Genomic DNA, 61,136 nt, shown 5'->3' on the forward strand with positions numbered 1-61,136 from the left:
CTTCACAAATTTATATAACTATATATAGTTATATATATATATATATATATATATATATATATATATATATATATATATATATATATATATATATATATATATATATATATATTTTAGGTATTATTACCTAAGTCCTAAAACATTACATTAGATAAAAAACAACACTCAGTTTTTGGTGTATAAAGGTGATACAAAAATATTCAGGGGGTGAATTTTCATAGAAATAAAAGATATTTATAGGCATGCGAAAACGATTATATTTTCAGCGAACTGTACAGGACAAACTGACATATGAACTGTCAAAATTGTTCTTTTACATCTGTGGCATTTACTTCAATTCCTTTTTTTCCAAATTGTTGAGGTTTTTTTTTACTGGCAACAAATCATTGTTTTTCTGTTCCGTAAATTATTTAAAACTTCTCATACCATTACTATATCTAATAACTCGATATTGAATTATGAAATTGCGTTCGTAAAACAGAAATTACAAGAACAATTCTGACAATCCTTACAAATTCGGCATGTCAAAGAAGTACAAAAGTACATAGCGATATTGACTAGTAAAACATTATGCGTTATCATACAAATTTACGCTCCACCATTATTTTAACAATCACAGTACATTACCGAGAAATATGGTAAAAAAAATAACAAAGAAAAAAATATGATTGCATTCAAATCACTTTATTTACAACCTAAATTTATCAGTTTAATAATTAATGCACTGTGATTACTAAACATCACATTAAAACCTCTAAACAAGCGTTATTACTACAGTATACTATATCGGACTGAACATCTTATATAATATTTATTAAGACGCGAATTAAAATAGTTTAAAAATATTTTTATATCTATCACTATAGATAGTAGGTACAATTGAATTAAAAGTTTATAAAAATTTCTTATTTCACTTTTCATTACGTATATCCGTTGCTTCGTATAACAGATGACATCACTATTATAATTAACAATAGAGTAATTTCTAAATTACATTTACCATTTTTTTCACTGGCTATGTAGACTTTAAATCTACGTTTAAAAAAGAAAAAGTGCGCCAAAATAAACTTCACTGGCTGTAAATAAGAAAAGGAAAAAAATATCGTAACTTTTTTTTTCTTTTGACATTTGACGTTTTAGATATTGGCGGGAAATACTGACAGTTACCTTGAAACAGATAAACAAATTTCAAATGATACGTAGAGTTACAGATAACGAAATGGCACCGATTATTTTTTTCAATTTATAAAAGACAGTATTCCTACTTAGCTCACTATACGCTACAGAAAAATTCCAAGCATTTTCACAGCGTAACTTATCACGACCGATATCCGATTATTTCACGATTTTAAAATTAGACCATAATAATATAATATCGATTAACAAAATATCTCTTCTTACACTAAATTTTAAATTTAAAACAATGGAAGATCGAAGCGTTTGCTTACTTTTGAACGTATACGAGAAGAAAATCGATTAAAATTTAATCGATTTTAGTATACATTATCTGTGCCAATTACACGGTAGAAATAAATAATATTATGATAATAATAGTATGTCTTTCTCTTTTAACATATTATACTCATTTTTCACAAAAACAAATCATAATACAATAATAATACATATAAAACAGCATAAAGTTGAACAGTACATAATATAAATAAATGTCTGACACAATACAAAAATTTAAAATTTTATTTACCTGCATTTTAGTTAAATACTTGAATAAACGAAAGTCGTGCTAATTATACTTATAAATACTCAAGAAGAGTTGAACGGAGTAATTTTTAATAAATTTTATAATTTAAAATTTTCTATTATTCATGATATTTGCCGAAAAATTCAATTAAAACCGGTATACTCAACCCCTGTTTTATATAAAATGGTATTAATTACCAAACATTTACGCAAGAAAAAACTATATTATTGCCTCAATAACGTCATTTATACATGAAAAATACTCTTAAAGTTACCAGCTAAAAATACTTGAACATCGTTCAAATACTGTCATGATACTTTTAAAATTTAACACTAAATTTAAAAATTTCCGATATTTCTATTTCTCAAACGTATACAATCGAATCATTTGGGTATACATCATTTTTTTTCGTATATTCAATCGTATATTATAGTTAACCATTACCTAATACTACCTAGTATGGCTGTTTAAAAAAAATTGAGTATATAATAAACTTATTTGTACAAATAAATATGATTTGTCTATGGACGGTTTTATCTAGGTCTGTGGTAAAAATTATCCTATATCTATTTCATTTTTCAGTCGAAAACACGTGGAAGAAACTAAACTATGAAAATTCACAACCGGCGTTAAAATTGACGATGCATGACGAAAAGCATTATTGAATCTTTTTTTTTTTATTATTATTTATCGGTAGTTATGGCAACACTGGTTTGTAGCTGTCAATGTAACAATCTGAAATTACATGAAAGCAAATACTAATTAATTGTGGAATTAAAAATAAATTAAAACTTTAATAATACTTCGGTTAAAAGACTTCATAGCTTTGTCTTTACTATATTAATGTGGCGTTCGATTTAATAAGAATACAGGAATTTTCCCGCTAATAATTACATTGACAGATTAACCCAGTGTTGCCATACAAAAATGACTGACATGTTTTAAAAACATACATCGTTCAAACGAACATTTTAAAATTGCAATTTTATTATTTTATTACTTTTTTAAATACTGCAGAATTTTTTATGCTCAATTAATTTTTTTTTCTTGCTTCCATTTAAAATGTCCGTCATCTGGCAACACAAGTCAATTATAATAATATTAAAATAGTGAGGTATGGTGTACGTATACATGTTTCTAACTTATATCTATGGTATACACATTGTCTTTTTGTTCGTGACTGTCACTTGAGCAGTATCCTGAAAGAAAATATAGATTATTAATATTTTTATCAAAATTTTAAAGTATTATAAGTACTGTAATTGCAACTAAAATATTTATGGAATAAAAATTACATATTACTATATAAATAAATAAATAAATATTACAAATAAAAAAAGAACCGGTTCACACAATCAAAACTCTCAACGTAAACGAATAAAATACAGTCGAATAGAGAACGAGAGAGGTTTAAAATGTAAATATTACGTCACAAAATGGCGCTAAATCGATACTATTTTAAGTTGAATCCCAGTTTTTTTTTTAATAGAAAAAATTAGGTCACTAAGCGGGATTGGAACCCGCGTCTTTTTGCCAAACCATTTAGTTTAAACATTTGAATGCTATAAAACTAAATTAATAAAATACCTCAATGCATGGTCTGCTGTATGGTATAATCGCTGGTCTGTTCATTGGCCGGTTCTTCATCACCAGACTGCTCACCATCTTGTTCCTCATCCTCCGATGATGAAAGGAGCCCTGAAGATTTGAGATTAAGTTTTATGTTATAAGGTTGATTATAATATATTAAAGGGAAAAAGGCTGATATTTATTTGGCTAGCATGCAGACTAGCTGTATGTAGACTAAAGTTTACAAAAATTATATAAGCATTCCACCCAAAACAATGGTTGAATCATCATCACTTCAATAACAAACTTAAATAACATAAATATGTACTGAACATTTCTAGAGTTTCATCAAAGAGTGTTATAACATATCTTTACTAAGTAATACATATTATAAAAGTTTGTTTGAACGCGCTAATCTCGAAAACTACTGGTCCGATGTGAAAAATGCTTTCGGATAGCCCATTTATAAAATTATATTTAATAATTAAATAAATAAATAAAAAAAACTTACCAGCCGTAAACTGCGGGTTGGTTAACGCGTCGGGCCAGTACCTCTTGCTGATGGACGAGCCATTTTTGCTTTTCTTACCACCTGAAATGATCAAGATTTATTAATTGTATTGACAATATTTTAAACATTTATAACCTATTTGTTCTAAAAATATTAAGCTCAATTTCTGTTTTTTCTTATCAAGCTTGTAAAACACTTGTTTTTGAAGAAAAACTTCTGTCCTCACGTTTAGAGTAAAATTTCTAGGTCGCGTCACGGCAATGCCGTCACGTCATGGATTAAGGCGGCGATTTTGGAATCTATGAATCTTGTCAAAGAAGTTTCACTTCTGATACGTGTGCTCGGCACACACGCTCTTTCAATTTTATTTTTGTATATTTATGCGTGTAAAAAAGCGTATTGAATAGTAGCTGCACTGTATATCCGCAGGCGTATTGTAATTGTGTTGAGTTGCGTGGCGTAGCGAGGTGTAGCATGGCGTGGCGTAGCATGGTGTAGCGGGGCGTAGCATGGCATAGCATGGCATAGCATTGCGTAGCGTGGCGTAGCATGGCGTAGCATGGTGTAGCGGGGCGTAGCATGGCATAGCATGGCGTAGCATGGTGTAGCGGGGCGTAGCATTGCGTAGCGTGGCGTAGCATGGCGTAGCATGGTGTAGCGGGGCGTAGCATGGCATAGCATGGCATAGCATTGCGTAGCGTGGCGTAGCATGGCGTAGCATGGTGTAGCGGGGCGTAGCATTGCGTAGCGTGGCGTAGCATGGCGTAGCATGGTGTAGCGGGGCGTAGCATGGCATAGCATGGCATAGCATTGCGTAGCGTGGCGTAGCATGGTGTAGCGGGGCGTAGCATTGCGTAGCGTGGCGTAGCATGGTGTAGCGGGGCGTAGCATGGCATAGCATTGCGTAGCGTGGCGTAGCATGGTGTAGCGGGGCGTAGCATGGCATAGCATGGCATAGCATTGCGTAGCGTGGCGTAGCATGGCGTAGCATGGTGTAGCGGGGCGTAGAATTGCGTAGCGTGGCGTAGCATGGCGTAGCATGGTGTAGCGGGGCGTAGCATGGCATAGCATTGCGTAGCGTGGCGTAGCATGGTGTAGCGGGGCGTAGCATGGCATAGCATTGCGTAGCGTGGCGTAGCATGGTGTAGCGGGGCGTAGCATGGCATAGCAATGCGTAGCGTGGCGTAGCATGGTGTAGCGGGGCGTAGCATGGCATAGCATTGCGTAGCGTGGCGTAGCATGGCGTAGCATGGTGTAGCGGGGCGTAGCATGGCATAGCATTGCGTAGCGTGGCGTAGCATGGTGTAGCGGGGCGTAGAATGGCATAGCATGGCATAGCATTGCGTAGCGTGGCGTAGCATGGTGTAGCGGGGCGTAGCATGGCATAGCATTGCGTAGCATTGCGTGGCATGCCGTGGTGTTGTGTGGTATGGTATTTATTTATTTAACACTTTAATAAAGTTGTACAAACAAACTAACTAACCTTAGAACTACTTACAGAAAAAGACAAGAGTACAACTTTTCCGGCCTTATCACTTATTAGTGAACTCTTCCAGGCAACCTCAAACACTTGTTGTGTTGCGTTGCGTTGTGTTGCGTTGTGTTGTGTATTTTATTGTTGTTTTATAATAAACAAATTCTCACCAGGTTTATCAGAACAGTCCAACATCGGTTGCAATATACGGCGTCTTGCGTTTATGAACCAATTGTTAACTTGTAGCAATGTAAGTCGGGTCTGCGCGGCTAGCGTTCTCTTTTCCTCTTCCGTGGGGTATGGGTGCTAGAAAGAGATGGATATATGTTTGTTAGATATATAAAAACATTGGTAGAAAGAGATAGATATATATGTATACTAGCGGTCCGCCCCGGCTTCGCCCGTGGTACATATGAAAAATAGATGTTGGCCGATTCTCAGACTTACCCGATATGCACAGAAAATTTCATGAGAATCGGTCCACCCGTTTCGGAGGAGTATGCAGACTAACATTGTGATTTGTGACACGAGAATTTTATATATAAGATTTGCTGATGTTAGAAAGAAATGGAATTTAATCTTTACTAATATTATAAAGCTGAAAAGTTGGTTTGTTTGAACGCGCTAATCTCGGGAACTACTGGTTCGATTTGAAAATTTTCAGTGTTCAGCCCATTTATCGAGTAATAATAGCTATAGGCTATATATCATCACGCTAAGACCAACAGGAGCGGAGTCACGCGGGTGAAACCGCGAAGCGCAGCTAGTTGTCGATATAATTGTTGGTTGACTTAATGAAAAATCTCAGAATAATAATAATAATAGAATTTCGAACTCATATTATCAGATTTTTCATCAATACAGCATTTTTTTAAGTATCATTACTTTGCCAAAGATTAAAAATAATGCTAACTTTAACAAACTAATAAAAACGTTCCCAAATCATGACAAATTCGTATAAAATGCAGAAGATACAATTACATTTTATTTTTCATTATTAACATTGTTATTATTCTAATGTAAGAAATTACACGCGAGGCCGTGTTAAATATTAGTTTGAAATGTAAAATGTACTACGATTATACACAGCTACCTAATTGATGTAGGTAGTTGATAACAAATCGCAGCAAGTCAACGACTATTAGCAAAGTGAGGGTAGTTGGGTCGAACGTCGTATAAACAACGTCCGAGCCCCTAGACACGATTCGTACGAATGCGCCACGAGTCAAAGGAAAGCGGCAATTTATAGTATTTGACACCTAAACATGTTTTGACAGGAAATAGTGACAACTATTCATCCACAAAAATATTATCAAAATAAGTCTAAAGCGCATCACACACGATGAAGATACTATGTATATTTTTTTTTTGCCGAAACACTGACACAAAATTTCGGGTCATTTGTAACAGGATGGCGGTTCTACAGGGGTCTTAGTACGCAATGGCAAAAAGAAAAATGATGGTCAGAACGCTGATACCGGATACCTTAAGATACTGTAATATTTTATATTAGAGAATCTTAACATAAAATAATATAGTATCTTCATCGTGTGTGATGCGCTTAACACTAATTATATTCCTCACCACTAAATGCTGAAACAGCCAGGCCCTCATCACTTGTGTAGCGTGTCTGGGCAGAACTCCCCGCTTGCCCCCCTCCTCCCCCTCCTCCTCGGGGGGAGGGGAGCCGCTCACTGACGAGCAAGAGTTGTTCGAGTTCGCCCCTGGAATTGTGGAAAAAAATATTTTTTGGTGTGCGACTTTCGATAAACAATTTATAATATTTAAATAGAGAAATATTCAGTTTATGTGATGATGTATTATTGTAAATTTTGAAAAAAATATTATGACAAGCTCATTCTTTTAAATAAGTACATCTGTAATAAAGTAGTAAAGTATTTCGTTTAGTGTAAAAAGTTTTTATTATAAAAAAAACTCAATAAATAAATACTACAATAGAGTAAATTTTGCAAAACGTTTTCATATTATTTTAAAATCATCTGTATACAAACGCATTTGAATCTAAAGTTGATGTTTTGTGAAATTTAATTTGATACATAAGTTTTATAGAATTTAAATGCTTTATAAATATAAATTTTAAAATAATAATAAAAAAATCGATCACAAATTGGGATTCGAACCCGCGTCTTTCGCCTTACTGGAGCGACGTGATCCCGCCAGAGCAATCGAATCTATAAGAATCTATTATATTCTTTACACGGACGGACAATATTCATAAAAATAATTTGTCATATTGGTTGTGAATATTTAATCATCTCAATATCGTGGAGTGTCTCTTTAGACATATAAAACCGAGATAATACAATAAAGGAGAATGGGCATTTTACTATGGAAGTTGGGCCTGAACACTTGAGTTGGACCAATACACATGAGATATTGATTTTATAATAGATCATAACACATACATAACGGGAAAAATATATATAAAAAAATAATCAACCGGGTTTTTGTACAGTCACATCAAGTTTTATTTCTTTGTGTATAATATTTTTTGCAATTAATAACTGTTATAAGACAATGACAATATCTTTATGTTACTCCTTTTTTATGTTATTTTTTTCGTTAGGTATGTGTAATGGTGATCTATCACAAAAACAATATTTCGTGTGTATTGGTCTAAACCCAAGTTTCAGGCCCAATTTGACGCGTCCTCCTTTAATAAAATTCGAGAAAAAAGAAGCGAAAGAAGAAGAAGAAAGAGATAAAAGACTCACCAGTAAAAGAGTCGTTTGACAACAACCCAGCACCAATTTGACTGATCGGCGTCGAACCTTGCACTACGAGAGATGCTACAAATATTAATTATTTCATATTATTTCTTTGACAAATATGATGTTATTAATTTATTCATGAATACATGCGTTATTCAAATTATATAAATTAAATTCAATAGATAATTAATTGTTTTGTGTTCATTCCAACGAAAATTATGTGATGACGTCATACATACGGTAGAATAAAGAAGCTTTAGCTAAATATTGACCACACGTTAATAAGTTCTAACGTCTCTATTACTATGATATTTACAGTGATGTCAGTGTTATTTTTAAGCTATTGCATAGCTTCTATCGCGGGCCTTGAGCGCGGGGACCGAATCGAGAAATTCCGTAACGAAAAAACCTCACGCTCCCCACGGGGACGGGCGCGGAGGTGTGGCTTGAAGGCATAGCATGCAATAGCTTTACCGCGGCAGTCCCCGAGTGACACACGTCGTTTTTTTTTATATAGATAAGTACAGGAAAAAATATAGACCACCGTATGGATGACGTCAATTGACGCTTACGACATTTTAGAATGAGATAATTTTTAAACCCAGAAAGATTAATGAACACCTCAATATTTTCAAAAACCAAAAAATACAGGTATTGTTATGCTTAAAAGGGAGGTAGGTACTTTTGTATTGGCTAGTGGCATCGTGATGAACTTTCGCGGGAAGTGATGAAACTAAATATCCATATTTAAAATATCTAAGTTTCATTACTCGCCGCGAAATTTCATCACGACGTCACTAGTCCATACAAAAGTACCCAAACCCCTTTTCTATTAATTGTGTATGTTTGTCATTCGAAAGGTCTGAAACCTAATTGAGATGAGAGAATTAGTGATTATTGGTCTTACCACAAAACAATTTAAACACAGTGTAACTTTAAACCAGGGATCTGTCACTTTAATAGTTGTCTATGTGAAATACGACAAAACCAGATTAAAGTGAACCCGCGTTTAAGTTAAACCCTGTCTAAAGTTTTTGACGTGACAACGTCTTATAATTCGATAGAGCCGGCTGCACGCACGAAAAAACATGACTCATGCGGCGTTACCTCGCTCTGAGGCGTTCCATGTAAGGCTTGAAGTGCAAGCGAGAGCGCGGAACGAGCGACAAAGAAGCACAATCGGACGTTGTCACGTTCAACTATCGTCAGTAAACCGACTTTACAGACAACCAATTTTTTTAGGGGTAAAATAGTATCACTCAGTTAGTGAACGAGTGTGTGAGTGACTGATGGACTGACTGAGTGAGTGTGTGTATGTGTGTTTGTCTATTTGTCTGTACACAATATACTCACGTGCGTCCCTGTGCGGTGGGTAGGGAACTTCAGTGTGCGGGTACACCGGGTACACCGGCGCAGGGACCGGGGCCGCAGGGGGAGACTGCGGTAAGGAAAATATTATTTATTTTTTTTAACGTGATAACGTTTTTAAAATCGTTTTAGTCGGGTGACATGTTCAGAAACTTGTGTCACACCAAAACCTCACGAGCGCGATCGCAGGTATAACGAGAGAGAGACGGACCGATCTCCCGTCTCATCTCGAGCGCTGCCACCAATAAGACGTTATCACGTAAACATCTCGATCGTAAACCTACTTTACAAACAACCAATTTTTTTGAAGTGAAAACTTCTTTAGCGGCGTTGAGCACTTTTTCTGTAATAAAAAGGGTATAAAATCTTAAACTCGCGTCAGGACACGTGACCTGATCGAAAGAGCGTAAGACGGATACCATTCCAAAATATCAAACATGCTCAACGTTAATAATCAAGTTTTCACTTCTGCCGGCACTCCCCCAGTGCAACCCGTCTTTTTTTGTTAAGAAGCGAGATAACAAATTATTTACTAGCGGTCCGCCCCGGCTTCGCCCGTGGTACATATTTCGCAATAAAAGGTAGCCTATGTTCTTTCTCAGGGTCTAAAGATTGTCTGTGCCAAATTTCATCAAAATCGGTCCAGTAGTTTATGCGTGAAAACCATACATACATAATTACAAACCTTTCCTCTTTATAATATTAGTATAGAAGTATAGATTTTGACTAAAAAGTGTGATAACATTAAAATTATTATCTATACTAATATTATCTATTATAGTCTATAATATTATAAAGCTGAAGAATTTATTTGTTTGAACGCGCTAATCTCAGGAACTACTGGTCCGTAAAACGGCGGGGCACAGCTATTAAAAATAATAAGGTAAAGGCAATAGGGTAATTATATTTTTATAGGCTATAGCCTTCCTCGATAAATGGGCTATCTAACAATGAAAGAATTTTTCAAATCGGACCAGTAGTTCCCGAGATTAGCGCGTTCAAACAAAAAAACAAACTCTTCAGCTTATAATATTAATAAAGTAAAGGTATAGAGATATATAGATTATTTTGGCAGGTATTTTTCACAGTTATTTTTTTACTTGATATATTATTGTAAAGTATCAAGTAATGTCCATCCAAGCATGGAAATTAGTGAATTATGTAAATTTATGTATGTTTTTATAAGGAAAATGATTTTGTATATTTTCTTAAAAAACCAACTTATTAAACATAGATTTTGAAGTGAAACTTCTTTATCGGGGTTGGAAAAAAATTTAGTGTAACATGTTTTCGTTACGCGTGACATTTGTGACACACGTCTTTTTTATTTTCTTTGTTTACCTGATACTGTGGTGAATTCGATGTACTAGAATGATCATCCATTGGGCCTGACAGGTTATTGTTGCTCTCCACACCGCCTGAAATATACAGTTTATATTTTATTTATTTATTTATAACTAGCTTTCCGCCCGCGGCTTCGCCCGCGTTTTCAAAGGAAAACCCGCATAGTACCCGTTCCCGTGGGATTTCCAGGATAAAACCTATCCTATGTGTTAATCCAAGTTACACTCTATATGTGTGCTAAATTTCATTGTAATCGCTTCAGTAGTATTTGCGTGAAAGAGTTACAAACACACACATACAGTACATACAAGTTTGTGAGGATGTGTATGTGTTTGTTACTCTTTCACGGAAATACTACTGAACCGATTACAATGAAATTTAGCACACATATAGAGGGTAGCGAGCTAGTATATTATATACTCCCAAAAGTAACCAACATCAAAGAAAATCATAAAGAAGAATAATAAAATGTACTAATTTGAAAAACAGACATTAATAAGATAGATATAGGTGAGAATGAGATAGTAGATAAGTATTGCAAAAATACGTGACGATAAAAATACACTTTATCATGTAAATCCAATTGATTGATAGGAAAGTTTTCAAATTTCAAATTAATCAAATTTATATCTGCTTTATGCAATATGTATTATCAATTTGATTAATATTGATAACGGAAATAATATAGTTCTCTGGCGTATCACTACATAGTATAAAACAAAGTCGCTTTCTCTATCCCTATGTCTCTATGTATGCTTAAATCTTTAAAACTACGCAACGGATTTTGATGCGGTTTTTTTTTAATAGATAGAGTGATTCAAGAGGAAGGTTTTAGTATATAATTTATTAGGTTTTAGACAAAGCGGGCGAAGCCGCGGGCGGTAAGCTAGTATTTTGTAAAATTAAATTGTTATACTGAGATGATTTTAAAGAGCAACTATGGAGTTTCTTGCCGGTTCTTCTCCATGGATACTGCTTTCCGAATCGGTGGTAAATGTTAAAAATATGTAATGACGATTCAAAAGTGCTTCTGGAAGAAATCTAATTGAATAAATAAATGTTTGAGTTAATAATTAATTGAGGTATTTTGTTCGATATTCATTTCATTTTGCAATAAGGGTTCTGTACCGAATGGGTAAAATGCTACTCTATCATAGACACATGTCTGTCTGTCAACAGGTCTGAAACGGTAAAACGGGACCCTATTACTGAGACTTCGTTGTCTGTCTGTCTGTCTCCAGGCTGTATCTCATAAACCGTGATAGCTAGAAAGCTGAAATTTTCACAAAAGATGTAATTCCGTTGCCGCTATAACAACAAGCACTAAAAATTAAAAAAATATGTGTATATATTATATACGTCCCCATAGTAAGGAACCCTTCGTGCGCGAGTCCGACTCGCATTTTGACTAATTTTTTTAATGATCAGCTGCTATAAGCTGTCCATAATTCATTCTCACTCAACTACAAAAAATCTATTTTTTTTTTCACATTTTATATTAAGCTATTGCATAGCTTCTATCGCGGGCCTTGAGCGCGGGAACCGAATCCAGAAATTCCGTAACGAAGAAACCTCACGCTCCTCACGGGGACGGGCGCGGAGGTGTGGCTTGAAGGCATAGCATGCAATAGCTTTACCGCGGCAGTCCCCGAGTGCCACACGTCTTTTTTTTATATTTTTTTTAATATTCACCTGCGGTATAATCCGTCCTTAGAAGATTCTCACTTTGCATCTTTGTCTTTAAACACGCTATGTATCGACCGCAGAAATCCCGGCATAGCTCCTGCACCTTCTCTAATTCTAGGAGATGGATCCTTAACACCTGAAAAGAAAAATTTAGATACATGTAAAGTGAGATTAGGAATATCTTTACTAATATTATAAAACTGGCGGGTTTAATTGATTGGTTAAAATCAATTAAACTTAATTATCAGGAAGGATTGGCACAGCAGCTGATATACTTAATACGTTTAAAGCAGCGGAAAGAAAAATACCTATATTTATAACGAATGTGCATAAGGATACTTTAGAGGCCGATATATGTGAATATATTTATAAAAATACTAAAGAAAGTGTTGAATTGGAAAAAATTGACATTAAAAAATCGAGTGAATATTGTGCTTACAAATTTTTTGTATGCAGTCTAAAGAAACATTTATTTTTAGACGAAAAGCTATGGCCTAAAGGTATAATATTCAGGGAGTTTATACACTTTAAATATAAACGTCCATATGAGCTTCGCTCCAACGGCAAGTCACATATAAACAATGTGTAATAAGAATAATGCTATGTGTAAATTTGTAAGCTTCATCTGTAAAAGTATAAAACGCTCGATCGATGGAATTCGCAAACTATGCGAATCAGCTGACGTTATTGCGCTTCAGGAAACATGGTTGCTGCCACATGATATATCATTCCTTAATAATGTACATAGCGATTTTCAATATACCGGGACTTCGGCGGTGGACACATCGGCGAGTATACTACAAGGGCGGCCCTATGGCGGGGTCGCTTTGCTGTGGAGGCGTGATATGTTCCCCGTTGTGAAAGTGGTTCAGTGTCACAATCCGCGAATATGTGCAGTGCGTTTAGAAGTGAATAGAAAGCATATATTAGTGATAAGTGTTTATATGCCTACAGACTGCGTTATAAACCTTACGGAGTTTACGGACTGTCTCGCGTCGGTGAGTTGTATAATAGACAATGAAAATACTGAATATGTTTATTTGTTAGGGGACTATAATGCCCATCCAAATGAATTGTTTTATAAAGAATTGATTGATTTTTGCAATGAACAAAAATGGCATTGTATTGACATTGAATTATTAGGATTAAATTCTGGTTCCTTTACTTTTATTAGTGATAGCCATGGTAGTAAGAGATGGCTAGACCATTGCTTGGTGACACAAGCAACTAAGCTTACAATAAGACATTGTTATATACAGTATGATAGTTTCTGGTCTGATCACTTTCCTTTGATTCTTGAATGTGACTTGGGGTCTGTAAATGTGAAGATATCAAGGACATTTCTTCCTTTTAATAAAATTGTATGGGGGGAACGGAATACTGAACAAATAAAAATGTATAACAAAAATTGTAATGATAAATTGAAATTGTTATCTTTTCCTGATGTATTAAATTTGTGTTGTAATAAGCATTGTAATGACATGGAACATAGAAAATTATTAGATAATATGTATAACAAAATTATATCAATATTATGTGACTCCGCTATTAGTAGTAGTGATGACCATAGGCATACCTGTAGGAGAAAAAGAGTTGTGGGGTGGAACCGACATGTGGCTCCAGCATATAGGAAGGCTAGGTCTGCCTTGCAAATCTGGTTAGACATGGGTCAACCACAATTTGGTAGAATATATGATGAAATGCGTGAAACCAAACGCATATTTAAATCACGTTTAAGATGGTGTCAAAATAATGAAGAAAAAATCAAAATGGATATTTTAGCAACACATAATACTAACAAAGATTTTCATAGTTTTTGGAAGGCAACAAATAAGTTAAGTGCAAAGCCAAGCCTTCCTGCTTCTATTGAAGGTTGTAGTGATCCACATGAAATTGCCCATATCTTTAAATGTCATTTTTCTGTAAAACCTTTGCAAGTGGCTTCATGTGAAGAGGTGCCGGATGCTGAGACCTCCGATGATATTACTATTCGGTTCACTGATAAAGATATTCAAAATAGAATAAACTGCGTAACTCGAGGGAAATCACCTGGTCATGATGGTCTCAGCATCGAGCATCTGCGCTATGCTGGACCCCACATGTCGCGTGTACTTGCTTTACTGTTCAATTTATGTATCAGTCATTCTTACCTGCCTTATGACATGATGAAGACAGTAGTTGTACCAATTGTAAAAAATAAAACCGGCGATCTCACAGACAAGGGCAATTACCGACCCATTTCACTGGCTACGGTGATTGCCAAGGTCTTTGATGGGATGCTTGAACCGCTTTTAAAAACCTCTATAAATCTACATGATAACCAGTTCGGTTTTCGAGCCGGACTAGGCACTGAAAATGCTGTCCTGTGCTTAAAACATGTCATCAGGTACTATACATCAAAGCAAACCCCAATCTATGCCTGCTTTCTGGACCTGTCTAAGGCATTTGACCGGGTGTCATATGAGGTCTTATGGAGGAAGCTTAGAGATTACCACTTGTCTCCTGAATTGATCAGGATTTTACAGTTTTGGTATGGTAACCAGGCCAATACAGTTCGTTGGGCTGGTGTTCATTCGGACACATTTAAACTTGAATGTGGGGTAAGACAAGGAGGGTTGACTTCTCCAACACTCTTTAACTTGTACATTAATGCACTTATTGTTGAACTTAGCAACACTCATATTGGGTGTCATATTGATGACACTTGTGTCAATAATATTAGCTATGCAGATGACATGGTCTTATTGAGCGCGTCAGCATGTGGGCTCCGTAAGTTGATTACTATATGTGAAAGGTATGCCGATGGTCATGGCTTGCTCTATAACGCATGTAAAAGTGAGGTTATGGTTTTCGAGGCAGGCCGGAAATCACCCCGGTCAATGCCTCCAATCACTCTGAATGGGCTTGTTTTAAAAAGAGTCAATGAATATAAATATCTTGGCCATATACTGACATCTGACTTGAAGGATAATGCTGACATAGAGAGGGAGCGTAGAGCATTGTCGGTCCGTGCGAACATGGTGGCCAGGAGGTTTGCTCGTTGTTCCACTGAAGTGAAATTAACACTATTCAGAGCATATTGCTCTAATTTCTACACGTGCAGCCTCTGGTATAACTATGGTCGTCGGGCATACAATGCTCTGCGTATTCAATATAACAACGCATTCAGAGCGCTGATGGGGCTGCCTCGCCACTGTAGCGCATCAGGGATGTTTGCTGAAGCTCGGGTAGATTGCTTTTATAGTATAATACGGAAGAGATGTACATCTCTGGTGCGCCGGGTGCGGGGCAGTACCAACACTGCTCTAAAAATGATCGCAGACAGATATGATTGTGTGTACTTGCACCATTGCGAGCAAGTACACACATCCTATATCAATAAAAATAAAATGACATTATATAAATGGTAAATTGTAAAATGATAATATGTATTTAAATAATTAATGTAATGTACTAACATAGTAATTAAGAAATTACTAACAAGTGGACCTATGATGTCTTATCAATAAATAAATTATTATTATTATTATTATAAACGAAGTACATTGGTTCCAATTAGCCGATTTTTGTTGGATAGTCTACTTATGAGACAAAACCATGACATGACCAATAGGAGCGGAGCAGTAAAATAAAAGGAGCCGAACAACAAAAAAAATGTAGCAAATTTAGAAAAAATATTCCTATTGAGGGCAGACAAAGTTGCATTGGTAATAGTTAAAACCGACTAAATGTTTAATGTACATAATTACATATGTCGATATATACACATTACACATCCTTAAAGATTGCGATTTAAACTTTAATGGAATGAACAAGTGAAGTTAGTGACACGATTCAAACTGCAATGGAATGAAAAAGTGTCAGTTAGTATTTTTTAGTGTGACCACGCTCGCTTCAAAGTGTGCAAAACGTCGGGAAAATAATATAATGAATAAATCGCGTTTAACCCATTGACCACCGAGCGGCCCGATCGGGCCGAGACACAATAGATTTTCTATTGTGTCTGTGATCCGAGGACTGACGGATTAAAATCCGTTAAAATTGACAGCATTCAAACTTAAATAGAATGATAAAGGGCAAGTTAGTGACAGCATTCAAACTGCAATGGAATGTATAAGTGCCAGTTAGTGACAGCATTCAAACTGCAATGGAATTAACAAGTGTATGAATTGATTTCTTCGTAACCGAGTGAGTGTGTTACTGAGTGAGTGAATGTTTCAGTGAGTGCGTGAGTGAGTTCACCTGTATGCTCTTAATCATGAGCCCATCAATCTCCGGGTCGTCGACAAGAAATGGCCGTCTGTCCCGTCTCTGATGCTGCACGAAGGCCTGCAGGTCGGCGCCAAACGCGTCAGCCGCTGGCGGCTCAGCGCCGGCGGTCGCTTGCTCGCACCGCTCGAGTAGTAGCGCGAGGAGAGGGAATAGTGGGTGTCTGGAATGGTTTAATATAAACGTAAATATACATACATTCAATAAATACACACTACTACACATTACGTGTATATTAAATATATTTTTTTTATAAATATTTCGGGGCAATTTTCACACACGGCACGATCTGATCCCATACTAAACTTTCGCTTGTGTTATGGAAACCAGATGGCTGATAAACATACATATATAATTTTAAATAAATACTTATACAGATAATTAACACCCAGACACAGAGCAAACATCTATGTTCATCACACAAATATTTGCCCCGGGTGGGAATCGAACCCACGACCTCTGGCTTGGAAGGCAGGGCCACTATCAACCAAGCCAACCGATCAGTCAATATTATCATTGACGAATAATAAATGACTCAAGGATTGTCTGAAGCAAAACTCTGCCTACGCGTGTATTTATAGGCAGACTTTTCTAATATAGAGTAGAGTAGATAATTTTTGAAACAAAAAAAAATCGCAGTCGGATGAAACCCATTAGAAAAGGAGGGGAATATGATAAAAATGTAAGGAAAAATAAATTACGGTCAATCCGAGTTCGGGAAGCGGGAGGGGGGAGCTTTTAGGAGAAAAAAATGGTTTCTCTCAATTTCCGACAAAACTACAAGTCCTATAGAAAAAATTCAATAGCAAAGTTGTAGGTAATTAAAAGTTCTACAACTTTTGTATTCACAATTTTTTCACATAACCTAAAAATTTAGGTGAAAAATTCAAAAAACCAAGTTTTTGGTCTTTTATTTCTATCTACTTCAAAATTTATTTTTTTTCTACGAAATTTGGTGGAAACTTACTTTATTATGTCCCAAATACACTGTAATTTATTTGATTGAAAATATTTATTTTTTCGCCTTATTTTGAATTAATACCAAAAAAACAACCTAATTTTCAATCGAAAAGTCACCCGTCAAAATATCAGCTTTTTTCAAAAACTTGGGGTGCCTTTTATTTATTGAAATCTCTACTTTCATATGGTGTAAAAAAAAATAAACACCACCATAGTAAATGTTCTCAGGAAATGCATACAAACAGTCTGAAAATTAGCTTTTACTAAATCAGGCACACTTCTCGAACTACCTGAAATGTTTTTATCGACATCATTTTGCTTTTGAATATGCTGTAAAATATTAAACTTAGAACAGATAATTATTTTTCTTTTGAAATATTACCGAAAAGCCGATACAAGAGAAGATATAGAGTTCAAGAAGTGTGCCTGATTTAGTAAAAGCTCATTATCACACTGTTTGTATGCATTTCCTGAGAACATTTACTATAGTGGTGTTTATTTTTTTTACACCATATGAAAGTAGAGATTTCAATGAATAAAAGGCACCCCAAGTTTTTGAAAAAAGCTGATATTTTGACGGGTGACTTTTCGATTGAAAATTAGGTTGTTTTTTTGGTATTAATTCAAAATAAGGCGAAAAAATAAATATTTTCAATCAAATAAATTACAGTGTATTTGGGACATAATAAAGTAAGTTTCCACCAAATTTTGTAGAAAAAAAATAAATTTTGAAGTAGATAGAAATAAAAGACCAAAAACTTGGTTTTTTGAATTTTTCACCTAAATTTTTAGGTTATGTGAAAAAATTGTGAATCCAAAGTTGTAGAACTTTTAATTACCTACAACTTTGCCATTGAACTTTTTTCTATAGGACTTGTAGTTTTGTAGGAAATCGAGAGAAACCATTTTTTTCTCTTAAAAGCTCCCCCCTCGCGCTTCCCGAACTCGGATTGACCGTAATTTATTTTTCCTTACATTTTTATCATATTCCCCTCCTTTTCTAATGGGTTTCATCCGACTGCGATTTTTTTTATCTTTTCATTATTTTCAAAGGCTTCTACCCCAGTCTAATAAGCGATACAATATACTTTGAACATTACTGTCACGAAATATATTGATAATTTCAATCATTTTTTTAAACATAATATGGATTCTTCTGACATATAACGCGAACAGTGAGAATTAGTAGATGTCAATTGATTAATCATTACTGATTACACAACTAGTGGTCCGCCCCGGCTTCGCCCGTGGTACCTACATGTCACACACATGGTGTGCGAATTTTATTGTAATCGGTTAAGTGGTTTAGGAGTCCATTGAGGACAAACATTGTGATTTGTGACACGAGATTTATAAATATTAAGATTAAAACTCTCTACACTGTACACAAGTTTTAAAGCTATTGTTGAGTAAACTAAGGCCCTTCTCTCATGGAGCTACTCAAAAAGAACTAGTCACAAACTCAAATTACTAACGAGTTGCCTGAGTGTCACAGCCCATACATGTTCTATGGAGATTCGCACACGACGCGACTAGTTAATAACTGGTGAGTAACGCGTTAGCAACAAATCACGCGCGACGCGTCGTGTCGGTCTCCACGCTACTGGTTTCCCGAGTTTCTTTGTTTTTTATGATAAAAATGAACGAGCAAACATTGACAAGTAACTGAAACCTTATAACTTGAGTAGCGTTGTATGCGAGATACAATTTGTAACTGGTTTGTAATCGTAATTACTGATTAATTCAGTCATTTTTGAGTAGCTCCATGAGCGAAGGGCCTTACACTGACAAGAAAGTAATGAAAATCAGATTAAAAAACACGCTTTAAAAAGATAAACTCATCCAATTATTGCATTGTCGTCGATCCTTGATAAGTGTACAAAGTTTGAATTAAACCTGTCCGGGTCTAAATCAAGTGTAAAGGAGTCGGTTACATACAAACATACAGGTGAAGCTAATAAAAGCGTGTTAAAAATGTTTATTTCACACTACTTACGACATTAGCAAAATGCAGTAAATAACGTTTTACTTTAATTGAGGTTATTCCTTACATGGCGTTAAGATTTTTTCTCGTCACCTTAGAAACCAGCTTTTAAGAATTTTATTGACAATTTATTAAGGTATAGTTATAGTGTTAGAACAACTACGTTCCAGCGATTTCACGAAACACGATTAGAATTCTTTCAGGAAAGATATTTAATATAATCTTAATTTTTAATTTAATTATTTCAATTTTCAAGCTTCGATCAATTCCTAATGCCTGGTCCACGTAGTATGTAGTCATGTACATTGTAAATACTTCATTTGTATAGAAAAAACACTTTTTTTATCAAAGTTCGTCGGTGTTTAGGTGACATACAAGGACTACTTCTCCGATACAAGAACCACTCCTCCAATAATCCTCCGATACGAGAAATACTCAGGCAATACGGGAACTACTTGGATAATACGAGAAATACTCAGGCAATACGAAAACTACTCGAACATTATGAGGACTACTCGGACAATACGGGAACTACTCGGACTATACCAGAAATACTCAGGCATTACGAGAAATACTCAGGCAATACGAGAACTACTCAGACAATACGGGAATTACTCAGGTAATACGGGAAATACTCAGGTAATACGAGAAATGCTCGGACTATACGGGAACTACTCGGACAATACGGGAACTACTCAGGCAATACGAGAACTTCTCGGGCAATACGGTAACTACTCCCCCAATACAAGAACAACACTCACTTGTACACCGCCCGCTTGTCCGCCTCGAACTGCGCCTGCTCCGCGTCGTTGGCCGGCGCCCCGCCCCCCTGCATCCCGCTCACGCTATCCACGCCACCGCATCTGTGGGTAGATAGAGAAAATCATTAGTTTGTTGTTTATTGTTACACTAGCTACCACCCGCGGCTTCGTCGCCCGCTTTGTCTAAAACCAAAAAATTATATATATAGTTTTACTAACGCGACTTAATTATTATTTTATTTCATTAATATACCTACTCAATGTTTAACGTTTGTTTCAATGCGCGTTTAAAATCCGTTTATTTTAAAAATTCGTAACGTTAGATATTAATGATGGAAAAAATCAAATTCGTAAGAATAAAATATTCATCTTTTTATGTTAGCTACGTAGAATCCTAAGAACTTGCGGATTTGTACAGTTTATCTTATCTGTTAGTTAAAATTTCCAATAATATGTGAAAATATACGTTAAAGTGTCAAATATGCTATCATAGACTACAGGCCCATGTTGAAAAAATTATGGGTCATTTGAACCACCAGATAACCTATCTAGAACGATATAAGAGCATAAAATAATAAGATTCAACACTATGCCCTCACTTGTAAGCTGTCCAACTGACAGAATACAATGAAATTTAGCACACATATAGAGGGTAAATTGGATTAACACAGGATAGATTTTTATCCCAGAAATCCCACGGGAACGGGAACTAACGGCTTTTTTTTTGAAAACGCATACGAAGCCGCGGGCGGAAAGCTAGTTCTTCTTCTAATATTTATGTAATCTGCTTATATATATTTCATTCACATCTTCCCACAATTCAAGATAGCAACACTGCAGGCTGCAGACAATAAAAAGGCATATTAAAAACACAGGGCACAATTCATCACAAGTGTTGCCACTAAATGGGTATAAGATAGCCCTGCAGTTACCCTATTTTTAAAGATGCCTTTGTTTTGTTATCTTGTAATAACTTCATTATATTTTTGCGAGCTTAATTGCCTTTTGGATGTTTTAGCTGTGTTATAGAAATATTTAAATAATAATCTTATTGCTACTAATACGTATTATCACTACATAGTATAAACAAAGTCGCTTTCTCTGTCCTTATGTCCCTATGTATACGCAATGGATTTTAATGCGGTTTTTTTTAAAAGATAGAGTGATTCAAGAGGAAGGTTTTTAAATATAATTTATTAGCTAGTAAGCTAGTCTATTATATTTAAGAGAAAGTTTATAAAAAACATATAATTGTTATTTTTTCACGAAAAACAGCTGATCGGATTTGTATGGAATTTTGTATTGAGATATATTATAGTCTGGATTAGCACATAGGCTAGAGGTACTTATAAAGTGAAATCGCGGTTTTATCAAATGAGTTAATAGTGTATAGCGTAAAAATTAATATAGAAAAATAATGAGAAAAATAAAGTGGACATAATTCTTAAACCACTTCTAAGTAACTTTAGAAAAGATAGGTGAATTGTTTAAAGAGCACCATATAATTAGGCGCTCGATTCGCTAATTTTGATAAAAAAAAGTTATTTTAGTATTATTTAAATAGATTAGAAAGCGGCACGAATGACTTTGTTGTTTTACCGCTACAATACGGTAGATATTATTCCGTAATAGTTTAATTCAAATATCTACAACAATATTTACATTAAGGGTCCGTTCACACAGACCGGCTCGGAGAACATCGGCGCGAGCGGAGCCGCCAACTATTTCACATAGAACCGCTGGAAGCTATCTGAAAGCGGATGCGCATGCAATCAGAGCCGAACGGCTGCGCGAACGAGAAAAAGTACGCGATCGGAGCCGGTCAGCTCCTCTTATTATTTCACACCAAGCGCGTTCAAGCATTCTTAATGTCAAAACCTTACTACAAATACTAAAAACTCTGTTTTCATCATGATAAGAATATCCTCTCCTCTCCGAACTGGTCTGTGTGAACGGACCCTAATACTCAGCTGTCCCGGCAAACGTTGTTCTGCCTTACTCTTATCATTTAGAGGTATGAAAAATAGATGTTGACCGATTCTCAAACCTACCCGATATGCACACAAATTTCTTGAGAATCGGTCCAGCCGTTTTGTAGGAGTATAATAGTTGATAACTAACATTGTGACAGGGGAATCTTATTTGTAGAGAAGATAAAAAAAGGGGAATTAGTTCGTGCATTGTATTTAATGCACATTCACAAGAAACCTAGAAAATTTTTGGCAAATTCGTTATGCAGGTAGATTTTATAGCCTACAATAACAATTTACTTTACTTTATTATTAGAACATTTAAATCTTATTTTACATGACATAAAAAGCTTCACTTTACGCGCTAATAACTATGAACATAACATTTAACTCACAGAAACAAAAAAAAACGTCTAATAATAACATCTAGGTCAAAATAAAATACCATTTAATTAATTCAAACACCCACATAACGGCCATATTTATTATTGGCAACACCTCGCTCAGTGTATAATTAAATTTCATATTTTTTTGTGTCAGGCAACACATCACTTTCTTGCTTGAGGCTACGAGACCAAAATATGTGGTGTTGCTGTGTTATTATTAATGCGACTTTCGTAAGGTGTAGATAAATACCCGTTATCGTACTTCGACCTGTTTAATATTTAAATGGGGCTACACGTGAAGATCCACATATTATTATTTTATTATTATTTTTATTTTTTATAAGGTATTCCTACCTACTACGAGATAGCAAAATATAAGCCATTTGATTCAATCCTGCGCTTTTAGTTGTTTGTTATACATAATGTCAAATCTATACTAATACTAGCGGTCCGCCCCGGCTTCGCCCGTGGTACATATTTACGTTTTCTCTACATAAAAACCATCCTCGTACTTCAAGGAATGTAATAAAAAAAGAATTAACGAAATCGGTTCAGCCGTTCTCAAGTCATGCGCTTACCAACACATTTTGGGATTCATTTTTATATTATAGATTCCTACCTACTACGACAAAGAATACTAGAATATCCTACTAACGTATGGATGTGCGTTTGTTACTCTTTTGAGTAAAAACCACTGAACGGATTTTTATTACCTATGGCTAGTGATGTAACTTATGTACCTGCAGAATAGCGCATAATAATAAGCTATACAAATGTCTTTTACGCTGCAAAAATTAACGATAATATTAAAGATGATATTGATTCTATACTGCAGTTTTCGGTGTTTAATAAAATGGTAAAGTATCGGAAATATTTATTTCGGTAGGTACCGATATAAAAAACAATCTATACTAATATTATATAGCTGAAGAGTTTGTTTGTTTGAACGCGCTAATCTCGGGAACTACGGGTCCGGTTTGAAAAATTCTTTCGGTGTTAGATAGCTCATTTATCGAGGAAGACTATAGGCTATATATCATCACGCTACGACTGACAGGAGTGGAGCCACGGGTGACGGGGGTGAAACCGCGCGGAGCAGCTAGTATAGTATAAAATAATTTGGAAAATCCAAAAGTGCACGCCTCATAATTTTTTTTTAATAAATATTTATTAATTATTATCTTTGTTTATTTAATAACAATTAAACCACGTCGAATCAGACCCTGAAAAATGAAAGGGTTCTATTCCTGAGCATACTCAAGCGTAAGAGAAAAAAAAAGACTCGATTAGTAAAGTATTTCGGTCGCTATCGTGTTAACAAGAAAAAGGATCCGCACATACAGACACACGGACGTCCAAGACAGAACTTTTTTAAACTGTTTTTTAACTAGTTTAAATAACAAAAATGACATCAAAAATATCATGAACGTTAAAAATAGTGTTTTTTCTTAATATGTGTGTGTATGTATTATCTTACAAGTGCAATGTATGATACATAAAGACATTTTAAGTTTGAAAAATCAGATGTTTTGCGCGAAGTGACAGTAGTACCCACCTCAACGCTTCGCTTATGAGGCGTGCAACAAAGTTCCTTTCTTTGTCCCTATGTCCCTGTGCCGTCCGTATATGTATCTTTAAAACTACGCAACGGATTATGATGCTGTTTTTTTAATAGATAGAGTGGTTCTTGAGGAAGGTTTTAGAATTATTATAAATATTTATATATTTCTATTTATTAAATGAGACGTAATAAGAAAACTTTTTAATAACATAAAAATCGGATGACAGTTATTTTTTTTAACAGACACAGAATATATCTTTTCATCGGCTGTCAAGTTTTCAGCCTGCGTCGTTGCGTATCACTGTAAATATTCAAAATTCGAACGCCGCGCCGGTTCGAACGCGGCCAGCATTCAAATGGCTAACTTATCTACGCGCTTACCTACACTAGTGTGGTAACGTGTTATCGATAATTATGACGTATTCGATATTTTGTCGTTAAAGCAATGATATAGTATGACATCATTGATCATAGGCAATGTCTATAGTCCCTAAAGAGGTCCACTACACTATGCGTTAATACTCCATACATTTAAACGTTGAAACTTGAGATTGTCTGCGTCTTCTCTGTAGAAAGTAAAAATTAAATTATTTATTTTTACGATTCAATACAAATGTTTGGATTGGAACCCTATGCCACAGCTACTGACATAATAATTTCTTAATACCTATAAATAATTTGTGCCCAGTTAAAAAACTATTTTGAAACAACTACTTACAAAAGTTTCATAGACATTTTTTTCCTTTCTGTGGTCATATACAGGGTGTCACACTATTGGTATACTAAGCGCGAAGGGACTTATAGGTTTGCATACACTGATCATGAAAAAAATACTTAAACAACAAAATTACGTCAAAAATTTTTAGCTAAATTCCTGAAAATTCATGTTTCCTTCTCTGGCTTCGCGCAGCCGGCATATAACGCTTCTCTAATGTGAGCATTTTGTCTATGAAAACATAATCTTAAACGATAGCCCACGTGCTGGTGGCAAAGCTGTGCGGGTTGCCTGTTATGGGTATACACATAGAGTTTTAAGATTTCATCTATTTGAAAAAAAAATGCGTCTGGAATTTTTTAAGTATTTTTTACGTACTCAGCGTATGCAAAACTATAACCTATTTTGAGCTTAGTATACCAACAGTGGGACACCCTGTATAAGTTATAATAAATAAAAGAGCGTGTGTGCCGAGCATACGTGTCAGAAGTGAAACTTGCAAGATTCAAAGATACCAAAATCGTCGCCTAACTCCATGACGTCACGGAAGTGCCATGACACGACCTTGAAATTTCACTCTCAACGCTTGCTCTAATTAAGTAAATAAAATATTACGTTTATAAGTACAACGATATTTACTTTTTTATCAAAGTTGTATTAAGGTTTACCAGTCGCCTTACTGTTCTACGCATCTTATCTCTTATCTTATTAAAGTATTAAAAAGTAGAATTATTACGATAAAGCCACTGTACAGTGACCTTAACTCGTTTTTATCAAAGCGTTGCAATAAAATACCTTAGACGTATTAAGTATCCTACTTATATTAATTATACTTATGAAAAAATGGCTTTTAGCTATAAGGCCACGATTTGTGCACTAATTTCGAGTAGCTAAGAATAAAAAAAATGTTTGTTACTCTTCAGCTCACACAAATTCAGCTGATCAGATCAGTTATTTGGTTCACAGATATAGGTATTGCCTAGTCTAAATTTGCTCATAAATTACCTTTTATTCCACGCGAGTGAAGAAGCGGGTTCCAAGTAGTTTTAAATAGAATAGAAATAAATAAAACACAAGACAATTAATCAGTAGTTGGTGTTGGCGGCATATATTCTTGATAACTGACGTCCAGGTGGCGCATTGGTATCTTGATTATACGGCAAAGGGTGTCTGTTTGAACCCCACTTTTAGAAAATAGTTTTTTTCTGGTGTACAGAAGGCATTTTAAATACTATCCGATTGCCCAGGCTAATTAATAATTATGTAACTTTCTAAAGGCAAAAGTAATTTTTAGTTGATACAGTAAGTAAGTTGAGTTTATTCCTTACATACATAAAAACAAATATTTAAATATACAATAAATTAAATAGTATAAAAAGTATCGACAACACAACCCACCCCTACATGGCGCATAGACAAGCAGCCATCGACAGAGTATATCTGCAAATTATTGAGCATTCGATGCCGCAGAGAATCGCTAAAATATTAAAGGGAACGGCAAAAATCTTAACCCCGTTCCATATTTGTTTCGTTCCGCTTACAACGAATATTTAATGTTTGATTTTGTCGGAAAATATGTAAAAGTTTTAAGAGTTTTTCATGTTCCTTTGGGGCATTACATATAACATCTGTTTAGCTATAACTAATTGAGATTTATAATCTCGCATTCGAAATAATAAATGCGATGAATAATGCAAATAATCCACTTAAAACTTATTTCACGGCTTGCTGCATTTGCTGATGACTGTCTTATATTTTCAATTTTCATACATTCTGTACGTATAGTTACTTATAAGTTATAAACATATCCGGAAATTGTGAAAACTGGCTATTTATGTAGATTAGGTATACTTATAGGGCATATTTATTTCAAGATACATTACTGTTTCAGTAATATTTCGTTTTTGTAGTGTTATTTTTAAACAAATTTAAAGTGTAGATACTTAACAACTTATTATTATAAATTACACAAAAATAACTACACGCTTGTTTATTATTTTTACAAAATCAACACTAAAGGCACCATAATTCAAGCCACTAACAAAAAATACGACATTCAGAACTTAAAATTCATCCACTCAACGCTAATACACACAAATCCCTAATTACATAACCTTCCTCTAATTAAAACATTACATCATTTGTCGCTACGTTTCAAGTGCGCTCGAATTAAATCTCCCGAAAAGGCGGGAGATAATTGATACAAAAAAGCAGCAACACCGACGCTCGGCTGTCGCAATTAGTTCAATTTCGAACGCCGGTGATGCCAGGGTGAAAAATTAATTTCCGCTAGTGTTCTTGAGAGTTCGTTACATTTGTAAAAGCTCCGGAGGGCCCTTGGCGTAATTTTGTTCTTTAATAAGGTTCGTGAATTCGGCACAATCAATTTTTGTGAGGCGGGACAGATGCTGGGTTTTTGTTAATCGAAACGTCGTTTAGTAAATATTTAAACACTGTTAATTCAATTTATAGACTGAAGAACACTTTGGAATGGTATAAGTAGTTTTAAATTACACAAATTTATGAAATTGCAACACTTAAAACGAGACACCATTATGCGTATCATTTTTTGCACTTAAAAGATTTTTGTTTAAAATATTTCCCTTAACAATTACTAACATTATAAAAATGCAATTATCTTTATTTTCCATCTATCTTACTACCTGCATAGAGAAACTAAACTATATATCTATCTCTAAAATCTTCTCAAATCAGTTTAACAGAACACGCAAAAAATTACAACAGACTATCTCCCACATTTACTCTTTTACACGTTAACCAAATTAAAAAAGTCACAGATTAAAAATAATTTGGAAAATCCAAAAGTGCACGCCTCATAATTTTTTTTAATAAATATTTATTAATTATTATTTTTGTTTATTTAATAACAATTAAACCACATCGAATCAGACCCTGAAAAATGAAAGGGTTCTATTCCTGAGCATACTCAAGCGTAAGAGAAAAAAAAAGACTCGATTAGTAAAGTATTTCGGTCGCTATCGTGTTAACAAGAAAAAGGATCCGCACATACAGACACACGGACGTCTAAGACAGAACTTTTTTAAACTGTTTTTTAACTAGTTTAAATAACAAAAATGACATCAAAAATATCATGAACGTTAAAAATAGTGTTTTTTCTTAATATGTGTGTGTATGTATTATCTTACAAGTGCAATGTATGATACATAAAGACATTTTAAGTTTGAAAAATCAGATGTTTTGCGCGAAGTGACAGTAGTACCCACCTCAACGCTTCGCTTATGAGGCGTGCAATACAAAAACAAAGAACTTTCGATTCGTAAGAGATGGCAAGCCACAAATCAAGTGTTTAGTATAAATAGACAATAAAGACTTGGCTGCGCACGTGATCCACATTACTATGATCTTTTGACCGCTAAAATAATACCTAGTATTCATTCACCTTGCTGATCGTCTGGGTTTACGGACTAGCTGAGATTGACACTTTCTATCCTAATGTTATAAAATATTTAAACAGTAAGACTTCGTTTTTGTTGAATGCACTAATATATCAGAAAAAAATGTTGTGTGGTTTTATGAAACCACGGTAAAAGTGAAACTGTTCGAACGGTTCCGAACACTGCTTTGTGTAGCGCATGTCGCGTGACGGTAGGCTGCCGAGTAGGTATATCTACTCGGCAGCCGCGATACACGCGACATGCGCTACACAGACCAAAAAGTTTGAGACGATGTAATAAAAGTTTCACTTTAAAGTAAAAACTACTGGTAATTTTTCTATTCCAATTTGCTGAATAAACAATCTTTCGAGGAAGGGTTTATGTTATTTGATCTTGCTACGAGCAACAAAAGATCATCAATACTTTGCAAAATAAAGATAAAAAATAGGAGGTGACGAGTTTATAGAGGGCCTATTAGACGTAAGTTAGGTCACGTCACCGCATCTTCTAAGTTTAACTACGATATTTTAGGTCTATAACCACTTCACCCAGGATCCATACGCTTACGTAGAAATACTTAAACTTGCTGTGCCCCGCGGTTTCACTCGCATTGCTCCGCTCTTGTTGGTCTTAGCGTGATGATAATATATTATAGCCTTATAACCTTCCTCGATAAATAGGCTATCTAACCGAATTTTCCAAATCGGACCAGTAGTTCCTGTGATTAGATCGTTCAAACAAACAAACTCTTCAGCTTTATAATATTAGTATAGATTAGCCACAATTCAAGCATTCCCCTGTTAATTACATTACTCAGTATCAAATGAAGGCACCCATAGCCGCTAACTATTCAAGTAGACATCTGGTCGTCTGTTTATTTGCTTTCATCTAAAATAATTTCACCCATCCCGTGAACAATCGTTAGTGAAGTTAGGCAACCGGTTCCATTCGTTAATTAATAACTAATATTAGGTTATTGCGTGTCAAGAAATGAACTTAGAGCGATTTGTCTACACGGAAGTTAAAAACTACTTAACTAAACAATGGTCATAAAGCCCGAAAAATGGTCTAACGGCCAGTTTCTGAATTGAGTTCTTGATTTCACTTTATTCTCAAATCATACTAAAATGCTGCTTAAATTTAGATTTCTTTTACATCACGCGCATCAGTTGTAGCACGCGTCACTTTTTATAAGTAACTAGCCGTCCGCCCCGGCTTCGCCCGTGGTACATGTTTACGTCTTCTCTACATAAGAACCACCCTCGTACTTCAAGGAATAAAAAAAAAGAATTATCAAAATCGGTTCAGCCGTTCTCGAGTTATGCGCTTACCAACACATTTTGCGATTCATTTTTATATATAAGAAGATTATACTGGTACAAAATATTGCATACCGATTGTTAGTGTCAATCTCTAACTAAAAGCTTAGTTTATGAGGAATGTTGTAGGCTTCACAATACAAACCGGGCCTTTAATAAATAGAACCACGATTACAACTCATATCAGCATGCAGCATACAAACAAGATCAAACCTACTCAAAATCGAACCTGTACTATAATTTTTTTACAATCACAATTTCTAACATAAAAAAACGCTCCTAATCCATAACTTGCACCACCCAGGCCACACGTACAAAATATGAGCATTTAACGGAAGCGTGCTGGCATTTTTAAAACGTGTTAAATCGTGATAATTGAACGTGAATGTTTAACTGTCCATAACGACATGAATAAACACGACGTGTTAAATGATTTTCGGGTGCAATTGTTTTTTTACTGGCAACACGAATTACAAATCGGGTAATTTGAATTTCGTTGCTGGCAACTAGAAAGGCAGTGGAGCGGAAATATTAGATTATTAGGTTATTAACGTGGAACATACTTGCTAATATCATAACTGATACACGGCTTGCTTGACAGAATTGCGTAAATCGTAACGTACCTACCCTATTAGAACGTCTTCATGAACAATTTCGATAAATTATGATATCAATATGGAACATCTTAAAATGTGTAGAAGTATTTTCCATGTTTTAATACATCGATATAAATTATGAATTGGTATCCTGTTACTCTTCCGATATATCAAACATGTTTTAACTTTTAATACATCGATGCGCTCCTAAACAACTGAACCGATTTTAATGTAAAAAATTAAAATTAAAAACTTTATTTATTAGTATAGATTTAGATAGATTATATCATTAACCCGACATATTCATATTATTAACCCGACACCCCCGTATTCACAGGGAGACTGACATTTTAAAATAATTTTGCGATTTTTATACCAACAGACGAGCTGGGGCGAGCAGCTAGTCACAAATAATGATCTTATTCACTATATCACTTTGTTATTTTACTATGAAGGTTGACCGATACCGAATTTCAACAAATACATGTCTACCAAAACACATATTATCTAAATGCCAAATTACGAAATACAGATAATAAATATATTTTTACATTTCTTATCTGTATTCGTAAACGAAAACCCTTCTGAATTTATGATAATATTCGTTAAATAATAGAGAAGGTTTGTATTAAGAAACAAATTTTTGTTTCGTCTGCAAACGCAGGGTTCGGACGAGGCGAGGAAAGGGTAATTTTATTAGTGGTGTAACGATACTATCGATATTATACAAAATTTCGTCACTATTCATACTGTTTATCTTACACATCACTCATCCTACTAATATTCTAAATGCGTAAGTTTGCATGTTTATCACCCCTTCCACCTATAAGTGCTGAACCTATTTTCATGAAATTTGGCACACACAGAAGGACTTTGATTTACATTAACATAGGATGGTTATAATCTCTGAAATTGCACAGGAACGGGAACTATTCGAGTTTTTCTTTGGAGACGCGGACGAAACCGCGGGCGGAAAGCTTATGTCCAAATAAATAACAGTATCTATTCCATACAAGATCTACTACACAAATACAATTTAAAGCAAGTGATACATCCTTATACTAATCCATACTTATCACTACACTGTATAAAATAAAGTAGCTGTCGCTGTCTGTCCGTCCCTTTGTATGCTTTAATATGTATTTAAAACTACGCAACGGATATTGAGGTTTTTTTAAGATAATTTATTTATGTGTTATTATATAATTTATTAGGTTTTACATAAATCGGGCGAAGCGCGGGTGGAAATTTGTTAAGAATTTGCCAAAGTATGTTTGTTTGTTAGTCCGTCATTCACGTCGCAACGGACCGATTTCGTGATATAATTTTTGTGTCTGAAAATAGTCAGGAGGCTAGAGAGTAACATCGGCTACTTTTTACCGCGGTCAAATGTCCAGATAGTCAGGAGGCTAGAGAGTAACATCGGCTACTTTTTACCGCGGTCAAATGTCCAGATAGTCAGGAGGCTAGAGAGTAACATCGGCTACTTTTTACCGCGGTCAAATGTCCCATTTCCATAGATTTTTCCACGCGGGCAAAGCCGCGAGCCGTTAGTTAGTAAATACATACAATATATCGTTATTTTCAACACAATGCAAATTTTTCCCAACACGTTACGTTAAGTGGAACGTGGGTCAGAGTAATTAGAGTGAGAATGTTGATATTAATATATTCTTCTATACGTAAGGGCTTAAGATACTTTTTTGTGCATGTTTATATTGAAATATGCATGCACGCATGCTCAACCGGGGTCGGAAGCTAAACAAAACTCATTAATGTGAGCCTTTTTGGCAATATTACCTAGTTCTTGTTTTTGGTAAATAAATACCCATGGTTGAACTAGGAAAGTTTAGGAACACACAAACATACAAAATATATCTCCTTTTTGTCTTTGTTACAACAACAGAGGTAAATGTATTAAACTGTTTCAATAATAATTAGAATTCATGAATTAATATAACTTTTGAAGTTAAAAGAAGGTGTTCGATTAATTATTATAAGGTAAATTAAGACCTGCGTATGTATCGACAACGTCGTAAATTACTGAAAAATACTATCTATCACTTTCATTTCAAATTGATTTGGAGGTATTATTTAATTTGGGTTCTACCTTAAATAGGTTATCAGGTAACTAATGTAGTGTTTAGTATTATATTTATTTCAATAAATACCTATCTTAATGTCGGAAACATTAAAGATAAGTAAAATAGCTCTTTCCGTTTTTAATTTGAAAGCAAATTTGAATATTTTAGCAATAACTTCACACGCCATTAACTGTTGCTATTGTTTTAATAAATTTATTTGTTAGAAAATACGATTTTACGTTAATTATATTGAAAAATATTTATTTTCGACATACTTAATTGTTAGTCCGCTTCTAAAATGGGAGCAACATATTATGTTCTATCTATGTGCCGAGAATTAAGTATGTATTATATATTTAATTAATCGTAGTATACATATAAACGGATTTATTATTTTCCTATTATTAATTTTGATAATGTTAAACTGCAATTATTGCATTAAGTTATTACATAAACATGTACCTGCAGGAATAACTACACTATACAATGTGATACTTTCCACAATTTTTCATCGACACTACAAAACTATATTACCCAAACTATCGACACCGTACATCACTAGATAGGGTAGCACCGACATTTCCATGTAGGTCGCATAAAAATAACATTTTTGCGCGCGCCCCCACAGCACATCTGCTCAAATATTGACTTGCACGGCCGTCTTACAAACAACAAATAGACAAGGAATTTCTTTTCCCCCGCACTAAGTTATGACAAGGATTCGGAGGTTAGAAATCAAATGGTTCTTCGTTCTATTTTTAAAAGATTGCAAATTTGACAATTCGGTTTTGCCGCGCTGTCAAGAGATATTTTTTTTTTATGAAGGGTCTAATGAGGCAAAGGATTTGGACAAACTGACGTATCAGCTGGTGTTATAGCGCTAATATAAGATTTTATTTGGTAAGCGAATAAATTTGATTCGATCAACATTTTATCGTATGCAGATACCTAATACATAGCTTTCCTTCGACAAAAAAATAAAGATTTCACGCTAGAAGGCAATAGGTACATGAAGGAAAGTTAATTAAATGTAAGAGAGCATCACATTCTCTTTAACTCATATAATAATATTTTTCCATTCACGACTTCACTCGCGAATATACGATTTTTTGCATTAAATTATAAAATTCCTTTTAGTCCATTGAATAAAAAGTTCTAGAGTGCGTGAGTTAGTAACGTAAGATGTTTCTTCGGAAACATGTCAAGAGTCCCTAGGTAATAAACATACTTAAACCCCGGGACACTAGGAGGAGCCCCGGAGTGGGGGGAGGGGGGGAATGGGTCCATTTTTTTCATTTTTCGCTTAAATCTCAAAAACGGTACATGTTAGAGAAAAACTTTCAAGGAAAAGTTGAAAGGCCATAAAATTATCTACAAGTTGTACCTAAATCATTTTTTCCTATATCCTACCGTTTCTGAGTTATACGCAGTAAAAAATGATTTTGGCTCAAACAATTTCCCCATACCGATCAAAAAATATTTCTTTCTTCCAAAAAACTCAAATGTGCAACTTGTGACTGGTACTGATAGATTGCTCTTAATTAGGTCTATAATTGGTAAAATAAACACATTCCTCCATGGAAGCCTTTAGGAGGAATCGATTGTCAAAATATTATATTAGGGCAGTTTGAGTTACTGAACTTGATCTTTTTATTTTTTTCTTCCAAAAAACTCAAAAGTGCAACTTGTGACCGGTACAGATAGATTGCTCATAATTAGGTCTATCATTGATAAAAATACCAGATTCCACCACGGAGGCGTTTACGGGGAATTGAATTTTGTTAGGGTAGTTACGATACTTGAACTTTTTATTTTTTTTCTTCCAAAAAACTCAAAAGTGCAACTTGTGACCGGTACTGATAGATTGCTCTTAATTAGGTCTATAATTGGTAAAATAAACACATTCCTCCATGGAAGCCTTTAGGAGGAATCGATTGTCAAAATATTATATTAGGGTAGTTTGAGTTACTGAACTTGATCTTTTTATTTTTTTCTTCCAAAAAACTCAAAAGTGCAACTTGTGACCGGTACTGATAGATTGCTCTTAATTAGGTCTATAATTGATAAAATAAACACATTCCTCCATGGAAGCCTTTAGGAGGAATCGATTGTCAAAATATTATATTAGGGTAGTTTGAGTTACTGAACTTGATCTTTTTATTTTTTTCTTCCAAAAAACTCAAAAGTACAACTTGTGACCGGTACAGATAGATTGCTCATAATTAGGTCTATCATTGATAAAAATACTAGATTCCACCACGGAGGCGTTTACGGGGAATTGAATTTTATTAGGGTAGTTACGATAGTTGAACTTTTTATTTTTTTTCTTCCAAAAAACTCAAAAGTGCAACTTGTGACCGGTACCGATAGATTGCTCATAATTAGGTCTATCATTGATAAAAAAACCAGATTCCACCATAGAGGCGTTTAGGAGGTATTGAATTTTATTATGGTAGTTACGATACTTGAACTTTTTAACTAACTACCCTAATAAAATTCAATTCCCCGTAAACGCCTCCATGGTGGAATCTGGTATTTTTATCAATGATAGACCTAATTACGAGCAATCTATCTGTACCGGTCACAAGTTGCACTTTTGAGTTTTTTGGAAGAGAAAAATTAAAAGTTCAAGTATCGTAACTACCCTGATAAAATTCAATTCCCAGTAACCTTCCGTGGTGGAATCTGGTATTTTTATCAATGATAGACCTAATTATGAGCAATCTATCTGTACCGGTCACAAGTTGCACTTTTGAGTTTTTTGGAAGAAAAAAATAAAAAGATCAAGTTCAGTAACTCAAACTGCCCTAATATAATATTTTGACAATCGATTCCTCCTAAAGGCTTCCATGGAGGAATGTGTTTATTTTACCAATTATAGACCTAATTAAGAGCAATCTATCAGTACCGGTCACAAGTTGCACATTTGAGTTTTTTGGAAGAAAGAAATATTTTTTGATCGGTATGGGGAAATTGTTTGAGCCAAAATCATTTTTTACTGCGTATAACTCAGAAACGGTAGGATATAGGAAAAAATGATTTAGGTACAACTTGTAGATAATTTTATGGCCTTTCAACTTTTCCTTGAAAGTTTTTCTCTAACATGTACCGTTTTTGAGATTTAAGCGAAAAATGAAAAAATGGACCCATTCCCCCCCTCCCCCCACTCCGGGGCTCCTCCTAGTGTCCCGGGGTTTTAGTATGTTTATTACCTAGGGACTCTTGACATGTTTCCGAAGAAACATCTTACGTTACTAACTCACGCACTCTAGACCCCCCTTGGAGGGACTCATTCAATGGACTATTTAATGTATTATAGAAAAATTTAATTCTCTTCTAGTTTTTATGCTTAATACATCAGTCTGGACACTGCCCTTTATACGTTTATGAGAAAACAATTCTCATTTTCCGTGTCGGTTAAACCTAGGCTCACAATTAGTTACGGTTGTACCTACATTTTAATAAGAAAACATAAAGGAGGGAATTAAAATGTACACGCAGACGGAATACAAAGGAATAAACTGCCTTACAGGAAACGCTGAAATGTGAATTCAAATTTGGAATTGGTTGGGGCGTCCCTTGATCTAGGGTTGCCGCTATGACGAAATAATATCATGTAATATGGAATCTATATTTAAGCATTGTGGTATTGTATTGGTGCATGCATGTAATTTTTAATTTAAATACTTTATTTATAGCAAGCAAATGGAAATGTTGTAAGTATATGTATTACATTGCGAATGTGTAAGTGACGCGAAAAAGCTTATGATACATCATTTTGTTTTAATTATTTGACGTTAAAGCCATTCCCGTAAAATATAACTATGTAAACTAAAATATACAACATGTAAAAATGCATGCTGCTACCACGATATTATAATCTTTATTTAGTGTCTCTTTTTGTGACAACCCTAACGCGAGGATTCCCTATTGCTTTTGTTGATCAACTTGTCTTCTAATCATACTATGAATGAGTATTATTTGTATAGTATTTTAGTCGGAATGAATATTGGATTTTCGTTATGTAGAAGATATTAACAACTTGCAATATTGAGAAATAATGCAGTTGTTTTATTTAACGCTTAGTTTCTAAGAAAAAATTGAATGTTATAGTATATTCTAAATTCATAAAATTTTTAACTTAATTCGTAAAAGTCCAATATAATTGAATAAGTTGTACTTATAATGGAATATTTATTTCGTAGATCGTCTTCTCCAGTGTTATCACACTTATCGCGTAAAATCTACACAAATCTTTTTTTTTAATTCGTAAAAGTCCAATTGATAAATTTTCCTTATAATAGATGCGACGTAACGTAGTTATGCATCTTTGCAAAAAGATTTCTATTCGACTACCGAACTATCTAATAAATTATTCCCAAACGGAGAATAAATCAACTTGTAGAGTAAAAAAATATAACGTAACAGTCCTGTCAAACGAAAACATGGCACTTACACAACACTGGCAACTGATAAGTGGCAACACCAAGCCATGTTAATAACAAACAATCCCAAGCATTGTCGTTCCCAAATAAATAATCCGAACAAGCAATAACTTGCGGTAGAACCACGTTGAACGTTATTAAAATCTGTCCATAACTCGCGTTTGCCAATTATAGCGTTGGCCGAGGCGTCACTTGGCCGTAATGGCGGCTGTTCCCGCCTTTTTCGCTGTCAAAGCGCTTTTTTCGCGGGTAAGCTGTGTAAAATTTCGTTCTGAATCTTGCACTCGTGACAAAATTTGCTGGCCATTTTATTATAAAAATTTTTCTTTTATAATACTATCCTCGTGGAATATTCTGGTTTGCTGGTTTTAATGTAGGATGTATATTCACACGTAAGGAATAGGACTAGTGTAAAATGAAAAAAATAGATATAATATTTCTACATCAAATATCTCCAATGGTGCATTTACACATTCGTGTTCGTCTTTCGCCTCGTCACTCGTCGAAACATTCATATAGAACTAGCGGTCCGCCCCGGCTTCGCCCGTGGTACATGTTTACGTTTTCTCTACATAAGAACCATCCTCGTACTTCAAGGAATATAATAAAAAAAGAATTATCGAAATCGGTTCAGCCGTTCTCGAGTTATGCGCTTACCAACACATTTTGCGATTCATTTTTATATATAAGAAGACTAGCGGTCCGCCCCGGCTTCGCCCGTGGTACATATTTACGTTTTCTCTACACAAAAACCATCCTCGTACTTCAAGGAATATAATAAAAAAAGAATCATCGAAATCGGTTCAGCCGTTCTCGAGTTATGCGCTTACCAACACATTTTGCGATTCATTTTTATATATAAGAAGATTAGTATCGTTGCGGATCACTGTTCACAGATTCGTAAGTAGTAAAGTAAAAAGTTTTCTGTTTGTGTCATTTTATTACATCCTAAGAACCGCACTTAGCGAGAATTCGCGAATCTCGAAGCGAATAGCGAGTGCGCGGTAGTGTCGGCTAGTTAACACATTGTATTCGTGCGTGTTTGTTATTTCTTCTCGATATTCGAACGAATCGAAACGAAACGTGTGCATCATATTATGACTCCTTGCTAACAAACGATAGTTCGATTGGCAATGTGATTATCAAAAAAGTTCACAAAGCTCAAGATAAAATAAGCTTCGTAAATTTTGCAGTTTGTTTTTCTTAATAAGACATCTAACGGTGCATTTAGACCAAACGAACAAAGAGCTAGAGCATTCTTTAGTGTAAACGAAAACTCGTATCCAGTGTTGTTCAGTATTAGTACATTGCATAGAATCTATTCGAACGCACTAAGAACAACGAAAGAATGCTCTACATCTGTTTACACTAAAAGAATTTGACGCAGGATTAGAATGAGCATTCGATCGTTTGATATAAATGCACCGTAAGAATAAGTCACTAAGCACTATCCCTTCTAAGTTCGACTGTCAAATCCATCAAAAACTATGAACTCTATGAATTATCTATTCCTTTGCCTTTCACCTTATCCCTCATTATCCTACTGTGATCGTACAAGACAAACATTTATCGTCATAGCAATTATTGTCAACATATTAAACAAAAAGTCCTCACAGATATTTAGAAAAAAAATCTCCATTTACGAAGAAAATAATACTAGACAAATACCTACATTTGAATAAGAATTCAAATGTCATATTATATTCGCCCTTACCCAATGTCAAAATGTAGTCTAACTGCTATAATTCGCACAGGGCTGCAGTTCATTGCCCTTTGATCTTGAATAATACCGTCATGTCTCGAAGACACTTATCGAAAGATATTTGGAAAGTTTTAATTAAATTACCCCGAGTTTAAGCCGTCCTCGTGTCGGTCGAAATGCGAAAAATTACAGATTCAAAAAGTTCTTTACACAAGCAATATGTTATCTGTGCATAGACACGAAGCATTCTTTTTTTGAATTACGAATATTTGGCGGGTTAATAGTTTTTTTTTATTCTTAATTTGATTGATTTGAAAAACTTATTATAGCTGTGCTAGTGTACCGGTAAAAAAATACGTACATATTGTAAACTAGCTGCGCTCGGCGGTTTCACCCGCATGGCTCCGCATAGCCTTCCTCGGTAAATAGGCTATCCAACACTGAAAGAATTTTTCAAATCGGACCTGTAGTTCTTGAGATTAACAAACGTGTTCAAACAAACAAACAAACTCTTCAGCTTTATAATATTAAGTATAGATATGTATAGATTTTAATGAATATAAAGATTTATCTGTAAGGTCTAATAATGCTCAAATAATAACAATTTTTTTGGCTCTCTTACCTCTTAGCTTTGTTATTTGTACTGATTTTGATTATTCTTTTATTTGAAACTTAGTGGCTGTCAAGTTGTCCTAGTTCCATATTATGGTCTAGTTTTAACAGTTTTAACATGAAGATTATTCACAAGAACTACTACATCATTTTTAACAATTCGTTTACCATTAGAAAGGGCCATTAACGAAAAGCGTATAATCAATAATTACCTTAATGCTTAGTGAAGGTGGTATTACTGTTATTATAATGATTTAAAAACATTATAAAGAACAGATGGCTGAACGTAGTGCCTTAGGGCAAATATCGAACTATGATGTAGTAAATATTTAGTAATCTTTGCTATGTCTCTCTTATACACAACAAGCGTTTCGCCCGCTTTGTAGAATGCTTATCAAATTATGTACGCTGATAATTTGCGGAAAGAACAAATTAGCGACTACCTTCAAAAACAGGTTATAATTTCACCTCCTTTTGAGAAAATTTTGCGATTTTTAGGGGGCATAGTGTACTATTATTTAACCTAAATAATATTCAGAGGTCTATAAGCATTATTTATAGGTCAATAACTGTATCATTTTGTGGACGTTTAAAGATACTACATACGTAGTTATGAAAAGAAAAACAGAAAGAAATAGAGAATTCTATCCTTACCGATCTATCTACTAATCTCTATAAATATAAAACTCTCATGTCTCACTCTGATGTTAGTTACCGAACTCCTCCGAAACAGCTGGAATGATTCTCATGAAATTTTGTGTGCCTATTGGATAGGTCTGAGAATCAGCCAACATCTATTTTTCAAACCCCTAAAGTTAGGCAGAACAACGTTTGACGGGACAGCTAGTATTATTATAACTGCAAAAGTGTGTTTCTTACCCGAATGCGAAAGGAGGGTTATGTTTCGCAAAATATCGATTTTAGTTATGATTTTTGTCGCAGGATATAGTTAGGAACCTAGATAGTGATATAGGCTACTTTTTACCGCTGTAAAACATCTAATTCCGATTGTCATATGCATTTAAATTGTACCGAAATGTATACTACTAATATTATAAATGCGAAATGAAATTTGTGAGGATGGATGTATGTGTATCTGTAGGTGTGCATGTTTGTTACTCTTTCACGCAAATACTACTGAACCAATTGCAATGTTTAGCACACATATAAAGGGTAACTTGGATTAACACATAGGATAGGTTTAATCCCGAAAATCCCAAGGGAACGGGAACTATGCGGCTTTTCCTTTGAAAGCGCGGGCGATGCCGCGAGCAGAAAGCTAGTATGTAGTACATATTAAAAATATGACATGTAAGACGACTGGATTTAAACGAATTTGAATGCAGAGTAACACAATGTCTTCAAAATTTTCACACCTTTTTCAATGATCTCTTTTTAATGTTTTAACACGAATCAATTCGTGTGAAACATTACCAAGTTATGTACATCTATATAACGTATAGGCTTGTTAACCTCGCGAAATCATGGTCATATGAGCTTGCTACGGGATTAATAAAACAAAATCTACCGTGTATCTGTTGACGATAAATTAATAAACCACTGAGCGGATTTTGATGCAGTTTAAAGCAAAAGATAGACCTTTGTATAAGGGGGTAAATTTATGAATTTACTATACTTACATTATTAAGTAGGTATCTAGTGAACGGAGTTTGATGCAGTTTTAACTAATAGATAGAGTGATGTATAAAAGAGCTTTTGTTGTATGATTTATTAATTTATTTTGCTGTTGAAATAAGGCCGTGCAAATTCGCGAAAAATCAAATGTAGTGAGTATGTGGTGTATATAAAATATGTAAAATTGTAAGTTCCGTGTACACTCTATTCGTGACATCAATTTTTAGAAGTCTCAAGATCAAATGAAATGAAATGAAAAAAAATGAAATGATTTATTTTGCAAGAAATGTGGAAGATTTAAAGATGTGTTACATAATATACAAAAAAATATGGATCAAAAACTTATCTCATAAAGAAAATCAATCAGTGAAACAGGTGTTATATTATTTCCTATAATAGTTCACATTATCTTATTAATTTTTAAGCTATTGCATAGCTTTTATCTCAGACTTTGAGCGCGGCGACCGAATGTAAAAATTCCGTAACGAAAAAACCTAACACCCCCCCACTCCAACCGGCACAGCGATGCGATGCTATGCAATAGCTTTACCGCGGCAGCCCTCGAGTGCCACACATATTTTTTTTTATATTTTATGGCCAAGATAAATTTTTTAACAAAAATCTAAACCGCCTTCAAATTGTCAGAACTGGACAAAATTTAAATGGGTCCAACCGAAAGGCATTCCATAAATCAAAATTCATCAAAGTACAGTTCTGAGGTTATTGCCATTAAATTGCTTAAAAAATGTGGTCATATTGAGAACCTTTGTTTGTTTAATTCAGTTGAAATCTTCATTCACTGATAATTCTAATCTATACTAATATGTATTATAAGCTGAAGAGTTGTTTTGATTGTTTGAACGCGCTAATCTCAGAAACTACTAGTTCGATTTGAAAAATTCTTACGGTGTTAGAAAGCCCATTTATCGAGGAAGGCTATAGGCTATATATCATCACCTTAAGACCAACAGGAGCGAAGCAATACGGGTGAAACCGCGGGGAACAACTAGTATATATGAATAAACCTCTGTGAAGGCTAAATATTTGGAATAAGTATAGCGGGTTAAATGTATTTTAAGACACACAGGTATTTTTAAAAGTCTGCTAGAAGTCAGAATATTGTTCTAACTGGTAGCTTAGTGTGATTGCATTATAAGGCACTAGCGGTCCGCCCCGGCTTCACCCGTGGTACATATTTCGCAATAAAAAGTAGCCTATGTCCTTTCTCGTGTATCAAAATATATCCATACCAAATTTCATGTAAATTGGTTCAGTAGTTTAGGCGTGATTGAGTAACAGACAGACAGACAGAGTTACTTTCGCATTTATAATATTAGTATGGATTATATAACAATGACAAATATGAAGAATTCTAAAACAACTGAAATAACTTTTAAAAACATCTAACGCCTATATACTTGTTTGAAAGATTTAGCCATATATGAGTCAAATCAAAAAGATTAAGGAAACATAATTCTTCACCATTAATTTTGAAATAATAATAGTAGGTATGTAATACATGCAAATTTTTTAATTATTGAAAACATGCCATAGTTAATAATAGAAACTTGAAGTCATCCACTTTTTATAGATTTCTATTTCCCTGTAGTTTAAACCAATGTTTCCTTGTCAATAGTCAAAATAGATTATTTTTTCCTGGAATATGAATTTTTTGTATGAAATATAAATTAATAAAGTATTTAGTTAAACAAATAAAACAGGATTATTGTTTATCATTGTTATCTGCTATAATCTTATCCATAGGTATTATGTTTATTAAATAAATTGCTATTTACCAATTATTGATTAATAATTTAGTACCTATCTACATTTCTATACAGCTATACTAATATTATAAAGCTGAACAGTTTGTTTGTTTGAACGCGCTAATCTCAGGAACTACTGGTCTGATTTGAAAAATTATTTCGATGTTAGATAGCCCGATCGCTATACGATCGAGGAAGGCTATAGGCTATATATCATCACGCTAAGACCAACAGGAGTGGAGCAATGCGGGTAAAACCACGGGGCACAGCTAGTTATGATATATGCATAAGCTTATACAATATACATGGGTAAATGAAAATTTAATTTAAATTAATTAACTTAACTTTAATGAAAGTAGTGATTAGTATTATATAATATATCTTAAACAAAAGATAATCAGCCAAACGAGAAATTTAAATATTTTCTCTTACACTTACCCAGAATCGTTTTGATTAATTTGACTGACACATTAAATTTAAAAACCACCTAGTACAATATAATATATTTCACGAAAATTTATATATTTGAAATAATTAATTTCACACAATTTTCTTTTTTGTAATAACTTTAGAAATTTATGAATTCGGATTTGGAAAACAAAGCATTAAAAATTTAATACAATTACCAGCACAAAAAATTAAAGAAAATCGATTCCTATCATTTCGATTAAATAAAGTGGACAAATGTCAAAATTAGTGAAAGAAAGAAAGAAAGAAAAAACATTTAGTACATAGTGCATTAATTGTCATCGGTTCTCAATATTTTAAGTGTACCTAACCCATAAATTTAAACAAAAATTAACAAGTTACACACCGTATAAAGTCGTAAAAGAAAGCACAATAAACCACGTGGTGTGCCAAGGTCGAATTTATGTTTTCAACTTGTCAAGCGCGGCGTGTGATAAATTAATTCCACGGGCTGTTATCACACTCTGTTCACATCTAATTTAGACCTTATGCCTCGCACCGAAAGTTCAATTCTCTTTGAACAATACCCACGCATAGTCGCCAACCCAGGCTATATATCTTAGGCCGTACTGCCCGTGACAGTTCGTAAACAAACTGGAGCTACCGCAACAAAGAATACACAGTCTTATCAAACAAATTCGTTAAGTACTCACAATATCATAAATTCTTTGTGGATACAATAATTATCACATATGTATGACATAAACTATTTAATAATTATTTTTCAAACGTTATACACTTATATAAACGGTTTTATATCAACTTACCAGAAAAAGAACACGCTGAACAGAATAAAGCAGAGTCATCTGTACATCTTGCACATATCGATCACGTCTTGCATCTCAAAAACACTAAGAAAAAAAGAAGGTTAGCACTGTAAACTACAATTTTGACGTATTATGAACGTGTTTTGCCGAAATACGTAACACACGAAAGTAATAATGATAACGATATGATGCGTTCCAATTTTAAATAATTAATTCACTAAAAACGATTCACTTTCAAAATAAAAATAGTCTGGTAGACGCTGCGTCGACCACCGCGCCACTGTCTGTCTGCTGTGCTGTCAATATTCGTCAAAACGAAAATGGCGACACCCTCGACAGAATACGATCATCGCTAGCCTGTTTAATCGTTCCTCTCTCTTTAACGTGAGATTTTAGAAAAAGACGGCTAATCGACGTGTTGTTTTCAACACGACTGGACTGATTTGTGATGTCACGCCCAGCGGCGTAACGTTTTGCGTAATTATATGTTCATGATAGCTTGTAAACTTGTTTTAATAACGTTAATCTACAGTCGTTTTATATTATGAGGTTAGATGAATGTGTAGGTCATGACACAGGTTAATTATAGCATTACCTAGCAATAATTTCAAGTAAAAGTTCTTTGCGCATGTTAAGCCCGTCCCACCACTCAATATCTGTCGTAAAAGCGCCTCCTACTTCTTTTTATTTTATTCAGTATTTTCTTTTTTTCAGATCTACGTCTCCGCTGCATTAATTTGGTACTACTATGCAGTCGCAATGCAGTTTGATTAATAATGAAGTTAAATGTAATAAGTGTTCTTTTTACAGCGTTTTCCTTTTCGAACATCGTTTTTGTTTCGTAATACGATTGGAATACACTTTTTTTAGGTTCATAAAATAATATAAGAACGTTTTTAATTTTTGTTAATTATTATACATATTATATTTTTTAGTTGTCATTTTAAAATGATTTACTTGGGATTACATTGTAAATTGATGCAAAAGACATACCTATTGTAACTTTTATTTATTTATTATTTTAAAAAAGCATGTTGAAGAATATCAACGTACCGTAAAAACCGTAATCGATTATAAAATATAATCGATAATCGATTATTATATTTTAATTAAGATTTTAATGTAATTTATATAGCAAGGCATCGATACACTCATAATTTGAAATTTTAATAATGAATGTAATGAGTATGTACGTTTATATTATTATAAATAAAAAACAAGTATGCATAACTTTAAAAAACAATTGAATTAATAAATTAATTAACATGTACTGTATATTATTTTACCAATAACTTAATATTGAAATTATAATTTCTTTAAACTAAATATTTCTATAAAAAAAAAAAACATTTTTCTTTAATGTAAAATATATTCTATGATCTAAAAAATAAACTCATTCGTAAACTTGTAAAAAAAAGTATACGTCAGTGAATATATTAATAGTCTGTGATATTAGACAGATATACTGGTAACACTGTACAAAATTTGAATTTATCCGTTTAGAATATCACCTGTTCCTACGTGGTCGTCGGAATTCGGATAAAACTTTGTTTCTTTACTTTTAAATTTTCATAAAATATAGAATATTTATTTAACTAAAACAACAATGGCTGAGAAGACTCACACATCGAGATTGTCTGCGTACAAAAATACTGGGCAGGGAACTAATGTGAGTACTTAAAAACTGCTGTTAAATTCTATCGAGTTATTTCATTATTTTCTGCTTATAATTTAGCTTGTAACTATTATTTGATAATCAAGTACCTACAATATAAAACGATGAACATGAAATACATGTACAATGTATAAATATTGAAAACAATCTTGTACCTTTTTTATTTAATTAAGTACATGAACCTACCTTACCTTTACCTTATTTACTTACATAATCAAATCTTACTGAAATGTATAAATTAAATCAGATTTTAGTTAAATGTAAAATAATGTAATCCTTATACCCTTTTGTATTGATTGTGTATGTAGAAGAAAATTTACACATTATTATAAGTAGGTAGGTAGTTGAACAACTTTTCTACTAAAAAATATCAATCACTTAGTAAATATTTAAAATTAATAACAAATCCATGCTGCCTTAGCACTTGATTCTCTATGGACAAATTATTAAAATTGTTCTAGCTTTTAAACTTTAATAAAATAATCAACATAAGGTATAACTATAAATCAAATAGGTAGGTACCAAGATAATGAATTTATAGTATTTTATCATGATCATGATATACATATGAATAGCGCTTAATCCGTCAGTCCTCGGATCACAGACACAATAGAAAATCTATTGTGTCTCGGCCCGATCGGGCCGCTCGGTGGTCAATGGGTTAAAATCATGGCATCATCATCAATTTTATAAATATTTGAGTATAATAGCTAAACAACATTGCAATGATAATTTAAAATTACTGCTAAAAGGTGTTAAACAAAGTAGTTCCTATAAAAATTGGTTTGTTTCCGAATTATTACAAATATTGTAACTAAGTTTTAACAAAAATCATATTTATGCAGTAGGTATGAATAAAACCTAATATTATGGGAAATACAACCTTAATTTATTAGTGGACATATAAAGAAATGACAATTTATGCTACTTGAAGAGCAGGGCCCATATTATGACCTCTTATTTCCAGACAGTTTACGCTGTGAAGTGAACTGACTGGCAAGTTCATATTATGATCGCAATAACCAGCCATGGTTAATTATGTTATAATATAAATAATATAAAACTCAAAGGTGACTGATATAGTGATCTATCAACGCACAGCCCAAACCACTGGACGTATCGGGCTGAAATTTGGCATGCAGGTAGATGTCATAACGTAGGCGTCCCCTAAGAAAGGATTTTAGAAAATTCATCCCCCAAGGGGAACCAATACGGGATGAAAGTTTGTACCATGAAAATTTATCTTTCCCACGCAGGCGAAGCTGCGGGCAACAGCTAGTTATAATATAAATTTGCCCCAGTTGTGTAACAAAAAAAAAATAACTATAAGTGAAGTCTGTATCCCCTAGTGGGGAAAGGGGCAGATGCATTATGCATACATCTGTTTCACTGGTCAATATTTTTTAGCGACAAGTAGGTGATCAGCCCTTTGTATCCTGCCAGACTGTGTATTTTCCATTAATAACTATGATCAAAACAAATTTTATTTATTAAAGTGAAACTTTTATTACATCGTCTCAAACTTTTTGGTCTGTGTAGCGCATGTCGCGTGACGGTCGGCTGCCGAGTAGGTATAAACTATAAAGCAGTGTTTGGAACCGTACGATAATTATCGTACAAATACGATAATTTTGTGCCTAAGTTTCACTTTTACCGTGGTTTCATAAAACCACACAACATTTTTTTTATTTATTTTCAAAGGATCTCCGTCGCAAACGCGCAGAGCTTAGTATCACACTCCGCAAGCAAGCGAGAGATGAGCAGCTCCTCAAGAGACGGGCCATGTCCCCGGAGGCCAATGAGGAAATACATGATACCGAGAAGCTGATGACACCAGCGGAGATCGTTCAGGGTTTGTATCGCAATCTAAAAGTATGATTTACTAGCTATGCTCCGCAGTTTTACCCGTAGTGCTCCGCTCCTGTTGGTCTTAGTGAGTTGATAAATAGTCAATAGCCTTCCTCGATAAATGGGCTATCTAATACTGAAAGAATTTTTCAAATCGGACCAGTAGTTCCCGAGATTAGCGCGTTCAGACAAACTGTTCAGCTTTTTTATATTAGTATAGATATATAAGAGCTCGCTGGGTTGATGATATTCTGCAATTGACAGGCAAAGACTGGATGAAGGCAGCTGGAAACAGGAGGAAATGGGGACAGTTGGAGGAGGCCTATACCCGAAAGGGGCCAGGACATTTAAACGAATTGCACTATTAATTTTTTTTTCATGTACTATGTATCTTTTGTTATAAATTGTATTTAAATGTCATGGAAGATAAGGGCTAAATAATAATAATAATAGATATATAACTAGCTTTCTACAGACATAGATAAAGAAAATTTTCACGTAGATTATATTTTTCACTGCATAAAGAAGCCTAGATCACTCTAAATTCCTATGTCAAAACAAATAATATGTGATATATGTAATATGATGAAAATATTTAATAGTACTTAGTTTTTACAATTATAAATAGGTCACCTATAAAAATGTTCAGATAGATACACTTATCCATCTGAATATTTTTTTAAATATCAATGAAATCGACACAATAACAATGATTCTCATATATGCATCTTTTATTTTGTTGTTTTAATTACTTGATATATTTTTCTTTTTGTAATTTAATGTTATAAACTTAAAGAGGATATGTTTATATTTACAATTATTTTCACACATAACATCAATCTTCCAGGTCTCCGATCATCAGACCTCTCAATCAAGACCACATCAGCGCGAGCTGCCCGCAGAATGCTGTCCAAGGAACAGAACCCACCGATATCCATCATGGTGGAAGCTGGTGTGATCAGACCTTTGGTGGAATCTTTGGATAGAGATGATTGGTGAGTTTGTAGAAAATAATGAGTGTGAGTGTTTGAGTGTGTGTGAGAAATTAAGTTTGTGTGTGTGAATATGCGAATTTCTGTATGTGTAAATGTGAAAGTAGTGAAAGTAAATGTGAAAGTAAATGTGTGTGAAGTATTTTAAGGGTTGATTTTAAAGGTTATTCCTTAAATAATTTTGTATATTATTATAGGATAATTGTTTTGTGATAGATAGCCTAATGCAATATATATGTATACTACCTTTCCGCCGGCGGCTTCGGCCGCTTTGTCTAAAACATAATAAATTATATACTAAAACCTTCCTCTTGAATCACTCTATTAAAAAAAACCGCATTTGGATGCGGTGGATGCGGATCTTTAAAACTACGCAACGGATTTGGATCCGTTGCGTAGTTTTAAAGATTTAAGCATACAAAGGGACATAGGGACAGAGAAAGAGACTTTGTTTTATACTATGTAGTGATATTTGATTTCAGCCAAGACTTACAGTTTGAAGCTGCGTGGGCTATAACTAACATTGCATCTGGAACCCATGAACATACTTTGGCAGTTATAAATGTAAGTTTTTTTTATTTGTTTGTGCTTTCTTGTTTGAATATATGCGTGTTATACATGTAGAAATTAAAAACACTTCAAATTTTTAGGCCCTATAATATGACTAATAATAATTTAAAACTAGTGTTTTGACAGTACATGTATTGTACATATATAAAAAAAAGTTGATTTAAAAAAAATATGGTGCCAAGTACATTTCTTCAGTTTTTCTTTGCTTTTTTTAACAATAACTTCTTTGTTAAATTTTGTTATGGATTTTACTGACATTCCGAATAAATTTTCTTAAGTTTAATTATAATTTTTTATTAATTGTCAGTTTTCAAGAGTAAATGCATAATCTATACCTATAATATTATAAAACTGAAGTTTGTTTGTTTGAATTCGCATCTCAGGAACTACTGGTCCGATTTGAAAAATTATTTCCGTGTTAGATAGCCCATTTCTCGGGGAAGGCTATAGGCTATAATATATCATCTCGCGACCAACAGTAAAACCGCGTAGCACAGCTAGTAGTAGTCTTTATACTACAGTTAATTTTATATTATAAATATACTAGCGGTCCGCCCCGGCTTCGCCCGTGGTACCTACATGATTAAACTATCCTATCTCTCAAGTTGGATCGAACTGCACATGGTGTGCGAATTTTATTATAATCGGTTAAGTGGTTTAGGAGTCCATTGAGGACAAACATTGGGACACGAGATTTATATATATTAAGATATTAATTATTATCGACACTTTCAGGGGGGTGCAGTACCAAAATTAGTTACCCTACTAGCTCAAGGTGGTGTCGTAGGTGAGCAAAGTGCCTGGGCACTTGGTAACATAGCGGGCGATGGGGCACAACCACGTGACGTGGTATTATCCCATGGGGCACTTCCTGCTCTATTGCCCCATTTGACCCCGAACACACCGGCAAGTCAACTGAAAACTGCCGCGTGGACGTTTAGCAATTTTTGTAGGTGAGTATCATTTTTTAATAGATTTTTTGGGATTTTTTGCAATTTTTTCGCGATTTTTTGGGGTATAAATTGGCACACGGTAACATAGCGGGTGATGGGGCACAACCACGTGACGTGGTATTATCCCATGGGGCACTTCCTGCGCTATTGCCCCATTTGACCCCAAACACACCAGCAAGTCAATTGAAAACTGCTGCGTGGACTTTTAGCAATTTTTGTAGGTTAGTATCGATTTTTTGTCGATTTTTTGCGATTTTTTGAGATATACAGTGACCTCAAAGACATCTATTAATAAACTTAAAACTGCCGCGTGGATATTTAGCAATTTTTGTAGGTTAGTATCTACTAACGCGCTTTTATTAGCTTCACCTGTATGTTTGTATGTAACCGACTACTTCACTCGATTTTAACCCATTTTAAACGGACAGATTTAATTCAAACTTTGTACACTTATCAAGGATCAATGACGATACAATAATTCGATAAGTTTATCTTAGGAAAGTGGGTTTCTTAATTTATTTATTTTTATATTTTTTTACAGAAATAAGAATCCTCTGGTCAGATTCGAGCTAGTCTCCCCAGCTTTGCCGTATGTCGCTGAATTATTGGATATTTCAGATCAAGAAGTTTTAGGTAAGTTTATTTTACTAAAATGAAATATAAATAAAAATAAACGACTGTGAACTTGGCGCCATTCTATTATCAAGTCCAAATACTAATGATTTCCTTATTAATTACTCAAAATCAAACATTTATTTATTCAATTAGACTTCTTATAGAAGCACTTTTGAATCGTCATTACATATTTTTAACATTTACCATCGATTCGGAAAGCAGTATCTATGGAGAAGAACTGGCAAGAAACTCCATAGTTGCTCGTTCTATTTGAAAAATGTGATTTTAATGCATAATTACCTTCTTTACCTTAAACTAAACTACTGTAGACCGGTTTATTCACCATTTTAGTATATTCCTAGCTTTCCGCCAGAGGCTTAGACCTGAGGAAGGACATAGAATAGGTTTTATCCTATATGGACATAGGATAGGTCTCAAGCTATCTCTGTACCAAATTGAAGTAAATCCATGCAGTACTTTTTGAGATAAGCCGGTAGCCCGGACATAAAGACCAACAGACAAAAATTCTAAAAACTAATTTTTGTGGTATCTATTGAAGATCACGCCCCAAGTATTCTTTTATAAAAATACTCAATGTACATTTTTCACTTTCCTACGATTTTCTTATATGTATAGATTATATTTTTTCTAGCGGACACATGTTGGGCCCTATCCTACCTCACAGACGGGCCCAACGAACGTATAGAGGTGGTCCAAACGACCCCACACTTGTTGAGTCGTCTAATAAAGTTACTGCAACATAAGTCACCCGCGGTTCGGACCCCAGCGTTAAGGGCTGTTGGTAATATGCTGACTGGATCTGATCAACAGGTAAATATAATCAAAAAGAATTAAAAAATATGAGTGTGTGTTTGTGTTGTTATATCTTGATTGATTTTTGTGCATTTAACATTTGGTTAAATGAAATAATATTGAAAAAATGGAAAAAAATGTGAAAATATATTTAGATATAATATTGTTAGACGTAACTTTTGATTTAATATTTTTGTGGATGAGTAATTGTCACTGTTTCCTATTTGAACATGTTTAGCTGTCGAATACTATAAAAAGCCGCCTTCCTTTGACTCGTGGCGCATTCGTACGAATCGTGCCTGGGGGGGGGGGGGGCTCGGACGTTGTTTATACGAAGTTCGAGGCCCCGATGGATGATGTCGGAAAGTTGTATATATGCTCTGTAGCGAAAACATTTCGCTTGCGCGATTCAGAGCGAGGTGTCGCTACAATGCTCATAAACGTTTTCTAGTTACATTTGCAACACATTTAACCGTTCCTTTTGCCTTGTTGTTACAAGCATTAACAACTAAATATATTAATTTAAACTACTAATTTCCCATTACAGACGGACAGATGTCTATCCGAAGGCTGCTTAGACTATCTCACATCGCTGCTTCACTGCGGAAAGCCGTCCCTTGTTAAAGAAGCAGCCTGGGCTGTTAGCAATGTACTTGCTGGTACTTCAGAACAGATCCAATTGGCCGTGGATAAGGGGATGTTACAACATTTGGTGCACGTTTTGGGGGTTGATGATGTCAAGTGAGTAGAGCTCACACTCACAAACTCACACCGTGAAATTACAAACTCACACTCAGAAACTCACACTAACAAACTCACACTCGCAAACGCTCACTATTAGCCGTGGAATAGATCTAACTGACCGTAGACAAGGGGATGCTACAGCACCTACACTCACACTTACTAGCAACATCATCTATACTAATATTATAAAGAAGAAAGGTTTGTATGTATGTATGTATGTATGGTTTTCATGCATAAACTACTGGACCGAGTTTGATGAAATTTGGCACAGATAATCTTTAGACCCTGAGAAAGAACATAGGCTACCTTTTATTGCGAAATATGTACCACGGGCGAAGCCGGGGCGGACCGCTAGTCATTTATTATAAGCTAAATAGTTAGTTTGTTCGCGATTATCCCAGGAATTACTGAACCGATTTCAATAAAACTTTCACGTTGGCTACATGAATTCTGAGTGCTATACACTATATATGTAGCACAGATTCAGCCAAGACATCCAAAAAAAAAAAAACAATGTTTCTTACAGATGTCAAAAAGAAGCAGCATGGGCTATAACCAATCTCTGTCTAGGGGGAAGCCCGGCACAGTTGGATGCGCTAGTTGCCTCTGGGTTTTTGGAGCCATACCTATACCTAACTATATCTATACTATAATATTATAAACCTGAAGAGTTTGTTTGTTTGTTTGAACGCGCTAATCTCGGGAACTACTGGTCCGATTTGAAAAATTATTTCGGTGTTAGCCCATTTATCGAGGAAGGCTAGGCTATATATACAAATAAATTATAACATTTCTTTACAGATGTCAAAAAGAAGCAGCATGGGCTATAACAAATCTCTGTCTAGGGGGAAGCCCGGCACAATTGGATGCGTTAGTTGCCTCTGGGTTTTTGGAGCCCTACTGCAATTTATTGGAGTCCCCCGACCATAGGGCTATCATTGTTGTGTTAGAGGGAATCACTAATTTGATGCAGGTAATTATCTTAATACTATTATAAAGGCGAAAGTTTGTAAGTATGGATGTATGGATGTTTGTTACTCTTTCACGTAAAAACTACTGAATCGATTACAATGAAATTTAGCACACATATAGAGGGTAACTTGGATTAACACAAAGGGTTTTATCCCGGAAATCCCACGGGAACGGGAACTATGCGGGTTTTCCTTTGAAAACACGGGCGAAGCCGCGGGCGGAAGTCTAGTATTTACATAGTTACATACACATGGCGTTCTACGCCAATTAATTATCCGAACGCCGAGTAACCGAATCGCCAATTATCCGAATCGGTTCTAAGGGTAGTAAAAGTTTTTCTAAAAGTCTGATTATCCAAATTTTCGATCAACCGGCATTCTACTGTACATAAAAATTCTAAAACAATTCTGTCTCTGGTAACGTTCAATTTTAACTAAATTAAGAAAGAAAGAAAGATCATTTATTTGTAATTAATTTTATTTGTAATTGATCAATAATAACAATGATGATCTAAATTCCAATACCATCAACGAGCTATAGAGGAGTTAAAAGGAATAGACGGAAATCAAATGATTCAAATGTGTCTCCAAGTGCTAAAACTCCAAAACTGGTTTGTACTAAAAAATACATCTTAATTAATAAAAATAACAAGTTATTTGGTAATACATACTTAATCTTCTTATATATAAAAATGAATCGCAAAATGTGTTGGTAAGCGCATAACTGGAGAACGGCTGAACCGATTTCGATAATTCTTTTTTTATTATATTCCTTGAAGTACGAGGATGGTTCTTATGGAGAGAAAACGTAAAAATGTACCACGGGCGAAGCCGGGGCGGACCGCTAGTCTTATATATAAAAATGAATCGCAAAATGTGTTGGTAAGCGCATAACTCGAGAACGGCTGAACCGATTTCGATAATTCTTTTTTTATTATATTCCTTGAAGTACGAGGATGGTTCGTAGAGAAAACGTAAACATGTACCACGGGCGAAGCCGGGGCGGACCGCTAGTAATGGATAAAAATTTGTAACCGGAGTAAATTAAGCATTAATTTCTTTTTTTTTTGCCATAACACAATTGACACAGAATACAATAAATAAAATTAAAGCAACACAACATGAAACAAAACAATACAAGTACAATAAATGAAAGAGTAAAATAAAATAAAATGAAGCCGAAAAGTGGAGCCAAGTCAGGTACTCAGCATAAGTTGCAACACAGTTGCAACGCTGATTTTCAGTGGCCCCGCTCTGAAACGATTTGATTCTGAAAAACAAATTTACACGTTTTGATTCTGATTCTGACACTTATTCTAATTTAACTTTGATTCTGATTCTGACCCTAATTCTTTCTAGTCGATTCTTATTTAATTCTATATATTAATTATAATTATTTATAATTACAGGCTGCAGCGAAATACGGCCAAGTGGAACCTTTATGTATTCGATTGGAAGAAATAGGTGCTTTGGACAAAATAGAGGCACTACAGGAGCATGAAAATGAACAGGTATAGATAATTAATTTAAAATTAAAAGTTTTAATTAAAAAAACAAGTATTTCTATAGCTAATTTGTCATACATGTGCGTGTACATGTACATGTGTCTATGCTACATCCCTGCCAAGTATCATCAAAATCTGTTCAATGGTTTTCGCGTGAAAGAGTAACAAACATACATTCTTACAAACTTTTTAATATAAGTAGAATTATTTAATATTTATGACGTGACAATATGGCGTAGTCGATCCTATTTTTAGTAGGACCGCATAATAATTTATTTAATAACTAGCGGTCCGCCCCGGCTTCGCCCGTGGTACATATTTACGTTTTCTCTACATAAGAACCATCCTCGTACTTCAAGGAATATAATAGAAAAGAATTATCGAAATCGGTTCAGCCGTTCACACGTGATGCCGTGACAACGCGACGGGTGCAGACCCGCCGCCTTTTTAATTTTTATAGCTCCCGCCGCGAAGCGCGTCGAACGCGGCAACTGATACACAAAAATAATCCTTATGGCATGATTCTGTATTCACGCGCGATGACTTATTATAGCGTATTTCATGTACATATAACTTTGGTGTTTCTACACCGATTTACATGATTCTTTTACTATAACCTGCCCAGGAGTATGAAGAATAATTGTGCCAAATTTGGTTGAAATCCGTCGTGTAGTTTTTGTTTCTATAACGAATATACAGACAGACAGACAGACAGACAGACAGACAGACAGACAGACAGACAAAAATTTTACTAATTGCATTTTTGGCATCAGTAGCGATCCCTTATCACCCCTTCATAGTTTTTTTTTAAATATATTTCATGTACAGAATTGGCCTCTCTACAGATTTATTATAAGTATAGATTAATATTAAATAAATCCATACTAATATTATCCATACTAATATTATAAATGCGAAAGTAACTCTGTCTGTCTGTCTGTTATTCAATCACGCCTAAACTACTGAACCATTTTTCATGAAATTTGGTATGGATATATTTTGATACCCGAGAAAGGACATAGGCTACCTTTTTATCCCGGGAAAATGACGCAATCCCGGAAATCCCACGGGAACGGGAACTATGCGGGTTTTTCTTTGACTGCGCGGGCGAAGCCGCGGGCGGAAACCTAGTATAATATAAATTTATATTAATAAATATAGTTAAAAAAACAGGCTTAAACTCATGAAATGATTGTATTGTCACCGATCCTTGATAAGTGTGCAAAGTTTGAATTAAATCTGTCCGTTTCAAGTGGGTCAAAATCGAGTCAAGGAGTCGGTTACATACAAACATACAGGTGAAGCGAAAGGTGATACGCGTGTTAAAAATATTAATCTTTACTAATATTATAAAGCTGAAGAGTTTGTTTGTTTGTTTGAACGCGCTAATCTCGGGAACTACTGGTGTAATTTAAAAATTCTTTCGGTGATAGATAGCTCATTTATCGAGTAAGGTTATAGGCTATATATCATCTCGCTAAGACCAAAAGGAGCGGAGCACTGCGGGTGAAACCGCGGAGCACAGCTAGTTTTAAATAGCTGCTCCCCGCGCTTTCACCCCCGTGGCTCCGCTCCTGTTGGTCGTAGCGTGATGATATATAGCCTATAACCTTACTCGATAAATGAGCTATCTATCACCGAAAGAATTTTTTAAATCGGACCAGTAGTTCCCGAGATTAGCGCGTTCAAACAAACAAACAAACTCTTCAGCTTTATAATATTAGTATAGATATTAAGATATTAATATGTTTTTATATCATTTTTCAGATATACAAAAAAGCTCTACACATTTTGGACACATATTTCGAAGACCAAGACGATCAAACAGCGCAGCCTGAACAAACAACTGATGAATTCAAATTTGGTGTCACTAGCGGAAATCAAAATATTAATTTTTAGTTTAAAATTGTTTTTCTAATTAATTTATATAGGAAAAGTATGTTTTGTGCCTTAACTACTAATTACGTGAAATTTTATCATTTCACTATCATAAAAAATAAAAATGTATGAAAATTCGGTTAAATTTCACAAAATATCGAAAATGAGCACCGTTGTATTCTGAAATAGTATTTTCATGTATCCTCTATTTTTGCTAAAATTATTAATATCGAAAAAGAAATTACCATATTTGTTAAAGACTGATTTCTTAATCAATTTCCTAATAAATAGTTATATAAGGAATTAGAGTATAATAGTAGGGGAGCCCAGGATGCTAAATGTGGATTTACTCGAGCGTCACGGGAACCTATTAGAATTGGTAGATTAGACCATAGTGAGAAAAAAAGGTCCTATAATGTTTTCACTTTTAGCGGTGGGGAAGGGTTTTTTGATTTTTTTTAATTTAAAAAAGAAAAAAATTGGCTTGGAAATACTCAAGCGCGTTAGATATTGATATTTTGCATGCTCCAGGACGTCACTGAAAAAAAGTATACGTTAATCTGACGATTTAAGTGGCGGTTTAATCGCTATGAAGAAAGGGTAAAAAATTAAAGTAATATTATTCGAGCGCGTCAGATTAACATATGGGGGGGTTAATTACAATATAAGAAGTCCCCATTTCGCTAATCTGACGATTCGAGCTCAACCTTAGGGAATTATGGATTATTCAAATTTTCCAGCGGGGCCCCTGAGCGCACCCACCAACCATAACTGCTCATATTGACTAGAGGTACTAATGAATAGCTAAGGTACCGTCCCTTATAGTAATCTGACGCGCTCGAGTAAATCCCAAAATCCCCTCTTGGGCTCCCCTACTATAAGTACATATTGTGTGATAAACAATAAATCAATATAATCCGTGCCAAAAAATGATTAAACAGTTGTCTCACTCGCACATATGCAATTCGAATAATGCTATCTCTTTCGCTTGTTTGTTAAATTCATTATTGGCACGGGTTATACTTTTAAAGAGCTGGACTCTAACAACTTTTTTTATGAATAAATATTTTTCAGTTTATATTTCTGATTTTTATTTGCCACCCCTGACTATAAAACTATCAGGTCTTATTTATAAGTATATTTTTATTATACAAACTTAAAAAATCAATTACAACAGACTACTTGACTGATTTTTGAAATTATTATGTATTACACTATGAAAACACATGAAATGCTACAATATTATTCAGCAGAAAAAATACCTATCAATTTTTTTAGTACAGCGCCATCTATCGGAAACTAATAAATCAAAGGAAATGAATTTTTAGACGATTTACACTGGTAAATCTAGCTTATACTTTACTGTCTCAGTGTTTCCAGACACAAATTATGTAGCATACTAAGGTTACTAGCATAAGAATATTTCTGTTGCAACCTGAAACTCAAACGAAGAAACAACCATAGGAAACAACACTCAAATCTATTAACCCACAAGATGGCACGATTTCACATAACAGCTAACCTTTCAGTATTTGCATAATAGGAAATACACGCACATGGATTTTAATTTGATCAATGAATTCAATGATCAATGCAAGCAGTGATATTTCATGACTAGCTCTAGTAATGATATTTCGATATCACCCTACAAAATATCTTTAGCCTAATCAGCATTTCTCAACATTCCTTACTATTATTAGTACATATTATGTCAGTCTATTTCACTATATTTACATACAAACACGTTTACAAAGTTTACTCTGTGTTATCGATATCTTAAAAATTGGTTCAGAAGTTTACGGTTCAGTTCAATTCAGAGCTATGAAAACGGGATGTAAATAATATGTCTCATGTCACACATTCATTTCAATATTGTTTGATTTAAATAAAGTATGTTGTGTAGCTATATTACATTATTTTGAGATGCAAGTTGGTTCATTTTTAACATACACTACTGTGATACACTAATAAATATTATTTCTATAGCTCCCCTATCTACCTATGTTATTCTGATGTGATCTTCAAATCCAAATCCGTAACTTTCGCTTATACTAATAATTAGTACCTATGTTAATTATACACTGATGTTGATATTCTATTAAATTAAATCATTACCTTTATTTTCGATCTATGTTATTGTTTTATTGTAATAAATAATGTTAAATGATTATATAGAAGTTAATGATTTTATTTGTGTTATGCACCATTTTTATGGACTGTTTGTGTGTTTTACGTGTTTTAATTATTAATATTTACTTCTTATAACAGTCTATTTAACTTCTTCCTTATATTATACTTATTGTCAAATCTACATTCTATTAGATTATGGGGAATGGCTGTATATTTATTTTCTATGAATAAACTCAAGAACCATTTACCTGATTTTAACCATTTGAAATAGGCTAATAACTTAGGTATAATAATCACTACTTAGTATAAAGCAGTCGCTTTCTCTATCCCTATGTATGCTTAAATCTTTAAAACTATGTAACAGATTTTGATGCGGTTATTTTAATAGAGTGATTCAAGAGGAAGGGGTTAGTATAAGGTTTTAGATAAAGCGGCTGAAGCCGCGGGCGGCAAGTTAGTTAAAAATAAAACAACATTGATTACTTAGAATTGTATTTTGTAATCAATACAAGTTTTTAAACAAAATTTCTTAAATATAATGACAAAATAGATGTATCTTAAAATAGTAAGTGGAATTTATCCTTTGTTTTGTTCCCTTAGCTTCTCAAGTTGTTGCCTGCAAACAAATAATTATATTTAAATAAAATATAAAAATAGGTTTGTATATTTTAAAAGATTCATAAGAATTATAACAGATGGAAAGTATGTAAAGTTTTAAGGATAATCAATGTTATATTGGTCATGGCATCACACATGAATAGCTGGATTGATATCAATATTTTTTTTGTTGTGCTTAATATTGGCAGGAGACGAATCTTATGAACAAAATATATAGTATTGCACCAATAATTCAATAACATTTGAAAACCGAGTCGCCACAAATGACCCGAAATTTCCACACAAAATTTCGGGTCATTTGTAACAGGATGGCGGTTCTACAGGGGTCTTAGTACGCAATGACAAAAGAAAAATGATGGTCAGAACGCTGATACCGGATACCTTAAGATACTGTAATATTTTATATTAGAGAATCTTAACCTAAAATATTATAGTATCTTCACCATGTGTGATGCGCTTTAAGCATATTTTTTACAGTTTATACAGGGCAAAACAGGGTTAGGTCTGTTGGGTCAAATAATTTAATAAAGAGTAAGCTAGTTAATTAATAATCCAAAGAATATTCACATTGTTACTCAATGAATATAGTCCTCTTATTTCCTCTTCAGTTTCTAGTATTATTTATTTTATATAAAGCCGATCGATGCATAATTTAAATTTTAATGAACCTATATCGCAAGTCCTAACCTTAACTGTTGGTTGAAATCATCCTGGACAATATCATCCTCCCAGTTGTCTTCCCACACGGACACATCTTCATCATCAGCTTCTTCTGCACCCCAATCTGTTAAAAAGTATAAAAACTTCATAAAAAACTAATAAAAAACATCGAAATTGTGTAGTATTCTATTGTGTTCGGATACTTACTTTCGGCGGGAAATTCTTCGAATTCATCGTCCTCTTCGAGTAGACCAAGATCGACTTTCTGTTTATCAGCCATTTTTGTAATTATAAATCGAATAAAATAGTTTTCAATGAATGAATAGCATAAATGCTTCCCAAACAAAGCTCCGAAATTTTTGATTATTCACTGTGCCACTGTCAATGTCAAACGAATTTTTTTGTGACATATGTTTTGTGTTGCTAGCATTTAAAAAATATTGATTTGGTCAATAAGGACGCCATTCACGTTACGATTTTTGGTTTGTTTTACGACTGCTTCGGGCCGTGATGGCAAGGGGTAATTAAAAATATTTTTAAATACATAGATTATTTAACAAATTCTGTTAATATAAAAATATCAGTGAAATAAATTGACATACTTAAGTACTAAGCATATGTAGCTGTGTAGTGGTTAAATAATGCACCAGTTTTATTTACCTATAATATGTAGTATTCTTCTTCTCTTATTAGACTGGGGTAGAAGCCTTTGAAAATAATGAAAAGATAAAAAAAATCGCAGTCAGATGAAACCCATTAGAAAAGGAGGGGAATATGATAAAAATGTAAGGAAAAATAAATTACGGTCAATCCGAGTTCGGGAAGCGGGAGGGAGGAGCTTTTAAGAGAAAAAAATGGTTTCTCTCGATTTCCGACAAAACTACAAGTCCCATAGAAAAAAGTTCAATGGCAAAGTTCTTTGGCAAAGTTGTAGGTAATTAAAAGTTCTACAACTTTTGTATTCACAATTTTTTCACATAACCTAAAAATTTTGGTGAAAAATTCAAAAAACCAAGTTTTTGGTCTTTTATTTCTATCTACAAAAATATCAAAAATCTTTATACTTCAAAATTTATTTTTTTTCTACGAAATTTGGTGAAAACTTACTTTATTATGTCCCAAATACACTGTAATTTATTTGGTTGAAAATATTTATTTTTTCGCCTTATTTTGAATTAATACCAAAAAAACAACCTAATTTTCAATCGAAAAGTCAGTAGTCACCCGTCAAAATATCAGCTTTTTTCAAAAACTTGGGGTGCCTTTTATTCATTGAAATCTCTACTTTCATATGGTGTAAAAAAAAATAAACACCACCATAGTACAGGTAAATTAGCTTGGAGAAATTTTTGCATATGTAGTGGT

General features: G+C 34.2%; 3 protein-coding genes across 4 annotated transcripts; 1 reads left to right on the forward strand and 2 right to left on the reverse strand.

The window, feature by feature from the left end:
- Nucleotides 1-1,558: 1,558 nt before the first annotated feature.
- On the reverse strand, nt 1,559-44,145 carry LOC149895770 (homeobox protein PKNOX2-like). 2 transcript variants are annotated; one of them, XM_090118490.1, is made up of 12 exons: nt 43,800-44,145; nt 20,358-20,459; nt 16,626-16,815; nt 12,390-12,519; nt 10,695-10,771; nt 9,339-9,423; nt 7,989-8,051; nt 6,838-6,977; nt 5,424-5,559; nt 3,780-3,860; nt 3,287-3,397; nt 1,559-2,898 (listed from the first exon to the last, which is right to left on the reverse strand). In XM_090118490.1, the coding sequence occupies exons 2-11, from the start codon at nt 20,429-20,431 to the stop codon at nt 3,288-3,290; spliced, it is 1,086 nt and encodes a 361-aa protein (XP_089974616.1). In that variant the 5' UTR covers nt 20,432-20,459; nt 43,800-44,145; the 3' UTR covers nt 1,559-2,898; nt 3,287. The 2 variants fall into 2 exon arrangements, with proteins under 2 accessions (XP_089974616.1, XP_089974615.1); XM_090118489.1 differs by having other exon boundaries at nt 7,989-8,063; nt 43,800-44,143.
- A 1,155-nt stretch (nt 44,146-45,300) lies between these two features.
- Nucleotides 45,301-57,441, forward strand: LOC149895771 (importin subunit alpha-1-like). Its single transcript, XM_090118528.1, has 11 exons — nt 45,301-45,468; nt 47,176-47,326; nt 48,170-48,317; nt 48,797-48,878; nt 49,620-49,837; nt 50,379-50,470; nt 51,105-51,283; nt 51,813-52,006; nt 52,811-52,982; nt 54,390-54,491; nt 56,253-57,441. The coding sequence occupies exons 1-11, from the start codon at nt 45,406-45,408 to the stop codon at nt 56,382-56,384; spliced, it is 1,533 nt and encodes a 510-aa protein (XP_089974654.1). The 5' UTR covers nt 45,301-45,405; the 3' UTR covers nt 56,385-57,441.
- A 1,527-nt stretch (nt 57,442-58,968) lies between these two features.
- Sem1 (Suppressor of exocyst mutations 1) lies at nt 58,969-60,157 on the reverse strand. The gene is made up of 3 exons (XM_090118607.1): nt 59,979-60,157; nt 59,799-59,895; nt 58,969-59,109 (listed from the first exon to the last, which is right to left on the reverse strand). The coding sequence occupies exons 1-3, from the start codon at nt 60,049-60,051 to the stop codon at nt 59,070-59,072; spliced, it is 210 nt and encodes a 69-aa protein (XP_089974733.1). The 5' UTR covers nt 60,052-60,157; the 3' UTR covers nt 58,969-59,069.
- Nucleotides 60,158-61,136: the final 979 nt, after the last annotated feature.

Source organism: Colias eurytheme, chromosome 30, assembly GCF_061535395.1.
Source record: "Colias eurytheme isolate Ceu_HAF_F1 chromosome 30, ilColEury1 Martin Lab GWU primary, whole genome shotgun sequence".
Lineage (NCBI taxonomy): Eukaryota > Metazoa > Arthropoda > Insecta > Lepidoptera > Pieridae > Colias > Colias eurytheme.

Coding starts and splice junctions, on each gene's coding strand:
- LOC149895770 (XM_090118489.1), bottom strand. CDS start 20,431: ATGCAGGGGGGCGGGGCGCCGGCCAACGACGCGGAGCAGGCGCAGTTC. Junction 8,064..9,338: donor CCCACCGCACAGGGACGCAC/GTGAGTATATTG, acceptor TAATATTTGTAG/CATCTCTCGTAGTGCAAGGT. Junction 6,978..7,988: donor GTCAAACGACTCTTTTACTG/GTGAGTCTTTTA, acceptor CCACAATTCCAG/GGGCGAACTCGAACAACTCT.
- Sem1 (XM_090118607.1), bottom strand. CDS start 60,051: ATGGCTGATAAACAGAAAGTCGATCTTGGTCTACTCGAAGAGGACGAT. Junction 59,896..59,978: donor CGAAGAATTTCCCGCCGAAA/GTAAGTATCCGA, acceptor ACTTTTTAACAG/ATTGGGGTGCAGAAGAAGCT. Junction 59,110..59,798: donor GATTTCAACCAACAGTTAAG/GTTAGGACTTGC, acceptor ATTTGTTTGCAG/GCAACAACTTGAGAAGCTAA.
- LOC149895771 (XM_090118528.1), top strand. CDS start 45,406: ATGGCTGAGAAGACTCACACATCGAGATTGTCTGCGTACAAAAATACT. Junction 50,471..51,104: donor TTCAGATCAAGAAGTTTTAG/GTAAGTTTATTT, acceptor TATTTTTTCTAG/CGGACACATGTTGGGCCCTA. Junction 51,284..51,812: donor TGACTGGATCTGATCAACAG/GTAAATATAATC, acceptor TTCCCATTACAG/ACGGACAGATGTCTATCCGA.